Source organism: Melospiza georgiana, chromosome 5 (genome assembly GCF_028018845.1).
Source record: "Melospiza georgiana isolate bMelGeo1 chromosome 5, bMelGeo1.pri, whole genome shotgun sequence".
NCBI classification, from domain to species: domain Eukaryota; kingdom Metazoa; phylum Chordata; class Aves; order Passeriformes; family Passerellidae; genus Melospiza; species Melospiza georgiana.
In genome coordinates, this window is record NC_080434.1 from 1,305,737 (window position 1) to 1,366,069 (window position 60,333).

At 38.8% G+C, this 60,333-nt stretch overlaps 1 protein-coding gene across 1 annotated transcript; it reads right to left on the bottom strand.

Moving 5' to 3' along the window:
• Positions 1 to 796: 796 nt before the first annotated feature.
• MTMR7 (myotubularin related protein 7) lies at positions 797 to 41,868 on the bottom strand. Its single transcript, XM_058025264.1, has 14 exons — positions 41,784 to 41,868; positions 30,691 to 30,813; positions 28,927 to 29,089; positions 25,669 to 25,826; positions 23,951 to 24,079; positions 21,048 to 21,182; positions 16,158 to 16,290; positions 11,297 to 11,406; positions 9,194 to 9,319; positions 8,355 to 8,404; positions 6,508 to 6,708; positions 5,211 to 5,351; positions 3,474 to 3,600; positions 797 to 3,006 (listed from the first exon to the last, which is right to left on the bottom strand). Exons 1-14 carry the CDS (start codon positions 41,805 to 41,807, stop codon positions 2,650 to 2,652), a joined length of 1,977 nt encoding a protein of 658 aa, XP_057881247.1. The 5' UTR covers positions 41,808 to 41,868; the 3' UTR covers positions 797 to 2,649.
• Positions 41,869 to 60,333: the final 18,465 nt, after the last annotated feature.

The following is a 60,333-nucleotide window of genomic DNA, read 5'->3' on the forward strand; positions in this document are numbered from 1 at the left end:
ATGTAGTTAATAGGGAAGTCTTTTCATCTTTTTTTTTTTTTCTCATTTCCTAAAAAAATAGAAATACAGGAGTATAACATGTTCCCATATAATTAACACAATTTATGAGTGTCTCAGTTTGTTTAGTTATCAGTTGTAGATTCCTCCACAACTGCAGCTACTGGATTCAAGTATCAGAGTAGGGGATATACAAGAATGCCTTGATCTCAATGACAAAGTGACTCTTGATTAAATGAAGAACTCTATTACAAAAATCAGGAAAGCAATCCTTTGTTTCATTCTTTGGTGTGAAATAACATTTCAGAGCACCTAAGTGTTTATTTGAAGGTGTTTCTCATTAGCCTGATAATGCCACAAATACATACAGTACAATGTAAGCAGTAATAGTTAATGCAAGAACTCTAAGGACTAAAAGACACATCACAGAGGGCTGCTAAGTGAAGGCTTAATAAAGAAAATATTAGTATGTTAATATTGTAGTTGTAAAGCTAGTTACAAGGAGTTGCATAAGCAACACAAAGACAGTGCTTTGAATTTGCATGTCTTCCTCTTCTGCATTTATTTCTATACATGTCTAGTTGAACACAATGTCTTCATATACCATTTTACATTTTAAATATGTACAATAACATTGCCAATTTTCAGACTGATTTTTTGGCAAAATATTTGTGTGTTTTGTTTTCATTGCTGACTTCGCAGCATGTTTCTTTAGTTTGAGAAAACCCATTCAAAGTTTCCTTTAATGCCATAAAGTTTACAGGCTATGTTCAAAATACAAAACACTTTTAGAAGTGCATTTAAAATCAGGGCTTTAATTTATTAAAAATTCATAAAGATTAAAAACCAGAAGGCTAGATTCTCAACAGAATATCATTTATTGTTGTTTTTATTTGAATTGAACTATAGTAATTTATCAAATTGAGGATCTTGCCTTTCCAATATAATATTAAGATAAACCTTGCTGTTAAGAATTATTTGTTCAAAGACAGCAGCTCCCTTTAGAGGATAGTAATAATACTGAAGTTTACCTATTCACTTTTAATAACATGTTCACAGAACAGAATGAAAAGCCATTCCAGAAAAGCAGACAATAATTAAAATCTGATGATCTAAATTGAGGTATATTTATATAATACTGTTCTTTCTGTAGGTCTGTACTTGAAGGAGTGTGTGAAATGCAATCTAAGTAAACTCACATTACTACCACTTTGCTCTACTAGAGTTCAATTCTGCACTGTCTTCAAGCATGTAAAAGCAGCCATATGAATTATATTTTTAACTCACTGGCTTTAAATAAAATTTTAAAAAACAAAATACTTGAAATCAAGTTGCAGCCTAATATGGCTGGCCACCTTTTTAGTGAGTTTCAAGACATTCCAAATTTTGAAGATTTTTCAGTTGTTTACTTCTGAACAGTTGATTATGAAAAATACTACTCCTATTCTTAAAAATAGCTGAATTCTTAAATGAGATTAAACTTTCTGATGAATAGTGAATCAGTCCTTTTCTTAAATTTAGTATTGCTATGATGTGTTCAGGTTGGCAAATACTAAAAGGGAAATTTTGTGTGAGGATAAGAAACACCATTATGGTTATGGTTAGTTTATTTTGAATAACAAAATTTGGAAGAAATATTCTCTATAACAGTTCCTTTATGAGCATAGTTTTCATTTACTTACTGATTCAGAATGATGTTTTCATAAGTGATTTCTTTAAGTGATTTGATATTCCCTATTCTGTCTACTCTGTGTATGTACCTCACTTCCACTCAAAACATTTTCAAGTAGGAGAATGGGCTGAAGAATCAGAGATATTATCACCTTTAAAATTTTACCTTTATATCTTATGTAGGTGGTTTGGAACAAGGGTAAGATATAAACAAACTTAAAACACAAAGAGGCAAGAGCAAACTGCCTGGTGCACCTTTTGTTACAAAGGGGTGTTTTAGCACAAAGGCTGTGTGAGCCTTGAAGTTTTGGTCACAGAATCTACTGAACTTTCAACACTGGTTGAGAATTGAGTACAAATTGGATGCATTCAGATGCAGCAGCAGCAGCAACTGCTTATTAATGGATTTTTTTTAAGGATCAAAAAAATCCTTGTCCCCTGAGCCAGGGTGTCCATTTGTTAGTTTTACTTTGCTGTAAAAGATATTAGTAGGAGAATATGCAAAATAATTGTTCTAACTTCTTGTGAAGAAAAAAGCAGAGAAAATACATATGTCTGAAGGTAAATGAGCTCTACAAAAATAAGTTTTGACTGCTTCACCAGGGAGGCTAACAGTAATGCATCTTCAGCCTTCTGTAAGGGTACTTTGGAATTTCACATCTTAGGAAAAGAACTATTATCCTGTCCAATAAATAACTGTGGAAATGTACAAAGTAAGGAATAATTATGTACAGCATTGATAAAACAACCACCATATTGGCTTAATGAAATATAACAGCACTACTTTTCTTTAGTGTAATGTCTTAAAATTAGTAATAACTTGTTCTGCTCGGATCTTAACTTACACAATTGCACAGTTCCCTTTCTTTGGATTATTTCTTTAGGCCACAGACCACTTCCATTCTTCATCTGATGAAAAGATGTCATTCCAGACTGTGTAAGACTTTACATTATCTGGATCCTTGCTGCCATGCAGGTATTTCAGCCTGCCAGAAACACAGCTTCATCAGAGTCCTTGCCACTGTCTTCACTAGGCAAGCAGCCACCCCCACTCGGGGACCTACAGCTTAAGTCCTCCACACCAGACTCTTGGTCACTGTTGGCTGAGAGGTCAGGATCAGAGCTTTTCAGGTTGTCCTGTGTCAAAATCAGGGCGGAATCTTCATCCCCTTGAGAAGGGCTCCGGGATGGGAATGATTTCAGATCACTGCTGTACTCCTGGGGAGTGTTAGCTAAGCTGTTGTTGGAGGCATACAGTCCAAACTGTTTGCTTCGGTCTTGTTGCTTACTCTTGGCTTTATTATTACCTGATTGTGATTTCTGAAGATTTGCCAATCTCTGAAATGAAGGAAATAGGATTTACCAGGAGGACACATTTAGGGTGCAGAAATCCTCTTATATGTCCTTGCTTTTTTTCTGTTTAAATAAACTTCCAAAGGCCAACCCACCCTTTAAAACTGACTATTTGCATTTATGGAGAATGAGAAGTGCACAATTTGTCACACACCAGTGCTGAATTACAGCATTCTTCTGAGCTACAATTCCTGCTGAGTTACAGAAGGATTAAACTTACTTTCAGTAGTACTTGTGTATCAACACAGGTAAAATTTTATCCTTAAAGAAAAAAGTCCACTTTTGTGTCTTAAATGCAAAACAATCACAAACAATCTGAGAACAAAGAGGATGGCTGAACATTCTCCTTCCAGAAAAGGATGTAATGTGTAGCGGACTCTGCAGCATATGGAGCTGGGTTTAATTTATAATCAGTTACCAAGTCTGGGGTATCAAGCTCAGCTGTTTATTACCTCTTGCAAGACTTCCAGCTCTTCCTCCAGCTGCTGAGTTTCTTCCTTCACTGCCATCAGATAATCAGTAACTGACTGTCGAGGATGCAGCCCCTTTTCAAAGCGGTTGTACATACCACTCCAGAACCTGGAATTGATGGCAAGGTCAGCAATTTTCCCATTTAGTGAAGTAGCCTCATGAGACTTAAGTGCACACCTTTTTCTTTGTTTTGTTTTTCTCCCCAGACACATATTGTCCTAAATTATCTATCCATGCTTATTCATCATTAGAGTGCATACACATAAGTTCATAGGCTGTTTAGTAAAGTTTGTTGTTCATTTGCATTTTTTCCATTCTGAGGGTGCAACTCATAGGCAGCTGGACATAAGCAGCTCAAATTAATTCTGATAGACAATAGAAAGAAAGATGCATGTAGTTTAGACCACAACTGAGAAAGGTTCACTGAATGCAAGCTTTTTTTTGGTATTATTGTTCTACACTATGGGCTTTAGAGCAATGGTACCTATAAAATAGCCAATGTTAGTAAAGACAGTTTTTCATATTTGTAGTTCTCAATTGTTGTTCAACTTCCCATGAACTCAGCTTTGTAATTGTGTGTTACTCTGGTGCTCCTCCTGCCTTGCTGGCACAGGGCCACAGGCAGGCCCTGGGTGTGTGACCAGTTCACCAGACAGGTTAAGCAGCCCAGCCCTGCTGTCAGCTGCAGCTGTCTGGCCAAGGAGCTGACAGATATTTTTGGAGCCCGTGCATGCTGCTTGGTGGCTTATTATTCCTATCTCAATAATATACTATTTAAATCACATTCCCCCTTAAGTTTATCATCTGATAGCTCATGCTTGGAAATCTTTACACACCCAAGTAATTTGATTAAAATCAACAGGATTATTTATCCATTGGAGGATCTGCTGTATCAGTACTTCTTTTATAAATCCCACTATCCCAAAGAATACGATTAATGACTATTTTTAAATTGTTTTAAAGTGGATGTGACCTCGTATATAGACATGAAAGAATTCAATTTCTGTCATTCAGGATTTTTATTGACTTTATAACAGGTGCTATTACTTGCAACTGGAAAATAAACTGATCAGTTTTACTTAAATGACAGTTTTAATGAATTTCTATTCAAGTTCTCCCAAAGTGTGTTAAGAGTAACGGCACAATTAATCAGCTCAGAATGTCAATGGTAATAATTCTGAAGTTATGGTATTTTGTTATATTTTGAAGAAATATCAGGGAAAACTTAACTTTGTTTTACCTGATATAACACCATGGGCAAGATCTGGGATTTTTTACAAAATACTTGTTTTAGCAATGAAATCATATGATTTCTTGAAAAGATCCTTTTTACTTTTGACACCAGTTGATCCAAACTAACATCACATAATCTTGGAATGGAAGAAATTAAAGTGACTGTAAATTTAGAAACAGCAGATGACAGCAGGACTGAAAGAAGCATTTCTCAGTGGAAGGAGTGAGTAGCCTTGAAATTAGGACACACGACTATCAATATAGCTTTAATCTTAATCTTCTTTTCAGACTAATACTCTGTTGTGGAATGGTGTAGAGGTGTTGGCTGACTATGAGCACACAGGGAACAAACATTCTGCATCTGAAACTGAATTTACTCTCTATAAATGGCCTTATAGAACAGGAAATACTTATATACAAAGGCATTCTGTTCTGTACTAACCCAACCCACGCTACAATTCCCAGCAGCAAGTGGTACTACCTACTTGTACAAGAAGTTGCATGGAGCTATCTGTGGGTGCAGGGTCCCCTGGGTTTGACTGTGGTCTGACCTGTATAAGGGATTCAGGTAATCAGCACGATTTTTCCACAAGTGAGCCCACAATGAATACGTTCTTTCTTTGATTCTGAAAAACAATACATTAAATAAAAATATATTAAAGCCTCTCTTACAATTCAGGGGTAGCTAAAGCTTAGATGCAGCATTCTTGTCCTCCATACTTCCAGTTTACAATCAGCTTCCTTGACAGAATTAGACTTAAATTACATAGAGAAACAGAGACCCAAATTCCCTTGCAGCTCACTAAAAGCAAATTCTGATCCATTTCCCATAAAGCAAAAACAGCTAGAATGAGTAGGTGGAGAGACTGGTTCCTTTGTGAGGTGGAGAGGATAATTTCCATAAAGTGAGCTTTCAGACAGATCTCTGCACCAAAGAGATCCCCACATTGAAAAGCACTCCTATCCTACTGAGCTACAATTTCTTACACAGTTGGGTCTTGGGATGTGGAGATCTGTGAAGGTTTTGATTTTAAATGGACATTCACTGTGGCTGCTCTGTATTTGAGCAGTGAAAGGGAGCAAATGGTAGCAGGCAGCAGTAAGCAGCACCTCCTCTCATTGCTACTGCTGACATCACCAGGCTGCTTCAGAAAAACAATGGATGTCATCATGTATCAAGGAGCCGGGGCCCTGGCAAGCAGATGCAAACATGAGCACTGCCAGGAATCATGATGCTATCTTTTTCTGGGCCTCAGGACAGGTAGATTAATTCATAATTGCTTTGGGGCTAGAAGGACAGTCTGCTGACTCAGTCCTGAGGAGGGCTACCAGACAAAAAGGATGTTCATAAGGAAGTACCTAAGAGAGCAGGACTAAAATGTACTGACGTGAGATCCAAAGACAGGTTAAAACACAGAGGAGCAGTAACTCTTAAGCTGAGAATTTAACTAGAGTTAGTTACCATAATTTCATACTGGAGTTACAGGGCCAGCTTGCCTTGTATTTAGTCAGGGCTGCAGTAAAGGCAGGCCCACAGGCTGAAGGCATAATGCTCTTGTCAGTTTTCACTAATCCCTGTCACGCACATCATGGATTATGCTCCCAGCACAGCTACACTGCAGAGGATCAACTTTTTTTGGTATTAATCTGTGTTGCCAGAAGACACACACCCTGTGCCTTATGAAACACATACATGCAAACTGGAGAATGTCTGACTGCTCAATACACCACCAGCCACAGACCCCATGCACAAATAAGCTACTAAAGAAAGCATTTTCATACTTCAGCTCTCTTCTCTCCTTCTGGCTGTTACACAGGAAATTCCCAAACTGGCAAGAATAGATATGATGCTGTATGTGGATGAGGAATCTTTCATTGAATTCAAAGGCACAAGGAAACTGTTCCATTAGCTGCCAAACACATTCGATGAACTGGTCAATAACAGGTGATATCTCCTTTGGATCTCCATCTAAATTGCCATACCTGAAACAAGACAAGATACATCCAATTATAACCTGAATTCCTGTAAGAAAACTGAATTAACTATAAGGAAAACACACCCCCCACTTTAGTGTGCAAGGTACATCCTAGGCATTCATTTCTAAAATCTCAAGTATTACTATATTTTTACTTGAAAAAATGATGCAAGAATCATGAAGTAGAATGGAGGCAGAATTGCAAACAAAAAACCCTCTTTAATTGGTTGTCTTGTTATATTCCAGCTACAAAAAGCTGGCTGCTGCATAGCCATGTTTTAATGCTATCAGTATAAATTGTACCCTGGTAACATAAGTTATCAGAAAAATGACTGAAATGACTTAATGACAAAAGTGTGCCTGAAGACAGTTTCTTAATAGTAGATTATTCCCCAAATGAGAAAACTGAGCAGGAGAGCTATCTGCTCTCATTATAACATCAGCAGAAAACAGGTTAAAGCTGCCCTCTCTTGGTGAAATTTCTAGAAGTGGAAAATGTTTACATGCTGCTGTGACTGTCAAGTGACCATGAAACTTTCTGTGTATAAAAATGCCTCTTGGAACCACTTGCAATGAAGAAAAGGAGACCGAAAATAAAATACACATAGAAGTAAAAGGTATTTTGTAAGTCTATATAATAGGAAGAAGCATTTTCAATCAATTATTCTCCTGGCGGGGGGTGTATGTGCACTATATTTACACATGCCAACAGAGTAGAATTTTATAAATATCCAAAATTGAAACTTCTATTACCATCAAAGAAAATACAGCAATATTGAACAGCCAACCAAAGCTGTCAGTGGTTATTGCATTTCATAATACCTTGTGCCACTGATAATCAAGACCAACTGACAGTATCATATGAACTGTAGTAATTCCTATGGAATTTCACAGGTGCTGTGAAGATGCTCAGATTTTCTGAACTTTGTTGGTTTTTTAAACCATAACAAATTTATATTCAAATCAAGCAATATAATGTAATTGAACCCCAATATAAAAATTGCATTTTTAATTTTTAAAGAAAACAGAAGTAAAGTCATGAAAGAAAGAAAATGTGAAAATATACCCATGTTTAAATATATTAAGTCTTCAAACATTTTTCATTACATTATAGCATTTACTTTGGATTGATGTTCAAAATAACTTGGTCAAATAAATTACCCACTTTGCCTGACATTTCTGAGCAGATCTTGCTGGGTTTTTTAGAACAGACTGTAACAGGAAGAGTTTCTATTATGTAATAGGTAACTCACAGACATGCCTAAGATTAAGTACTGCCTTGGAAGATGCAGAAGTCCCTTTGATGAACAGGGACTTATGTGGGGGGCCTTGGCACTCAGAGGAGATCTGCTGGACTCCAAAGTGGTTTTGCAAACCAAATACACACACAAATACTCACATGGACCTCTGAGTGCTCACAGCAGCTGCAAGAGCAGCATGCAGGACTCCCCTTAGCAGTTTTGGAGTGCATATATAGAAATATTTCACTCTGACTTTTCCAGGCAGCTAAATCACATAGTTGGAGAAAAGGGTACGGCAGTTTCCTGTTGCAGTGTTTTGTAAGGCAGCAACAAAGAAGAACTGGAATGGCAGCAGATACAGACTACATAAACATACACATACATAGAAAGGAAAACCTTAGCCCTGCCTTACCTGTGGTTAAATTTGTGGCCAAAGGAAATCCAGTCTTTTTCAATTAACACCTGAAATGAGAATATTGCATTCAGTGTTGTGGAGTGCAGCTGACATGTTGAAGCAGGCAGAAGGGTGGTGTAAACAAGAAGTGCTGGAATCCCAGTTAATTCTTAGAGTGATCAGAAAAGTGGCAAGCAAGAACAATGGAAGCAAGCAATATTAGAAATCTAAGTAATTTTCAGAACTGGCAGAAAAATAATGAGCACTGCTTGCCAGCTCAGGAAAACAGCACTCTTCATGGATGCAGAGAGAGTGCCAGTATTACAGCACAACTTCAAACATCTTGTTTCATTGCTTTCTAAAATAGAACTTATAAATGTCTCAAACATATTTTTAAAATGTGACCAGTAACTTGATAACCACTTCTAGATGCTTTACTGCTGCTGATTGACCTGTGAAAGGAGATTTTCCAATATAGCTTGCTCATTGCAATCTCATGTCTAGAAAAGACTTACTTCTGACAATCAAAATTAAAATGCTCATTTCAAATGAGTACAAATTCTTGCTTTCACAAATGCCCTCTGGGCTCTAAGAAAGTTTCTCAATCAAGATTAGGAAAAAACAAAACAACAAACGTAGGTGACCAACTGATCCCCACCTTGAATAATGTTTCATAGAGAAATCAGGAGACTATAACATGAACATATAGAAGCCTTCCCTCCTACTTAAGAGAAACAAAACAAAACAAAAGGGTATATTTATGGACATTTATGGAGTTTGTTTCCTATTTAAAACAAAGACATTCATCTGAAGTGATGCCACACTACTTCATTTACTCTGTGAAAGAACCCGCTTACCATGAATCCCTTCATAGTTCTGTAATATGGATCCAATAGAAGGCTTGCTACAGAGCAAACCTGGGCTGTCCTATCCCAGCCATCAGAGCAGTGAACAAGCACACTCACACCTTCCTCAGCCACAGCCTAAGGACACAGAAAAAGTCAGGAAGTTCACAGGCAGGGAGGAAGACAATGGCAAGGGAGAAAAAGTGAGACAAGAGGCATAGAGAGAGTATTAATTCAGAAACTTGGAAAGCTCATTAATTTTTTACTCTACCACAGAGTTCTTAAATAAGTGTTATTTGAAAATCAGTGTTATTACTCTAATTTGAAACGTTATAATTCACCCCAGGCCATGCAATATGGTGGTTGAGAATTACCTGTTTATGCTCCACTACAGGAAGATGTGGGATTCATTAAATTCAGTTAAAACACACCAATCTGTCAGAGCAGACAACTACCTACAGCAGATTCAGATGCTCCAACACATCTCATGCCACTTACATGCCACTAAAAGCATAGCCATACTTGCAATATGGCTCCTTATTCTTCATCTTGATGGTAATGTCATTAAGGGCAATGACTGGTTCCAATGCCATCACTAGCCTGGACATCATTGCAGCACACTGCATTGCACTGGTGACATGCTGTAAGGGCTTCTGGGGAAGCCAGTGGTGGTGGGAAACTTCCACATCTAACAAGCAAGATTTTATCAGTATCTTTAATGTAATAATCGGGGAGAGAGGATTCTATTTTGTACATAAACACATAAAGAAGAAATTATACTGAGTTCTCCAGAGTCTGGCATTGTATTATTTTTAGAATTTGAGGGTTGGTGATTGCTTTTTTTAATTCTAAGGGTTTTGACTTTTATCATTTCTAAAGAGAATTGAATTTAGGAAGTAGAAAATAAAGTAGGTTAGGAAAAATACCATAGAGGGAAAACAACACCCATTTAGGTTAATTTTGGGCTTAATAGGGAAAGACAAATAATAATAAATTATCTATGTTTATCTCAAGAGACAAAAATAGTACCCCTGTGGGCAGAAGACCAAGAACAGAGAACTGAGAACCGTACAAATAAGAATGGGTCAAAATGCCTGTCAGAAGGCACTAGGCTAGCAAGCATATGCACAAAGGATAATAAGACTAACCACTGGGGAAAAACTGCAAAGCTAATGTAAATAACCTTACTTCTATGAGCTAATGAAAAGGAGTAGGTCTGGGAGTAATAATATGTGTATTTATTGCACAGGTATAATAATAATATGTGTATTTATTGCTGTTCAGGTAAGAAGCTACAGTTGCCTACTGAGGAGGAAGAAGCAATGCAAGAGAAACAAGCAGTTGGTGAGGAGAGAAACCCATGAATTTTCATCTGTATAACTGTGGGCAGTAGGTCATGTCAGTAAAATGGCCAATAAGAAATTGTAATCTCAAAAATAGGAATTGTAGCGGTAAAAGGCAGATCACAAGGTTGGGGGCAACAAAATTAAAGCTACCGCTGGCAGATGACAAATGTCTACATTACTGTGGGGGGGAAGTAGGGGAAATAATTTCTTATTAAAGCCAAAACTGTTTTCTGGAAGAATTTTCAAGTAAATAAAACTAGTAGCTGCTAAAGAGTTTGGCCATGGTAATACACAGGAGTTGGTTCAAGAGGTGAATTTGGTTGGTTGCCTGATAACTCAGAGGAGATAACACAGTAGCTATACATTGTGTATAATATAACTTATTATACATTATATATAGCTATATGTATCGATTACAACTACCACTTCCACAAAGAAAGTGCCCAGAAACCAGTGGAGGAGGCAGGGCAAATAGGGAAAGAAAGAGTAACAATCACTCTTGGGGAGTAAAGTAAGGACATGCACAACAAGACACAGGCTAGTAGAGGCTTCAGCACAAAAGAACTCAAGATTTTGTTTACTATTTTAGAAAAGCATCAACACCACAGCACTTAAGAATCATTTCTCCTCATACACAAAGCACTGCAAATGGGCTTTTTTCAGGTATAACATCACTGAAGAGATAACAGAAGTTACCCATAAGCAGAGAATTTGGTCCTCATTTTCTGTATCTGCTTACTCCAAGATTTGTTCTCATTTTACACATTACCTTTGCAATAAAAATGCCAGCATCCATAATGGCTTTGATGTGCTTCAGCCAGCCAGAATTTTCTAGACCCCACAGAAAGTCACTCATTGAAGGTGATTTCAGCTCACAAACTGCAAAATAAGATACTTTTTAAATGCATAGTAGTTAGAGTCCCTTAAGCTTCATTGACTTGAAGAAGAGTTACCTCTTCTTCAGATATCCACTGTGTAAAACATGCATCTTTTGAAAAGAACGCTTATGTTTTGAACATCTCTGCCAAATTTAACCTTTGAGAAACACATGTATTTGAGAAATGGGGCTGGGTCAAATTTCACCCAATATGTTGACTTAATTTAAAAAGAGAAGCTGTCATAAAGCCTATTGCAAACAAATCCAAATCCATCCTTCTCTGAAGCATGTATTTTCCAAAATTGTGTTGGGAATGAAGTTTTCAAACCCTTGGGAGGATTTCATGTATTGGATGATGAGGGCTTGGAAACAGAAAGCGTTTGATTTCTGCTGCTGGACAGGCAGACAGACACCCAAGTGGTTCCCCTGCCTCCCACTCCCAGCACCACCACAGATGGAGGTGCTTGAGTTAAAGTGGTTCACTCCACACTTCTTCATCCCTGAATTAAACCTTATTAAAGCTTCACTTGGAGTCAAAAAGTATTCTGATGGTGAAGACAAGACATAATTCATCAAGGAAAATATTTTCCCGAAATCTTCCAAACTCTATGCCACATTTGAAGGAAAAAAAATTGCCCAGTTTTTGCTCTAAGTTCCTATTCTGCTGTATCCACATATCTATTTTTTTTAATGATAGAGTTTGTGGTATCAGAAGAAAAAAACCAATCAGAATCTAAAAAAGGTACCTCAATCCAGCAGAACACATACTGAATGAAACTTGGTGCAATCTATTTTCAATACTAAGATGCTAAAATCACCCCATAAAAAGACTACATCTTTATTTTGATCCATGTAGAGTTATACTGTCTTTTAAAGAAAAAATATATTAGCCAGTGAAATTAATTTTCAGAGTACAGTGAAAAATATCCTAGCTTTTACTGAGTTAAGGTATGATCTGTCAATTACTAATATCTTAGGAAGTCTCTTGTGGTCTGGAAATCTTAAAAGATTCTGTTATTTACGGCCATTGTGGCCCCTGGCCAATAGCTTTATTTTCCTTCAGTGTAATTGAAATTTAATTTTACAAGCCAAAGACAGAGTTTATATCATATCTGAACTATCTGATTGTCCTAACTCCATTTAGTTCAGAAGCAAAATGGCCTAATGTGTCCATACAAAGTCTTGCAATGTTTATATGTAAGGCCCCTTCCAGATGGTTATTTTAAAAGTAATTTTTGGAGGATATTTTTAACGATGCAGAGATAGCAGCACTGAAAGCAAACAGCTTTTCACATGATTAATGTTTCTGTGCAGATGGAAGCATGACCAATTAGTGGCTGAATACTGGCTGAAGCTGCTGTCTCTATTTACAAAAGCCCAAGGTAAGGCTGAAACGGTGCTTTGCTCATTCCCACTCCGAAATTGGAGTCAATATTTACTGACCACTTCACTGTGCAAAGTTCATACTGTCCTAAATGCATACACTGTACATTTCACATGACTTTGGCAACTGATCTGGACCCTAGTACTGAGTTCAATTATGAATTCAGTTATCCTAAAGGGAAAGGGCATTTCCATCTCAGCAGAAAAGGTGCTAAAATCTTTGAGAAATGTGGCCTGCTTCATGCACAGGAAAATCAAGAGCCAACAGGCAGAGCTCTGGGAATTCCAGCAAGGCACCCAAGTCTCAGAGGGGGAGGAAGAAAAAGGGCACATGTTGGCAACTGCCTCTTCCAGCAGCAAAAGGACCAGAGGGGTGTGCTGGATGTTCCTCCACTCCTGGCAGGACAGCCATAAGCAGAGGCAGAGTCACTGTGGGCCAAACCCACTGGGATTCTCCCTGCCTCATCTGCCCCAGAAGTCCAAGGCCCGGGGGGCTGCTCCTACACCAGCGAGTGCTGCTCCTGGTGAGAGGGGAGGAGAAGCTGATATTTGCTGTTTAAATACAGCCGGGGAGCATGTGGGGCCATCAGCTCGGGGCACAGCACACGGGAGCCAGGCCTCAGCTGGCCTGGGCCTGCAGCACAGCCCACCCCACCCCAGTGCCAGAGCAGCCTCAGGCACACCTGGGACCTTCAGCAAGAAAAGCTGTGCAACGTCCTTCTAATGTCACATATTGCTTCAAGGAAGTTTGCACACAGGATCAAAATATTTCAAGGTTCTTCTTCACATAGACCCATCTATAAACGGAGAAAAATAAAAATCCATACTACACTTTTTTTGAAAGGAAATCCCATCATGCTGAAATGCATTTCACTTCCACGATACAGTCAAATCTCAACACTTTTTGCATATTCTGAAAAAAACCTTATTCTAAAAATTTAATCATTTTATAATGTTGATTTATTTAGCCAAAAATCAACATTTTACTAAGGTAAATATATGTTAAAATAAGATAAATTGGCTTGAAATAAAGTTAGTAAAATCACAAAGCTGAAATCAATTTTTCAGCTACTAAAATAAAATAGTGTTTTATTTATTAAGAAGTAAATTGTTATTAATTTTACCTACTAAAATAAAATATTGATATTTTTATAAGTATAAATGTATTTCCTCACCTTTCCTCCCCACTCCCCAAAATAATGAATAATTAAGTAAATACATTCCTAATATAAGTTCATTTTCTAATGGAAAACTGAATACTAAATTTTTTTTCACATTTTCTTAGCATTGGAAGTTATTTAAAATTGTATATTGCAAATAATCTGCAGTCTGGCATGTGAAGATCCTCTGCTCTTCACTTCTGCTTAGCACCAGTAAATTGAATGAAACTGGCCCTGCATTTCAGCAACACATCTGGCCAAGTATATCTCTTTCATGCTGTATACTTCTAAGCAGCAATACAGCTCACATTAAACTAAAATCAGTTTTCATCAGCCTCATTTGTCTTTTCAAAGGTTTTATGCATCTTATAAAGTTTTACCACAGATCATGAGCAGCAGTCTCATTCTGTAAAGAGTAGTGTGATGCTTTACTTGAGATTCACATAGGTACAGTGATATTGCTACCTTATTTCTGTATTTTTTAAATTATTTACGTCTTTTTTATTGATACTGATCATACATCACTAATTGATAATTATTGATATATTATTGAGGTATTAAATGATAAAAATTTAAAGCCATATTAACACATATTAAATGTGTTTTATCATCCTTGACAGCCATTTTGGTTCTAGGTCCCTTTGCATGCTCAAGTCAGGTAAAAGGTCACCAGAAAAACAGATTAAGAGACACATACAAATGGAAAAAGATAAAAAACTACCTAGCATCTACCTAGCATCTCACATAGGGAAAGTCCTAGTACACTGAAAGTCATAAGATTTTTCTTTTTACAAGTCCTTAACTTCTCTGATTTCTAATCTTATCAGTCAAGTTGGTACATGAGACATTTCAACATAGCAAATATAAAACCCAGTAAAAAAGCAGATGTTTTAACCATACAGCTTACTTGAAAATAGATGTTAAGAATTTGTGCCCTCCAAGCAGCCTGAAGTGTTAAATACATTTCAAGTTACCTTGTTACATGCAAGTTTGGGCCATGGACCAGTCTCATGAACTTTTGGCTCAAAAATTATACACAGTACTGCCCGTGCAGCCAGACTGGTTGTTTACTATTTTAACATTGATAGTCTTGAGTTGAACAAATAAAGGGACCTGTTTACTCACCCAGCCTATCTCCTAGCCAAACAAAACTTCCTAGTGAACAAAAAAATCTGTTTTCCCCACCACTGTTTTCCTTAGACCAAGAAAACTCTCATGAATAGATGTTTTACCTGCATCCCACTTTAACCCTGGTTTCCATAAAATGCTCTAATGTGAAAATAGAGCATGGCTTCCCTATCATGGAAAATTAAGCCCTTCTTAGATTTCGAATTTACATTTGCATGCACTCAGTAGGGGACAGATGAAGAGTAAAAGAGCATGGGCAGAGCATCAAGTCAAGAATAAGAGAAATGCAGCTGATGGGGGATCTGATGGAAGTTGTTGTTGATGTACATGAAGTAAATATGGACACATGGTGGAGTCAGCACTATTTCCTATTTCCTTAAAAATCAAGGATGGCTTATTTATCTCTGCTCTTTTCCCAGATGACCTCTAAACAGTTATGTACTGCAAATATGAAATGGCAGAACAGCTTTGCTGGTTTAAATACTGCTAACTATTTATGAAGCAAATGGTTGTAATTTCCATGGGATATCGAAAGTGATGAATTGTTACACTCATTGACTGTAAATTTCATTACTAGACCTGATGCGATATGTTCTATGCAGGGCATGAATAGGTTTCTGTTAAAATTCACAGCCTAAAATGCTCAACTACCTTATATGAAAACCCCACCATAGTTTTTCTGAGCTTTAAAAAAAAAATCAGTTGGTATTTTCCACCAGCCTTGAAGTCAGCAATAAGGGATGTTTTTTCATTTCACCATCAAAATGTAAATTTCAAAAACAAGAGTAGCAGTAAGGTGTACAGAATTAAAATTAGTTTTGTCATTAAATGACAAAATCTGGATTTCAGCTAGGAAACAAGGTGTTTTCACAATTAAGAAATCACCAACCAGCATTTGCCATGATGCTCCATTGCACAAGCCCCATTAGCCAGCAGGCAGCTGCATGCAGCTGCAATAGATAAAGATTGCTTTCCATGTTCTTTTTCACTGCTGCTGATTACAGAGCAGTTATTCTGATTTCTTTGACAGAAGGATCAATTCTTTTCCTCTAGTTTCCAATGAAGTTTCCAATGAATATTACCTTCAAGCATCTTCTGCAGACTATTTCTCATAACATGGATGTTCTCAATGCCTATGAATTGAAACTTGATGTTGGAGTAGTTGTCTTCATTTTCATATCCCTTCCCTGCTGCCCTGTTTGCCATTGCATTGAGCTGAAAAACATAGGGAAAATTGGATGAAAACCAGTAGCAGAATCTTTTCAAAACAAACCTTGTGGTCTACAGCAATAAATCAGTGCAGTTTTAGTCAGTCACAAATAGGAATCATTTGCCAAAGTGTCAACACAAGGGGCTCTGAATCGGGGATCTGTTCACTGCCCCTTGCAGGGCGCTGGGCTGCTGGGTCTCTGATGTCCCTGTTTCATTCCCACCTCTTGAGTGAAACTTCGTGAGTGAGGTTAAACACAAACCCTCATGGCTTAGGCAGGATTCCTTTTAGGAGCATAGAGGTTTTGATTTTCAAGGGCAGTTTTGGTTTTTTGTTGGATCAGCATTGTGTTCACCAGCAGAACAGCCCAGGAGGTGGCAGTGTCTCATCTGCCGTGCCCCTGGCCCAGAGCCTGGGCACACTCCAGTGTCACCCAAGTTACTGCATTCTACTGCTCAAACCATCCAAAAGCTGCCACAGCTTACTTCTCTGGAGCTTGCAATAATGAACAGGGAGATGGAGTCATTTTTCCTAATTTTATAGTTACTTGGCTTTTGTTAAGCAAGACTACAAAATATTTGAATTGACAAAATTACCGCAAAAATTTCCATCTGCAATGCACAGCTATCAAAGGAGTTGCTGTGCTTCAGCAAAAATACTTTCAGCTGGAAGTTTTGTCTTCAAATCTGTTACTTGCTTCCTGGCATGGGAAAGTGACTAAATACTTCTTTAGTTCAGTTTTCTGAAGCATAAAATTAAGGATGTGGTTAATGTTTATTTTCCCCTTTTTGGAACCCTCGAGTGGGAAGGAAAACTATCTGCCAAGCTCCTTATGCCAAATTTTGATCTTTGGGCTGAAAACTAAAACTGATAAAAATTAATTAAGTACTTTTACTTTTTTAAATAAGTCTTTTTAACTAAATTATTCTTTTATTAAGTACCTATCTACTTTTTTTCTAGATTTTCTTTAGCAAAATCTCACAGTGCAATGGAAAGAAATTGTCTTTTTGCGTAAAGTCTATGCTTTGAAATTCATGCTGTAGTGCTGGGGGACTTCAAAGTTGCCAAGAAATATGAAGGCTCTGAGAGTGACAAAGCAAGTGGCAGAAGCCCATGCCTCCAAGCACAACTCACAGCTTCTGCTAAGGAAGATTTAAGAAATAAATAATAAAGGATTTAGACTTCATTTGGCATCAATTGGACAAAAAGTGACTCATCTTCATTTCAGTGAGAGCCAATGCTCATCAAAGAGTAAAAAAAGTCTCTCTTAGGCATTGCCTAGGAGACAAGAGGCTGTGCAGATAACTCTGTCTCCAGTTTATTTCCCAATCGTGCAGGCAGTACTATTGATTCACTGCTTCTGTGGTCACATCTGAAAGTCACAATAATATATTTCAGTGCTTAGCTAATGGCATCATGGGATATACAAGAATGTCTCCTTTTCTGACCTCTTCCACCCCAAAAACACATACTCCCAATATTCCATTTTAATTTGGAGCCAATACGCACAACTGAGGATTGATTGTCTGATGCTGTCTGTCCTCAAACCAAGGTGAAGAAGCCCAGCTTTTTTACATTATATGTCAAAACAGGTTTCCAAGGAACAAACCTGATATCTTGACTTTCAAAGGAAAAAGCTAAAAGGTTACATTTGTGGACCACCATTAAGAATTGAAGCATTGCATGAATTTCATGACACAACAGAGGAACCACACTCCGGATAGGAACCTGGGCAAAAATCCAACATTTCTGATTTATACAAAGCTTGGGCAAAATTTCTTTTAACTTGTAGTATGCAATTCAGGAAAGAGCACAAACAAAGAAACTCCATTCTTGTCTATCACCAGCAGTCTGCTGATGTTTTGACTATCAGTGGACAATAATAAAAACATACAGCCTGTGAACGGCATGTCAGTTAAGGACAGAGTCCTCTGTGTGACTTGCTACAAAGATATTTTATATCTGCTGAATCCTAATCTTTCTCTTTTGAAGTTGACATCAGTGTTCTTGTATAAACAAAACTAGGCAGTCTCTCTGTAGCAGCCTATAGCTTCAGGAAGAAAGATCTGTACAGATGAGTCTCAGCCACCTCAAACCCCTGAAACCTAAAAAACATCTATGCTCCAACTAACCCAGCACTCAGCACATAAATACCATTAACTGTTCCTGCAGCAGAGCAATCTTATCACAAATATCCTTTCTTAAAGGGCAATCTGAAATGGCACTCTATGAAAGTAAATAAATATAAGGTTAAATTTGCAAGGCTTTCTAACACTCATTTATTTTAAATACTGTCAGTTGCCAAACTTTGCAGCTGCCACAATATTTACTAACAAGTTTTCCACATCATCTACCAAAATTCCATCTGTTGCTCTTAAAGTAGTCCTTGTGAAGCTATCTAAATTGTGCATGTCCTTGATTAATCTCAGTGAATATGAGGATACAGCCTGTAAAGGCAGAAGATCCCACTTGCAAGATTTCCTGGCATTTTCTTTAATCTGGAAGATAAACAAGTCAAGTCTTGTTATAATGTGTTTTAGTCATAAACAATAAGTCTACATTAGCTTCTTCTGTGATTACATAGAGAAATGACAGTGGCTTAAGTAAATTTGTATTTGGTCATCCTGATATATTTAAATAAAGTGGAAACAAAGATTTCTTCCACAGACAAATCTTTTGTTTTGAAAATTATGAAGTTGGGAATACTGAATTGAAAGATCCGTCAATATTCACGATCTTTATAAGGAGCTGGTTCTTATGAGAAATGAGGCAAACAGCTTTTTAACTGTCTACAGGAATGGAGAGCCTTCCACCTGATATCCAGACTGGATATCTTTACATTTGTTAAAGGTTCCCTGAGGAATGCCAGGAAGCACTTCCACTGATCCATTGCTATATGCTCTACATTTGTAAATGCATTATCAGGTGCAAAATTGTAACAAGGCTGTATTTGGCCTCTGGGATCACAGGAGCTTTGTAGATCTGTCCATTTTTGCTGCACAGGGAGTAGTAGGAATCTGGTATACATATTTCTTTAGATCAAAACCTTTTTATTTTACAAAACAGTTAAGTGAAAACAAACAGTCTTCATCTCCTGACTAGCTTCCGAGGAAGCCAGCATTGCTGGAAATGGGCTGGCATTCATGGCTAAGTGAGCCTAATTCAGTCTCTCCATACCCTCCACAAAGTATGGGCTTTTTTCACTGCACACAGAAGGTGTCTCAAAGTAATTTCCCAGAAAAAAAACTTAAAGGATAGGTCCTTCCTGTTACTACCTGGTAAAACATTATTAATAACCAAGTCAGTAAGTCATTAGCAATAAATTGACTGCCTTAATTAGGGAAGAGTAGCAATACCATCAGACAGGAAACAAGCTATAACTATTATTACACAGAGAAAACTGTTAAACAAGCATTATTTAGGCAGCTAGGCCTGTACTCCATGTCCAATGCCCTTTCTGAACACAATGGTACCAGTCATTTCCTAGTGCTCATCACAATTCACTCGCTTCAGGCCACAAGTAATCTGGTAGCATCCTCATCTTCCCAAGAAAACAGAGGGAACTGAAGGTAAAGGTAGGTACCAGATTACACAGCCCTTGGAGTGATTTGGGTGAACGAGACGCGCCAAGGCCCTCATGTTCGGGCTGCTGCCTCCCATGAGAGCTGTGAGCACTCACAGCACGTCCCCACCAACCCTCATGCCCTCACTCACCAGCCATGCATTTCCTTGTATCTGCTCCAGCTCTGCCAGGTTTGCCCTTCCTCACTCCACTTCTCATGTTTCTCAGTTTCACTCATCTTGCCCTTTCAGATCTGTCTTCTGATCTCAGGACAATGAAACAGCTTCCTTGTTCCTTTTCCTCAAACATTTATTCTCCTTTTTTTTCTTTTTTCCATGCTATAGATAATCCTATACCTACAAGGGATCCTGTGGATGTTTGCCTCTTTAGTTTCTTTTCTTCAGAGGCTTTGGTAACTTCAAGAGGAAAGTTGCTGGTAGCATAAGAAAGAACACCTCCCTATTCTCACCTCCAGATACTGAAGCCTATCTAGCCTTTACCTTGAGCTGTTTGCTAGCTTGATAATTTTGACACAAAGTTTTCTTAGCTTCCCACCTCTTCTAGATCATTATTGAGTTTCTATATTTCTCCATACCATAATTTTTTCTAGAGCTTTTTTCTTGGCCAGAGGTTTTTATTCAATTATAGATATGGCATCTGATGTCACTATTTATCGTATTTCAGATTGTCTCTCAAAACCACCAAAGTGCTGGAGATATTTAAAGGTCTTTTGCATTCCTGTGATCTCAGTGACTTGTCTTTCTTTAGCCTTAAGCAGGGGTCATTGGAATTTTCTCACTTCCAAGAGAAATCATTCATGGAGAATTATAGTATAAGCCGTCAGAGGTTTGCAAAATTACAAACAATTTCTCATCAGAAATATACTAGATAGCTCCTTTGTGTGTGTAAACAGTTACAACTACATGTTATTTACTTTTATGTATCTTGACATTTTGCTAAGAACAAGAAAGAGGAAAGGTTCAGAACAAGAAAAGAGAAAGGAGAAAATTCTCCTAGAGATAATACTGTGGTCAAGGTTCTTAGTTAAGATTCCCCTGATAAATCCTCATGTACCTGTGGAGTTAGACTGGTGCAAGTAAGATGAGAAGTGCCTTGGTCAGTCACTCAGGTTGTGTGTCTTCCCTAATGGATCCAGCCCAGACTCAGCCTTGCCATGGGCAAGAAACGTAATGTACTTACTTTGGGCCGAGTGTCAACAACATAGATGAAATCACTGCCTGGATTGGCTTTTCTGATGGCCTGGAGCATCTGCTCATCCTCAAGGCATCGAGCACTAAAGCCAGATAAAGGCTGGCTGCTTCTACATATGGAGGCCTGCAGAAATGAAAACAAACAAACAAAAAATCTTACAGAATTATAAAGGGGAAATTATTTAGCATCCAGAAGCATTTACAAAACCAGATCATTAGATGTTTGCATAGATGGATAATTACATGAGAAAGGCAGAATGGTAAAATTAATAAATGCATTATTTTTAATTACATGTTAATAAATACATTATTTTTTAAAAGGCAAGGAAGCATTAAAACAGTACAACCCCATTTGCCCAAGTCTAGTCTTCAATCAAATTTTAGAGCTATTTTAAGCATTGTATTTCCCTAATGTGGAATAACTCCTGAAAGGTGATGTCTTGAGGATGAGTACAGCCTTGAAATCATGAGAACATTGATATAACATAAAGAATAGGTCCTTTTGTACTCACACTTACCAGGTACCAGACTGATTACACCCAACCTACACCAGTGCTTGCTTTGCTAAACAGCCTGACAGCATGAGTCCAGGAAACAAAAATGTACAACATGCAACCAGATCACCAATGATGGGGTATTCTTAGCACTGCCTTAGGGAAAAAACCCCACTGCATAAGGAGTGGGTCAGGCAGCCTGACTCCTGGAGTACCTGTATTAAGCAGGGCTACTGAAGGAGGCAAGAGAGTTTCTCCACAGAGCCATCAAGATCACCCTCTTTCCAGACGAAACCAGGAAAGAAGAAACAAAATGTCAAATAGGTGGGCAGGGAGATTTTTGTTTTTGCTAGGCAGAGGACAGCTAGATTTATAGAAGGCAAGGGGATAATATGTGCACTTTCTAAGCACTGAACACTAGCATGGAGAGAATCTGCCTACTGAAGGTCACAACCTCTGCAGGCTGTCCTGCAGATTATTTATTACTGTGAGAAAGGACATGCCTTTTTCAGTCACATCTTTGAACTATCAGTAGTTACCCAGTGAAGTATGGGTCTTTAGGAGGGAAACCCAGAACTGTGTTCTTACTTTATTGATGGTTTTTCAAACAGGTCCTTGTTATTTAGAGTTTAGTCTTCTGATCAGCACATATTCCAGTGATTTATTACATGCTATTGCACAACTGGACAGATAGTTCCAGACTTTGATCTCATCATATTCACACAGACTGTGTAAGATGCAGAGGTGTCACATCACCACTGAATTTGTCAGGATGAAGGAGCTGTGTGAAAGTTCTGTCTGTGAATAACTGAATGTGTGGTACCTGTCCCCTCTGCATGCAGCAGGCTCTTCCCAAACTGCTGATAAATCTTACCCCTTTCCTGCCCATTACTCTATTTACTGGCAACCTCCAAACTCACGAGGAGGTATTTCCTTCAAAACTGCATTTCCTAGCTCTTTAAACTATAAATGTTCCAGGAGTACACACAACACTTCAGATCCTGGTACTTTGAACATTAACCTGAACTTCAACCACAGCAGGGAAAACATTCAGGCTGAAACATGGAACTCATCCAAGATTAATTACAATATATTAATGGTAATCTACCTGACCCTGAAACCTTTTCTTTCACTGAGGTTTGGAAATGTCCAAGTGTTTTGAATCCTAGATATCTATATTGGGACACAGTTGATCATGCAAAGTGATTAACCCTGAAAAATATACCTGAACAAAATGTTTTTAAAATACTTAATTTATGCAGAGATTGTATTTACTATTTAAATCTTCCTATTCTCCACTTCATTGTAAAATTCACAGATCTTTATGGAAGCAATGCTCTGATGAAATACAGGGTAAAGGAGTAAAAATGTCGTCTTATTCCTTTTTTCTGAAGCTTAAATCTATTATAAGGGCTGCTGTAAAGGCAAGACTTCCATGGAGATTGTAGCTTATGATTTGTGCTTTTGACATTCTGCAGAAATATGTCCCAGCCTGTGTGGCAAATGCTACAGAAACCCTGTAAGGCCAGACTTGCTCTGTCTCTTGGAAGGTCCTGACCACCCCCCAGCTCTAGGGAAGGCCTCTCAGTGCCACTCTGCATTGAAGCAGGAGTCACACAGACCCTTTGGGAGTACAAAGGGGACACCATTCTCCAAAATGGTAATGACAGCTGAGCGAAGCAGTCCCTAAGGGGCTGGAACACAAGTGTAAAAACACCCAGTTTGGGGATTTTTCAGTCCAAGGGTCTCTTTTCTCACCTCAGCTGCCAGAAACTGAAGTACAAGTAGTCTAGGTACAGGGTTTTTTCCCAAATGGTTATAGACAAGTGAAGCAGTTCCTTGCCCCTTTGCTATGGAGAGGGAAAGGTGGAACTCCTCACTTGCAGACAAGGAGAATCTCTTCAGCAAAACCACCACACACTGCTCAGCCAAAATTTAGTAGCTGTTATATCCATCCTTTCTGTGTCTTTTCACAGATCTTTTCTTGAAAAGCTGCTCCTGATTCTCTAACTGATGCAAGCATAATTTCTGACTTTCTTGACTTCCTCAACTTGCTCTCAGGCTACCAGATGCAAAATTGCTCTGTTCTCCTCCCAGTCAGCTACTAAGCTGCCTGCTACTGGCCTTTGCTGCTTTGCCACCCGTGCCTCAGGGCCTCTTGTACTATTCCACTTCCTTCTGATACAGGGATCACCTATTTTTGTGTTAGCTGGATGGTGAGACTGGGTTTAAATGTCTGCACTAAATGTCTATTAATGAACTAATCACACTAACCAGCCTACACTAAGATTTTTTTAATTAAATAAACACCAATTTTGTCTCGCTAAACCTTACTAGAAGAATTATGAGGCCAAGGCCAAAACAAGCAAACACTTTGAGGTTACAAACTCACACTTACATTGTTGCCCTTGCAGTAGTAGGAAAGAGCTGGGAAACGCCTTCGGCTGCGAAATTTGGAACTCCCCACTATGATGTGTGCAGTTGCCGACTTTGGAACATAGACTTCTGTAGGATAGGAGTCACAGACCTGTGAAAGGAAACGCTGTTTGTTTGGTCTGCAAAGTACAAGTAGCACCAGCCACTTCCACAGCAAAAACAAAACACCAAGGAACTCACACCTCAGGGAATAATCTGTTATTATTGTATACATATCACTGCTGTTCCTCAAAACATTATTTTAAAGCTGGAAAGTTAATCCTAACTTACAGATGGAAAAACTGAAGCAAAAGGGTTGAAGGGATGTATTTCCAAGTGTTAATTCATGTCTTGTTGAGAACAGACAGGTTTAACACACATTCATCCCAGAAAGGATTTATTGTTACATTTACCAAGGTTGCATTTACATCTGCAGTATCCTCTGTAGTGGAATTTGGGAGTAAGGATGGGAGTGGGTGAAGTTCTCAAATACTCTGCTAGGAGGGGACCATAATGGGAAGGCTATAATAATATAGCCAAATAATAATAGAGCCCAATTTTTCAGAAAATTTGATAATTTAAAAAAGGACAAAAATAGGGACATGTTGACAAGAAATTAAGCCACATGAAATGACGCTACCAAAAGCCCTGACAATGCCCCTGATAAGCCTGCAAAAAAAGCCCCAAATTACCTCTGAAGACAAGTGAGACCACAGATGGAATCCTGTTTTTACCCCCTTTTCCTGGTATTGTCTGTAGCATTCTGACTGGGGTCAGAAGGATATTCAGTATCTCCCTTTGACTTTCTGAGATGACTAAAGCACTAAGGATGGCCAGAAAAAATTATTTTCTGAGTCAAGAGATATGTAATGAAAGAGAAAGGAAAGGAAGGAGTTGTGGTTACAGTTGTTGCTATGTTGAGCTGGATTTTATTCATCATAACATTTTTTCTACACTTTATCTTAAAAGAGATCATACATTTTTTCCCACTTGTTTTAACAAAAAGAAAACAAACCCTGATAGCACATTCAGTCTTCTCTGAGAATGTCACAGTCCCTCCTTAACATGGATATGTTCCAGCAACAGAACCAATGGAGTGCATGGACAAACTTCCTTCAAAAATGTCTTGGTTATTATTTTTCACAATTAATTAACATTAAAAGGTCTTCAATTGTACAAGACCAAATGAGCAAGGACAGCAGGCAGCTAGGAAGATTTATGACCACAAGATCACTGTGAAAATCACTGACAGTCAATCACAGATGCTTCAAAAGGAGTGTGGAACAGCCAGTGAGGAAAAAATATTGCCAAGCTCACTATCTGGAACACTTTTTAAATTTTTTTTTCTTAAAACGACTATGTAGTAATTTTACATAGCCCTACATATCAAGGAAACTCTTATTACACACATAACCTTAGGTATGACTTAAACTTCTTCCCAGGCAGCTGAAATCTAACATTTAAAACACAGTGGACTTACTTTCTGCTCTGCATTTCCACATCTGTTAATGAAGAGCCATCCTTTCTCTCACTTTCTGTGTGCCATTTTAGGTGTAGTAGTAAAGTAACTGCACTTTACTACATGTGTGCACAGCACTGATCACAAAGAGATGCTGCTACTGAGCACTATGGTGGTCCTCAGCCAGGCTGCTGACTGCTTGTACAGACAGCCTCTGTGACAGAAAAATCCCAACAACTTACTCCATAGTCTCTGTTCACATCACTGATCTGCCAATAGCTGTTTGGAACACCCATCCTGTTATATTCTTCACTGAGGTCCACAAGCTTCCACCCTTGCTCTCGCTCTTCTTTATCTAATTTTGGATTGAAGGAGAAGCAATACAGCTCTTCATATTTCACTGGGAAAAGAAATAAGCAAAGAAACAGAAAGGGTAAATTACTTCAGATTTCTCGTCCTGAAATCACACTTCAGAATTTGGCATGGACCTTGATGCAGTTTCCTTTCAAAGAGCACACTTTGCTTCACAAAAGCACATATCCTGCTTTATATCTACTGTCAAGTAAACTTTGAAAGTACATGCTCTTTTGTTCTTTGTATATGTTCCAATATATGTGCCTTAAAGAGAAGTGCTACTTAAAATAGACTGTTCTGCTAGTCTTCAGTAGATTTGTAAAAACTATCCCCAGCACAAAGACAAAATGTCAGCAATATGCTTTCATCCAAAGAAAACTCAAGCCAGTGCCAGAGTAAGCACTGGTTATTCAAAAGAATTTGCAATCTAGAGGTAGTTTAGAAGTTCCTTTATTAATGTAACATCTATCCTGTGGCAAAGAAAAACGTTATGAGCAATGGACTTTGCAGCACATTCTTCCAAAAATGAAAAAAAAAACCCTCAGTAGTCATTGTCCCTAATTGGGAAGGTTTCCAACAGATCCAATGAAATCATAGCTTTGTGGACTGCAAAATTCAGTGCCTGAATTATTAGCAAATGCATTTGAGATGCACATGATATAATAGCATAAAAGAAGCATGTGTTACATCAAATATTTTATCATATTCAGGAAGTTGTTTAAGCAGCTATGCCACCTGTCCCCCTTGACCAGGTACCATTTATGAAAGTTTGGTGGTGCTGGAGTTTTTAAACTTTCTTTTAGGAGTATATATCCATTTAATTAATCCTAATCCTGGTGACCAGTGGCAGCCAGACATCACTGCCATTGAATCCCAGCTGTTACAGGGATGTTCATGTTAACTCTGTCAGGAACATACTGAAAATCAACAAAGTCTTGAGTAGGGAGAAAAAAGAGAATTTTTCCACATTTTCCAGCAGTTTAAACTGCTTCTGTATTCTCTAATTTCAAATTTCTGGCATAGCACAGACGAGGAAAACAGTATGGTTTATTTCTCACATGTTAACCTAAAGTTTTAGCACAATCCATAAATCCAAGCTAAGCCTTTAGTAGCAATCTGAGTTTCTGTTTTCACTGCTTTGTTGTCAGAAGCATCTGGATTTTCTTTCCAATGGACCTGCTGTTCACAGGCCCAAGGAAAGCCTTTAAAAATCTACCTGTGTATCTAGGCTACTTATGACTGAAGTCTGCCTCAACATTACAAGTGTTATCACATGATGGTATCTGCACACAGCAACAAAAATGTTCAAGTATTAGTAGTCAGTGCTTTACCACATCTTTGCCAGTACTTACAGGACCTTTCCCAAACTTTCAGTAATTTTGCCATAAACATCTGCAATCCTGCTATTAAACATGTAGTATCTTATGGGCAGCTTGTTTTACAAAATTGCTTAATTAAGCAAAAAGGCCAAATTCAGCTGACAGCTTGACCTTATTAAAATTTAGCAAAAATAAAATTAAGCCTAATCTTCATCTTTACTGTAACTAAGACATCAGATAGCATGGAACATGTTAAGCTGGTATACAATGTGAGCTTCTCTCAGGAGTGAATGAAAAGAACAGGCAGAGAACAGAAAATAGAGCCTGAATAGGTCAAATTATCTGCTCATGGAGTACAAAATACCTTCTAATGCTGAGTAACCATATTATCCAAAGGAAGTACAGCTTCATGCCCTGACAAAATGACAGGGAAGAGCACAGCCAGGTACAAATGACTCAGCTTGAATCAGAGCCTTCTAATTTTGAGTAGGTAGGCAAGATCTTGTGCTGCCTCAAATCACGATCAGATAGTTTGCTGGAGAGGGAAAACTGCTGTGCAGCTAAACCATGCAAAGAGCTAATTCTGCTGTTACTGCATCTTCTTTACTCAGACCTTCTTGTCCACTGCAGTCAGTCACTGAACTTGTATTCAGGGTCCTCAGCTACTCTTCCTTTCATCATTCTGGTGCACAGCAGCACGCACACCTCCTCCTGCCTCCAAGAAAAAGGATTACAGAATCACATGCCTTCCAGCACACATGAACATGTACTTGCAGCTGAGGTGTGTGGAATGAATCCAGATTTTCATCAGCAGAATCACTGATGGAATTTTTCTAATTGCTTTCAATTTCTCTGATTACTTTCACCCTGCATCACCTGGCTAACCAGGTTACTTCTGCTACAGTTAGGAGGTACTACTGCTACTATTAGTACTTCATAAAACTCAGTAGCTGTGCTGGTGGACTGTGCAATTTTTGAGCTCTCTATACAGTAGATAAAATTGGTACTCTCCTAACAAGAAAAAAATTAAAAAATTAAACCCAGTTGTCAGCTTTGTAAATACTGTAATACATAATTTCTTTGCATATTGTTAAAATAATAATAAGGAACCAAAGCTGGTGTTATATTTATAAAGTCATAGTTTAAAATAAAAAATCCAGAAGTTTTTTCAATTGGGCTTAGGAGAGCACAGTGCAGAGAAGAGCTATAATGTAGGCAATCAAATGTTGGACTTTGATGCAACATTTGTTTTTTCCTTGAAAAGGGGAAAGGTTTCAAAAGGACATTGAACTGAATTCAGAAACACACAGGGAATATTCAAAATGTAGATAATAACAGGCCAAAACACAGGCAGCTCAGTAAAATAAAACAACTACTTGCTGCTAAATCTTTCACTGATTTTAAGGAATTTCTGCACAGCACAAAGCTTCAAAATGGAAATCTTGACAGGACCACTAAATGTATTGTAAAGTTGTTGTTACAACAGGGACATAAAAGTTACCTGAATTTAGAATATTCTCCTACATTTACACAAGTCATCCAGCAAATGAGTTGCACACAATATATCTTTATATTATATATCATGGCCCATGATGCCCTAGAGTATTATTTTAAATAACATGTCATATTTTATGGAGTAAACTACTTGTTATAATGAGCTTTCTTCATTGATCTACAAACGATTATATCAATATTTCTCTCACAACGCATCTCTATTGAACCTTTTTTCTTGACCTGCAAAGGACAAAGATGCACAGTTCCATTTCTTCCATTAAATTTCCCCTCCTCAGGATGAAGGCTGACTGTTGTGCTGTTTTCCTCCCATACCTGGCCGAGCCAGCCGGATCAGGGATATGTAAACGTCGTGGCAGTCCCGTTCCTGAGGGATCACCAGATGGATCACCTGGAAGTTCTTGCAGCGGATCAGTAAGGGGCAGCCAGTGGCAGTGGTGGCTTGCTTCTCAATAGAGGAAATCTGGCTGTGGAGAACCTGAGGGGCATTGGAAAGAGTTAGGCTAGTCAAATCTTTAAGAAGAACAGCAATTATTTATAATGATGTGCCAGAGCAGGCACAGTAGCTTCCACTACTCTTTCAGAAAACCCTCATGCTCCTCCTCTTGTGGTTTGATTCTATTTCCAGCTTCAGGCTCAGCAGCTCGATACATCCCCTGCAGACAAAGAGGCATTTCTGGAGTGTTTCAGCTGCTCAAACACCAGCCTGCTCACATTACCAAAGCTTTTTGTTTGTTCGCTTTAGTGTAAGCTAGTGGTTGTCAAGGGTCTTTTCATCTGTTTGCACAGGGAAAAGATGAACCAGCATCAGTTACATAAGGCTAAAATATTGTGCCTCCTCATGGCTAGAACGGTAATGCTGATATAATTTTAAATACTGCATCAAATGAGATGAAACATTACAATAAAAATCTGGTCAGGAATAGTGGGATCAAAGGAAGATGAAGTTAATTAGTGCAAAAATGGACAGGAGCTGCATAATTAAGCTACATAAAAGACTCTTCAATATATGACACCAAGCAGCAGCTGTACCTGTATGTGTACATGTGTGCTGGTTTTGGCTGGGGCAGAGTTACTTTCCTTCACAGTGCTTGCCATGGGGCTGTGTTCTGGATTTGCACTGAACACAGGGTTGGTCACATAGAGATGGCTTTGTTATGGCCTACACAGAGGCAAGGCTGACTGCAGTGCTGGCCAGGAAACTGAGAGGGATGGGGGCTGGGAGGAGGCACAGCCAGGACAGGGGACCCCAGCTGACCCAAGGGACATTCCAGACCCTGGGACACCATGCTCAGTGTGTGAAGTGGAAGGAAGCAGGGAGCAGGGCACATTTGGAGTGATGGCATTCACCCTTCCAACTCACTGTCACACGTGATGGGCTCTGCTCTCCTGGAGAAGGCTCGGCCCCTGCCTGCCCATGGGAAGCAGTGAATTTGCTCCTTGTTTTGATTTGCCTGTCTGTGTGGCTTTTCCTTTCCTAATTAAACTCTCTTGATCTTAACCCATTTTCTACCTTTTACTCTTTAGCTTCTCTCCCTGATTCTGCTGGTTGGGAGCAGAGTGGCTGCATGGGGCTTGGTCAATGGTTGGGGTTAAAAAACAAGAAAAGGCAATATATTTTGTCAATCAATCAATCAATCAATCAAAACAGCTATTTCAAATTACTACTTTATTAGAAAAGATAAAGTATTAAACAAAAAAAAAATCACTGATTCAACACTAGCAGTAAAGGAGAAGGCCAAGAATTGACAGAACCAAGGAAACAGTTCCTATTCAAGGCATTTCTCCTCAGTTCTTCCTGGATGATAGGAGCAACAGTGCAGTGTACAGCAGCTGTTCCTCAGTCAATCACATCTGGTATTTATACAGTGAAGGCCCTTCTCTTCCTCTTACTCTACTGTAATATCTAGAATCCGCCGAAAATTTTTGAAAATTGCTAGGCTAGAACTTCACATGGCCTCATAAAAGCATCCATATGAAGTAATTAACTATTTTTAAAGTGTTTTGGAAGTAATTTTCAAACTACCATCAGTAAAGTGCCATGCACTTAGAGCTAACTGAAATAATAAAAATTCATACCCAGGTTTCTTTGCGGGTTTCAGAACCATTCTCCACAAATATGACGTGGGTTGCTGTTAAATACAAGGTTCCCACCACAGCTCTTCTTGAGGATAAACGATCAAGTAACCTAACATTTTCCACCTATACAAAAAAGTGACAGAGGAAAAAGAAAGAAATTATTAGGCTATGACAGAAAGCTCAATAGTGAGAGCTCAGTGTTCACATTTTGTCTATTACAAAGTTCTTTTCAGGACAACATTAAATATCAAAGAAGTACAACTATATGATAAAATGTGATTATGTTATTTATTTTCAGATCTTCCTAATTTTCCTTTTCTCCCCTCTCTTGTGGTACCTCTGTATCCAAAAAGCTGTTACCTAACACTTTCAAAAGACATATTCTCACTTAAGTTCTTCCTTGTGATCTCATCTTACCTAAACCCTGTGACAGCAAGGCAAGGCCTGTCTTTCAGTTAAACTCTTGCTCCATTCCAGCTAAATTAAAATAATAATAATAGGAGATAATACTGGTAGAGTGCCTTTCTTCATTGGGTCTCAATCAGGCAAATTTTCTTCCATCCAAATCTCTGTTAAGATTTAAAACAACATTAAAAGAGTTTAAAAGAAACTTTTTGATGTTGCTCCCTACATTCCTGTTAGGGTTGACAGCAAAGGTCACACTGGAAGTTTTTGCCTTCAGCATCTTTTCAACAGACTCAAGAGCTCCACTTCCACTGCTCCCCCACCTTGGGCACAAAATGGGCATTCTCCCTTTGCTGCACTCCTGACAACAGGAGAGTCTAAAACACATTATTAACTCTCAGATCACCAGCTTGTCACTCATACATCATTAGCATTTTGTATATGGCATGTGCTATAGGCACCTTTTAGGGGTAGGAACTAGATGATCTTTAAGGTTCCTTTGAACACAAATGGTTCTAGGCTTCCATGATTTCTGACTGAGAAACCAGAATACTTTAAAAAATCAACAAGTTAGATATTAGATAGATATTCAGCAGGATAAAATCTGTCCAAAACAGTTACCAGTTTGGTCCCATGGGTTTGACGGATCTCCTACTACAACAACTTCAAAACTATTATTAGTTGATTTTCCTGAAAAACAGAATGCCAGCATCTGAGAATTACGTGTTTGCAATGTGTATTCCAAATACATTACACTATTTTACAAATAGGAATAAAGAAAACATTAAAATGAGAATAAGCCCATTTAGTAGCAAAATGCTTAAACCAAACCATTATTAAAGCAGAGTCATCTCCCTCAAGGCCAGTTATAATCTGTTTTAAACAAAAATGAAACTATTTATTTAAACAAAAAAGGCTGCTAGAAAGCATGGATGAAGTCTTTTCCCAGGGCCATCTACTTCAGAGGTCATGTATTGGCTTGAGAAGGAATGGAAGAAATACAATATTAACCAAGCATGCATCCAGCAGCAAGCAAAAGAGGAGGGATAACACAAAAGAAAAATGTAGGCAGTGCCCTTCTGAAAGAAACCCACAAAACCAATAAAAATCAGCATTTTCTGGATGAAGAAAGGTTCCTACACTGCAGTCCAGCCCGCAAGGGCTCTGCTGCACAGGCACTGATCTTGCACAAGGCACTCATCACTCACCCCAGCCTACAAAGTGAGCCAGCATGGGCCATGAAACACAACCTAGCAGGCATCCACACAGCAGGACAGGCCTGAGGGATGCACTTCTAGAGCTGGGTCACATCCTCCCCACTCATCCATCACAGCCCCATGACTGAAAAATGCTGACCAACAAAGCTCCTCTTTGGTTGTGGTTGTTTGTTTTTCTTTTAATACAGAACTACAAATAAATGAAAGGTTGGATCTGAATGAACAGGAACAGTTGCAGTAAGAGCTGTGTGGTAAGTCTGATTTCACCAAAGCAAATGCAGTGGCTGCAGCAGGAGATCAGAATCCACCTCTGCCTGCAGTTTGTCTCTCAAGAACAGACAGCAGCAGCAGCTGAGGGAAGCGTGAGAGGCAGGCATGCACTCATGCTCCCTCAGGATCCCAGCCCAGCTCTGGGGCCTTCCTAAGATGAGGTCACACTTTTTAATAGCCATAACTGTGTTTACATTCCATTAATTTTATTAAATAACATTTTGTACATCTGTCAATTATTGGCATCCATAACATCCTGTGAGAGTGAACTTCGCGTTTCAGCTATACATTGTACAATAAATTCCTTCCTCCTGCTCTTTTTGAACCTGTCACCAGTTATGTGCCACACGTGCTGTTACAGATCCTTCCCTCCATCCTCGTGCTCCAAGAGGGAAGAGCCCAACTTTACACAGCTGTGACCTTTATGGAAGCTATTCCAGACAAGCTCTTCCACACTTTTAGATGAGGTCTACTTCCTGAGAAAAGTCCAAAAGTGCAAACAGAACTCAAAGATTGGGTGTACAACAGGTTTCTGTAGTTTGTGTAGTGGAATAGTGATGTTTGCTGTTTTGCTTTTATTTAGTTTTTAAAAGTCCTCAAATATTGCTTGCTTTTTTGTCCTCTGCTGAACAAGCTGGGGTTTGGGATAGTTTTGGGGTTTTTTTTGGTTTTGTTTTTTTTAGAACTAGCAATTGTAACTCTTAGTCATGCCTGCATATATAAGTTAAGATCTACCCTCTATGTGTATCATCTTATATTTATTAATGATAAATTTAGTCCATCAGTATAATGAGGCATTGCTCAATCTTAGATTTCACTCTGCTGATCAAAGGATCCAGAGAATGAGCCTTCTTCTTCTCCTGCACTCTCCCAATCAGGAAAAGAAAGATGTGTCCAGCAGTTTCTTTAAACCTAGAGAGTTTGGGAATAAAAGGAATGGAAACATATTCATTTCCACAAAAGGGAAGCACACACATTAAGAGTGCTTTGGAAGAAGTGATTTTTTTCTATCTAAAAAGTCACAGCATGCTGACAAATCAGCATTAATTGCCAAAATTTATATCAGAAAGAGGTAATAATTATTTTTCTGGTTTTTCCCTATAAAACAATGCTCCACTTTTTCACCAAAACAACTGTAGACTTTATTGGAGAATGTAGGAAATTATGTATGTACTGACATGTTAGGAAAAAGCACAGACCATGCTCATGTGCTTCACCTGAAATGAATAATTGGTGGCAGAGACCAGGTCAGAAAACACAAGTCTGTAATGCTGAGAGCTGGAAGACCACAAGGAATTAGAAAACATTAGCTAAGGCAGTCTAGAGAGGGGCATCTAAGTAAAACTTCCATAATTTAAATCATTAATTCAAAGCCCTTGCCTCTTCATTTTTTTCCTCCTTTTTTATTTTTCCTTCCTGATGACTGTGGTTGTCTAGACCTAAAGAAAAGACCACCAGGAGATTCATTTCAATAACTAAAAGTACTTACATGAAGATAAATAAAGTTGCCCAGAAAGTCTATTTCCAATGCAACACAGATGACAGAAAAAAGGAGGCAAAAATAGAAGTTAAAGGGAACGCAGATTAAGAACAGATGGAAGGCACTTTTTACTCATAGAATAAACATGACAAATGACTTATGAACAAGGTTGCCAGGAGGTCATTCAAGAAAAAATGTCATATTAGGGAAAATCATGGGCCAAAGTTTTATTTAGGCACAACTCCCACCAGTTTAAATGGGACTCCCACCTAAGGAAGAACAGCAAGCATATGACCCTGAAAGCATTTGGAAAAGTTTGCCTGCCAAAATGTTATTCCTAAAAATATTCAAGTACCCTAATTTGTTTTCATTTTTAGTTTAAATAACTATTTTTTATAAGCTTTGACTGCATTGCCTATTTTTGAATGCTTTTTGAATATGCTACCTTCATCCTCACTTCTTTAAGCTGTTTCAGTGTCTCCAAACATGTCACCATCTCAAAACAGTGCAGAAGTTACTGCTACTATTTCAGGCTGTTCACAGCTCCACGTGGGAAAGCTTTTTCAGATAAATACAGGATCAGTTCTGACTGTGGGCTCAGACTGAGCAGGGAAAGGAGAAGCAAAACTGTACAGCAGATTGGCCAGAACTGGAGCTTCCTGTCACAGCAAAGCTCATGTGGAGCAGCAAGATGCTATCTGACACAAAATGGTCTCTACTGTAGGTTTTTTCCAATAAAATTAAATTTGAATTATGAAATAAAAATCTCAAAGAGCTTTTTTCTCGCTGAATAGGTTTTGAGTCTGTGTTTGCTTCCTATGCTTTAGCTAACCTGAAGAGGAAGGCACTTGAACAGCTAGTTCTGCCATGGTCATTGCTGACCTGCTCATTATCACTGAGCATCTTGGAGAAGCTGAAAACCTAGAACAAAAGAGATCAGCTCCCATGTCACCAAGTGTTCCCTGTTCCTTTAGGAGGAGCCCTGACTAATTCTAATTCCTTATCCCAAGAAGGAGAAAGGCCAGAAAACCCTCCCAGACAGGAGAAAGCTGCCAATTAAAGGTAAGCAGGGAATGTCCTCACTCAGGCCACATCTTCAGGAGCTTCTCCATTGTTCAGACACTTGAAATTCATTGCTCCACCACAACCCATAAAAGCATGTTTCATGTGTAAGCTGATAAACTACCTTGACATTTGGCTTCACAAATGAGTTTCAGTGATTCTCCAAGGATAAAGAAAGGCCACTTCCACAAACTTCTCTGCTGCTGAAAAAGCTGACCCAAAGCCAAGGCTGGGCCCTGGGGGCACACACTCAGCCCTAAGAGACTTCTTCTTGTCCATCCCCTTGGCCTCCTGGACTGACCAGGGGTTTCTGCTGCCTTCCCTCCTCTCCCCATGAGGTTACCCCAGGAGTAAAAGCAAGAAGAAACTGCATCCTGGGAATTGGTGACAGGAATTCGTGACAGGACTCTCGCTGGCCTTAGCACTGCCAGCAGACAAAAGCTAAGGGAAGAGCTGGTGAAAGCCAAAAGCCTGAGCCTAATGAGAAAAAAGGAGCACAGCTGGTATGGTTGGAGGCCAAGTGGAACATTTGAGCTTTCTTCACCCTGGTTGACCCCAGCTATCCATGTGTTTAGCATCATTCCTGAGAGTGAAAAAAGACCAAATGCTATGACTTTTTTTTTCCAACACAAAGATAGTAGTGTTGTACTTGCTAAACAAAATATGTAATAAGTAATCTTTTTTGCATGATCTTGGAGTAAGAATAAAAGAAAACTGAATTGCCAATTGATGCTGCCTTTTAATGTGGTTTCCATTCTATTTCATAAGAATCATAAAAACTGTACTTGATCCATGTTACATTTTTATATTTCCCTCTCTGAAAAGATCTCCCAAGTGCAGTAAAATAATGTACAGTCTATGAAGTTAGATGGCTACCTATGTCAAAAGACTCAAACAAAGCCAAAAGTAAATAATTAAATTTAAGCAAAGATACCTTAAGAGATGCATTATAAAAAAGTTTCCTCAGGGCAAATCTGGCAGGATGGGGGGAAATATTCAAGAAAAATCTAAACAAGTTTAATTTTCTAAAGAAATAAAGTGAAATGGAGGAAAAGAGCTGAAAAAATATTAATGAATGATTCAGAATAGCAAGACAGACAACAAACTACCTAATAATTTGGCTTAAAAAAGAAATTGTTCTCTGCTAAGATCTATAAAGAGCGAGGTCAGCACCACATTAGCAGATACACCTGAGTAGCAGCTGCAGAATGGGAGCAACAAACAAGACCCTATTCCAACAGTACAGAGCTTTCCAATATGGTGCCAGCACTAACACAAGGCTCAAACATAAAACTTTCAGTCTGTATTAGATCTCATTTATCTGGAAAAGGAGAAGACAGCAACTAAGTGTGTCCTATTAAAAATCCTATCTAAGAGTTTTAATTTAGGAAAAACAAGGATTCCTCAAGGCAGTAAATCTTAATACACTAGCCAAATTTGTTCCGATTTGGTTCTGAAAAGATATATAGGGAAAAAGAATTCTGCATGCAGCCAAAGGATACCAATAAGAAATATATCTTTAAATTCTTGTATTTGATACAGGCTTTTCTGTTACATGTTTGAAACCATGCCATGTTCAGCAGCCTATTTTAGAGCAGCAGTACCAAGTCATTTCAGCTGTGCAGGCCACGAGAGATTTGCATTAAAAATGGATTTGTAGGACTCCTTTTCTGGTAGTAGGGACCTGTCTTTCTCAGCAGAATACACCTGCACAGCAGGAAATGTCAGTGTGCATTTTCTATTGCAAATAGATCATTCCTTGAGTTTACAGACAGCAATGGCTCAAATACCACCCACTCGGGCCTAGAGATTCCAGCCTTGACCACCCCCAAGCCTAACTTCTCAAGTCCTTCATTCCAATTTCAGTCTCCTACAATGCAAAAAAATATCAAAGAGGACCCTGCAGACATGCTGTCTTAATGACTTCCAGAACTATTTTTCAAGTGCAATAAGGTTTGGAGTTAGCAGTTTAGACATAAATACCAAGACAACAAATTAAAACACATGACTACCCATGATTTTTAGAGCTTGTTTTGTGACTTTATCCAGCTACCTCTTTATTGAGTGTCACATTATTGAAAATATGAAAGTCTGTGTGATCTTCTGGCCATTTTTGACTAAATATTTTGAGAATAATGGCTGTTATAAGACTTTGTTTTAATTGAAACTCACACTAAGAAGGTAGCTTGATGACTCTAATTCAAAACAAATATTTTATAGCACAATTCCAAACAGATATTTTAGGTCCAATCCCACAATATCTGGACAGTTTCTGCAGTTCTTATTTTCATTTTATCCACCTCCAGTCTGATGTTACCACAGAATATTTTCTGGGCACAGTACACTACAAAGCTCACTTGTGTTAAATTTATCCTTTGGGTTCAAACTTTCATAGCACAAAGATGGAATAAATGGAGCCCAAAGAAAACTAAATTTCATTCTAAATAAGGAAGATTTATTAATAAGAAAAAAATCCATAACTCACAAAATCAGAGTTAAACGTGTCCAGGATTAGTGTATATGTTTTAATGCATCATTTGACTAAAGCAGTGAAGTAGAATGACATATTTGAAGCCATTAAACATTACTGGACCCAGAACAGGCAAAACAATTTTTAACCGTGATGTAAAATGAGAAACAGTTATGAAATCAGAAAACACCAGCTGAATTGTAAGACACACTGCTCTAAGTTGTATACTTAGAGGAAAGCACAGAAACCACCTTCACACAACACTCGAAAAGCAGAAAATCATCTCGGCACTTAAAAGATGTTGCATAATGTGTTTGCTGTAAACTGATGACCCAAAACACCATTAAAAGGCAAAGGCCATGCCAGCCTCACCTCCTCCACCTTTCCTAAGTAGCAAACTAAACACAAGTTCAGCCAAACCCTAGTACTGTGGTGAAGTGTCTGTGGCACTCCACTGCTCATTCCAGTGGGGGAAACAACCAGTTCACATCCCCAGGTGTTTCCCGGTACCACATAACTGAAATAAATCAAACTTTTCCAAAAGGAATTGTAGCTTGGATACAGAGACCATAACTATAATATCACACCTTATCTCAACAGAAGGCACACAGAGAGCAGTGGTAGAATATGCCAACTTACCTCAAAAAAACCATGGAGATCCAGCAACCCAGAACATGTCATAGGAAAGTAAAGACTGGGCATGCTGGGTTCAGTTCTGCTATTGATCTGGATAGACATCTTAACAAATGTTTTGCCATTTACATTGTCATATATAAAGTGGATCTAAATTACATGGATTTCCTGATGGAGACTTTGTGAAAAAGGACATGGTATAAAATCTTATTAAGAAAGTAAGAATTATGGAAACTAGATTAAAAACAAAAGCAAAGACCTAGTTCTCTTGCACATGCTGTAAATTTATTCTGTGAAGCAATACATCTGGTAGAGTGATTTGTCACTAGCGTGGGAGCAGATCTTAAATTCTGCCTGAGAGAGGCATCATTGAAAGGAAGTACCTCGCTGTAACATCACAAAAATGAAAGCACTCAAGCAACTCAAGTCATCCCAAGTATTCTGCTAACACTGAGCCAAAAGAATTTCTGGGCTAAGCCCACTGAAGACAGCTAGTATACCAGAACACTGACGTGTTCTTTATTATAAGGCCATCAATAGGCCTGCTGACAATGTACAAACACAAATTATATGAACATATCTAGAGAGCTCTGGATCTTTCATCCTGTCCCTGGCCAGACGTATCTCTACACATGCTCATAAAACGTGCTTCTAATCTTCTCAAAAGTATTGCTGATTTCTTTTTTTCTGAATGTTATGAGCTGTTTGTCATATTTTGGATTTGGAGAGTTATCCTACACCATCTTGCTGTTCAATCCAAACTCATGTCAGTCACTGGTTTTACTAATTTTTAATTTTTAAAGGGTATGGGAGTTATATATGATTCTATTCAGCAATGAGGGATGGTTTCCAACTTTTAAACTTAAATTATGGCCTTCATACACAGGATGGCATTTACCTTGTGAAAATACAGTGCCTATGTATGTTCATACAGGCATACATTATATATGCACCCTGTTTTCTACCAAGAGTATAATGACAGAACAACAGTGGTCAGCACACCAAATAGTGTGTCAGCAGGTGGATATGTACAGTCTGTTGGGAAAGCACCAGAATGGCCCTTGCAGTGGGAAATTTTACTCCAGAGGAGTCTTGCAAAACTTTGTGCGGGCAAAGGAGACACACAGGAGCTCCAACACAGACAGACATGGTAGAATATCTCCAAGAAAAACAACCTAAAACATATCTACAGAACAATGGATTGGACATAGAAAAGAGGTCCTGGGGTCATTGATGACATTGCTCTGAAATTATCAGAATCTGGAGGGCTGTGATCAAGATTTACTGTGAAGGCATGGGTAAGGTGAACATGGAGTATTTATTGAACAGATCCTTGAAGCTAGAAGGAAGCAATACTGAAGGAAGCTACTCAAGACTTTTCAATAGACAGGAGGAAATAATTTTTGTGAAGCTGTGATCTTCTGGAGCTTGCTTCCACGCAGGCTGTGGAGCCAGAGAGTGTCATCCTGTCTATAAGGAGCTCTGGCTAACTCACACAGAGAGGTCCATAAATGGACACTAATAGGAAGAGCTGGAACCTAATACATCTGTAAATGCTGAGAAGCTGCAGAATGTGGCCAGGTCTAAATGCTCTCTCTCCTCTGTCACTCTGACACAGAGTAGTTATGTTAATGAACTACTGACCCACCTGCTATGTAATTACCTTCTGCTTTTTTAATGTCTGTTATGTTTTATCAGATTAACTTTAATATTTATGAACCATAAATCACTACAGTCATATTTCACTTAAAATTAAAACAATTGCTGAGACCTAATGGGTGTTATGTAACATAGACCTCCCTTTGAAGGAAAAGCTTTTACTTGGGCAAAGAATTTTGTTTTCAGATATTAGTAAGTTTATTATCTTGCTAAGTATGGGATTTATCTTGCTTTTCCATGTGGCTGGGTTTGTGAATCAGGAAAGTATCATTATTGTGAGATTAATACCTCTGCAGAGCAGGGCAGTCACTTCTCAAATTTCTCTCAGGATAGGTTTGTATGGAGTCAGGAAATGTGACACCAGAGGCTAACATATGGTACTATGAGCCTATTTTTACATTACAGGCATTGGAAAACATTTAATGTTCAGTTCCAAATTATCAAAACCAAATTCAGTAAAAACAAAACAAAACAAAAAACCCCAACAAGTACTGGTGACTTATTTTAAGATGAGGAATTAAAAAAAAATAAATGGTATCAATTCTGTCAGGGAGCTGTAGATACATTGTTTTCTCAGTGTATTTAGGAGTAACTGGAGAGATTAAGTATTTTAGTAATCAATCAAAACATGCTGATTTTCTACATTTATATTGGAAATTTTAAAGGATTTTTGTACCCCTTGTACCTTTAAATCATTCTTCCTAAACTGCTCTATTATATCAGCATAGCTATAATCTAAGAGACTGCCAGGATGCAGGACTGCAGAATCATCTCACACCAAGTTAAGATTTTCAGTGACCTGAGGCATTGGCACAGTGCCTTCTCACAGTATCAGATACAGAAATGGGTTCTACATATGCAGAGTAATATTTTCTGGACCAGGACCTGGTTGTAGAAAAGAAAATAGATAAGCTTTATTGCCTGCAATGGGGACCTGCCTGGGTCTCCCATTTGCAGCAAACACAACCATTTATTTTTTTAATATATTTTTCTACCCTTATTAGTTGTTTTTAATATTTTTGTCATTCAGGCTTTCAGCATTCTTCAGCAAATGGTCAGGAGCATCTGTACAGACAACTTCCACTAATTGTACCTACCTGCAGGAGGACACAGCCATACTGTTCTGAAATTCTTCCTTCCCAAAAAGGGAGATAACAGGTAATGAAATGAGATTAGAAGGAAGGCAGTTGTTATAAATGCCTATCTTCTTACTAGATTTACAGCTTAACACCTAAAGGCCGAAAAAAATAGGCAAATAACAAGGCCCTGATCTCAAATTCATGCCAGCATATTAAATATTGATAACAAATAAAAACAAATTATTAATTTCGTATTTACTTATTATTAAATAAATAAATAAATACACAAATATTTATTTATTATAATAAATACCAATATTTTTTATAATATATCCCACCCCATTTCGAATTAACATATTGCTCTGGTTCACTTTTTGTGATTACTTTTAATCAAAACCTTTTATGTGTTAAAACTGTTTGTTTTTTTTTAGAGTAACGTGGCAATTTTGTTAAACAAATACAGGCCTAGTTCTTAGAAAGCTGTAGAAAAAAACGGATTACGTCGGCAAAAGATCAACCATAGCACAGAAACACTGAAGCAATGAATCTCCGAGCCCGGAGTCTCGGGGCACACGGCAGGCGGCCGAGCAGCAGCGCCGCAGCCCCTGGGGATGCCCGCAGCTGCGGGGCAGTGCCCGCTGCCCGAGGGGCTGGCTGAGAACCCCGAGCAGCGCATCCCGCAGGGCAGCAGGCACGGCCGGCAGGCAGCCCACAGCACGGGCCGCAGGCCCGGACAGGCCGCAGGGCCGCGGGGCCAGGCTCCCCCGGGCCGGAGCCGGGCCCGGAGCGGGGATGCGGCCGCGGGCGGCGGGACCCACCTTGGGCATGCGGATGTGCTCCATGGCGCCGGGCCGGGCTCCTCACGCACCGCCCCCGCCGCCGAGCGGCCCTGCGCCCCTGGCCTCTCCCCGCCTGCTGCTGAAAACAACGGGGGTTTTAATCGTGTAATTTCATTTGATGTTTTCCTGGCGTTTTCCGGCGCAGGTGGGAAGGAAGAAGGGAGCGCTTATTGCCGGCAGATGATGCGCCCGTGCTGCGATGCCGGCAGGTCAGCGGCTGGCTCCGCCTCCCCGGCAGCTGCCGTGTCGCCCCGGCCCTGGGGATGCTCCGTGCCCGCCCTGGTCCGGCACGGCACGGCACGGCCCGGCACTGCACGGCACGGCACGGCACGGCACGGCACGGCACGGCACGGCACTGCATTGCACGGCCCGGCCCGGCACGGCACGGCACTGCACGGCCCGGCACGGCACGGCACTGCACTGCACGGCACGGCACGGCACGGCACTGCATTGCACGGCACGGCACTGCACGGCACGGCACTGCACTGCACGGCACGGCACGGCACGGCACGGCACGGCACGGCACGGCACGGCCCGGCACGGCACTGCACTGCACTGCACGGCACGGCACTGCATTGCACGGCACGGCACGGCACGGCACGGCACGGCACTGCACTGCACGGCCCGGCACGGCACGGCACGGCACGGCACGGCCCGCAGCCTCCGGCCCGCACCCTCCCCGAGCGCGCAGCCCGCACGGTGTGCCGTCTCACCGAGCGTTACATCGCTCTGCCCTTCCTTTCAGGGGAGATCAGATGGGAAGCTAAAGCGAGCTCTGTCTGAGATCGCCTCCCCCGTTCTGTTTGTTTCCTCGCCCAGCGCGTACAGTAGCTCAAAGACAAAAGCTCCACTTACTGAAACCGAAGCACTGGATTTTGTTTATCTCAAGTTCTGTGTGTCTGTAGTTCACGACTTTGCTGCATCCTCAGATTTGCACAAGGGAATCTTTTCAGTGACACACAGTTTTCAGCCTTGTGTCAGAAATTCCTTTTGCCTTACCTATTGCCAGAGATGTGTTTCCTCTTGGAGCAAAAACAAATGACACTGAGATGATTTTCCCAGTTTACCGGTGTGAAGATAAAGAACAAGTATCTCTTACCATCTTTCATACTCTGTGAAGATAAAGAACAAGTATCTCTTACCACCTTTCATACTCTAACCAGCTATCATATTCAGAGCAAAAAGAGAAACTTCTCAGTGTTTATACCAATGTGCAAATGACTAGAGGTGCTAGTATATTACTTCAGATACACCATAAATATTAAATGCCCAGGTATTCTGTATTGGTCAAGGTATTCCTGCAATTCTTCACAAGTAGGGACTAGCCTCATGGAGGCATAGAAATAAATGTGGAGACCTGTCAAACAAGCCCCACAAAGGCCACAGCAAGAGGGCTTTGCTCCACAGCAACAGAAGCTCTCAGCATATCCTTTTCTTGCCTGCAGAGAAGAGAGCAAGCTTAATTCGTTTTGTGAAAGATAAAATATGGGTTGAAAATAACAGGGGTTACCAAAAACAAATGCATTTTACCCCCAGGGAAAGGGAACAGTGGGTACAGCTCTACTGGTTCCAAAGTTTCTCCAATCCTGCCACTTTCTTGCTAGTGAATGGCTAGATTTTCCTCCCCCATTTCTTATCCACAAAACCCAGCGCATCAAGATGTTTTTTTTTATATCAGCTCTTAGGTTAGAGGAGGCAGAAGCTGATGAGTGGGAAATAAGTCACCCCTGGATTTGACCATTTTGCTTGCCACTCCCATTTTGGCCCATTTCTGCCCATCTTTCTCTCATAGTTCTGTTTGGATGGCATCCATAAATGTGCATAAAGTGTGGACTTCATAAGACTCTTGATCAGTGGCATATTTTTATTCTCTGTTTTAGCCCAGAGCATCAGAATAAATTAAGAATTAACCAACCATGGAATATGTTTCGTTTGTAGTTATAGCTGATGTGATTCATTGTGTGTATTATCATCTTTTGGCATCACCACCAATGAGTAAAGTTGGAAGAAAATACATTTATCCTTTCAGTCCCCAGAGATGCTTTTACTCTGGTACATCTTGTGATTCATCACAGCCAAGTCCAAGTCCTACAGTTGATGTCAGGAGAACTTTCAGATGCAAGTGACAATGCACTTTAACTTTGCTTCACATTCAGCAGTATCTGCAAAGCTAAAGCATTGCTGTCCAGGTAGCAATCAGTTGCCCAACATCCTGACACAGATTTTGGCCTGTCTTGGGCTGATAAAATAGTTGATGGGCAAGTGCAGCTGTAAACAGAACTTGGGTTTAGATAAAAGTTACATCTAATGAAATTGTCATGTAAAGCTTCAGTAAACACAGCTTTCTAAAAATTCTCTGATAGTTTTCATTTGCATTTCAGGCTCATGAAGACTGCTGCCTCAACAGTGTGGAAATGAAATCCTCTGTAAAGGTATAACCAGAAATAATTCTGCAGATTACTGCTCTGACTTGACTAGGATGTAGGGGCAGGAAAATTAAATTGCCATGCCTACATAGGTTTTGACCTGTCTACTGAAACTGCCAATAAAGTTCTTAATTTATTTCCCATGAAGGATGCCAGTCACTGAGGACTAGAATCATACCAGCGTAATTATTTTCTATATCCACAAGTAACAGAGTCAGCTTTCAGCCTCATCCATTAAAACCTGAAAGCACATTTCACTTCCAATATGTAAACACTTCTGTTATAGTCAGTGGAGTTACCCAAAAACTCAGATGTTTTCCATACAAGCTAGCTGCCCTGTATTGAAACCACAATGTTAGATGTGGAAGACTTTGTGGATTTATTTGTGTTTTCCAATGATATCTTACTTGTTTAAGGGTAGTTTCCTGTGGGCTGCATTTTAATATAATACAAAATCAAAGAATACATTTAGGTACTTTTAATGCTTGTTTTAAAGTTTAGTTCACAGATTTGTGGACATAAATTAAATACAGATATGTAGGCAGGAAAAGAACAGAAAATTGGTGATATAACAGCTTGGTTGCTGGGACAGCTATAGCCAAGATGACAGAATCCTCCAACTGAAGAGTCTGGTACATGGGATGAAGATGTGGAGATTGGGCTCAGCCCATGTTACTGTGGGTAAAGGCAAAGAGTGCCAGTTTGAGTGCAGCCCTTGGTTTGTGGATAAGGAATGGAGCTTAGAAAAACCCAGCTTGACATTTCACCAAGGAAATGCTTTTGGACCCACTGATGGCAAAAAGTGGGTTTTGGGCATCAGCTCTTTCTCATGCAATTCACCATACAGGTCTTTGTACATTATTTGTTGAAAATTACACACAAACCAAATAGGACTGTATCAAAGCCAACTGACTTTCATATCAGTTTTCATCTAATGGAAATATTCAGTAAGATGCATGGCAAAATCGACTTTTTATAATAGGAAAAGGGAAACAGTACCACTTTTTACCATAAAATATGGTATATTAATAAATTTTCAAACATAACATATCTACACTAGTAATACACAAGAGCATCATGTAACTTGTAACTACTTTGTAGTTTCAAAATTGTTTTCTTCCACAATTCCACAGTACTTCTTTGCTGGTTTAACCCCTTTGCACGATAAAAACCACCTCTAAAATTTATTAGAATTATGGAATCTTTAAGTTTGGAAAAGACCTCTAGGACAATTAAGTCCAGCCATTAACCTGAACATGTTAGCATTAAACATTATATCCAGCCTAAACCTCTTCTGGCACAGCCTGAGTTCATTTCCTCTCATCCTGTCACTTGTTGCCTGAGAGAAGAGATCAACCCTCACCTGGCTACAGCTTCCTTTCAGGGGGTTGTAGAGAGTGACAAGGTCTCCCCTGCCTCCCTTTCTCCAGAATCAACAACCCAGCTCCCTCAGCTGCTCCGCTCCTCATAAGATTTGTTCTTGTTATTTCCTTTTGTCAGGGTTTTTCATGCCACTTGTCAAATGATATTCATTCTATTGGAACATGTTTACGCCCTAGATAATAAGTACCAGAAATTCAGAAAACATTGTGTCTGTTTATATTTGTTTCATAACTTTTGAACCTTTTTCAGGGAACATGCAACTTCCTCCTGGTAAATGAACTTGGACACACAGACTTCACCCCCCAGTTAATATAGCAGGAACTGCATGTACAAGGTAAAGGATGTGAGGAGCAGCTTCTACTTTATTGTTTAACTTGACTGTTACTAGGCTTGACCTTTTAACTTTTCCTTCAAGAATAGCTCAAAGTCTTTGATTTGGCCTTGTTAGAAAACATTGTTACATTGTTATAAAAGCAAATTTTTTGCAGGAAAAATACCAGCCAACCTCTGGAAACTGGAATGGTTCTGATGCTATTCTGCAGATAAACAAACTGACATTTACATCATATAACATATACCATATAACATTGTGATACATGATATATGGTACATCACACATGATATCTGGCCAGGTTTATGATAATTGTCCAGAAATGCATAGTAGAGAAATAAAATAGACAAAACTCTAGAATTACTCAGGATATATGTCCAGTTATTTACATGATGATTTCACATATTGAAGAAACAGGTACTATTATGACAAAGTGGTAACTATTGATCAAATAAGAGCATTGCAACAAGATTAGAATACTCAAACCTGTTGCTCTGAAATGCTGCATTTTACATAACAAAGCATGCTGGCACAGTCACCCGGAGAGATAGTGGGGGAAGGTCAGTCAGGATGTCCTGGAGATGGTGTTTGTCACACCACACACAGCAGTTACAGAAAATCTTAGCACTTACAGGAAGGGGTCAGTCAGTTACTACAATATGGATTGTAGGGGCAAAAAGGAGAGAAGTGCTTCTCAATACAGCCAGCAGAGAAACAGACTCTTCCACAAGATAATTTAAAGCTCCTAAACTCCTGAAGTTGTGAAATACTGCTTAGAGATTTGCCTCTGAACTGTAGCATCTGTCATGTGCTGATCACCTTTACACTAGCTTGTCCCAAATCTCAGACAGGAAGTACTCCCCTAAGTGATATTAGAAAATAAAAATAACTTTAAAAATAAGGTATATATTGTTAAAAACACCTTTATCTTAACTATTTCCATTTAAACATTCAGTCAGAGGCTCAGCAATAACTCAGGAGATGAAAACAAAGATGTAGAGTTGAAAGCAGACTGCAACTGTGTGTAGTCTGAAGCAGTATTGCTCAATGAAAAACAACATGATAGCAAGGCAGCTTCCAACACTTTCACAAAGAACATTTTCTTAACTTATAGGACCATATTAATGGTCTGCCTAGAGCATTTTTCCCAACATGAAGAAAAAGATATGGACATGGTGTATTTGGGTTTAGGGAAAGAAGACTAGAGAAGAAAGAAAAAGTGGATAACAAAGGAAATTTATTCCCCGGTCTTTGTATAAGAACTAGTTAAAGCTATGTTTAAAATACTGAAGAGATTATCTTGAAGCTCCCCATTGACCTATGGTGATCAGAATTCAGTGAAGGAATTGTCTTTTATAGTTGTGCTTATGCGTGAGGGTGTGATAATTGCAAATTAATTTTGATTACTCTCCAAATTTTACAGAAAATGCTGTATGAAGTGAAATTTTAAAAAAAAGACAGTTGTTTCCCAAAAATATATAATAAAACCCTTACTAAAATGCTGTTTTATACTCCAAATTCACACCATATGAAAGTACATTTTTGAGATAATATGTTTCTTTCTGCCTCTAAAAAAAAACCCCAAGATTAGGCGTTTTTTTGGGGTTTTTTGTTTTTTTTTTTTTTTTTTTTTTTTAATAAGGTGCTGAAGCCAAACAGAGTTCTTCAAATCTATCTGCAGAAGAACTGCAACTGATGTGATTCCGACCACCTGACTGACAAACAGCCATCACAATAAGTGGCCAGAATCAGTTTTGGCTGCCTTGCGCTTCTTGAAATCCTTCTGAATTCCAGGTGATTGCCTTGGCCCCTTATCTACCACAGGATTATGGAAATAAGCTGACACTGTGGAAGCTGCCAGTGAAGTATCACTAAACCTCTGTGGTAAAGGGGCTCAGAGTATGTGGTAATCTTTAAGCTACTGACAAGCAATTTAGTTTTTGAGAAATAGCTGATTAAGCAAGGGTCATAGAAACCTCAGTGTTCAGACTGAAAATGTGTTATGAATAAATTCACATGCACTTTGACAAAACTTGCCCATTTTTATACTTGAATTCACTTTGTTTCACCTGGTCAGTACTTTTCAGGTTCCATTACTGCTGCTTGGGCTTAGGGGAAAAGTTTAAATTTTGAGTGGGTTCTGAAGACAGTTCTGGCATTTCTGGGCTGAAAGCTCTGAAGCTCAGGAAATTTCTCTAACTCTTGACATTTTCTCACCCTGTGTAGTATTACATTTCTGTTCTTTATCTCTGTCAATAATTTTCATGAGAAGACAGCAATTGATGTAATCTGTTCCCAGAGTGGAATGTCCAGAGTATTGCTAAAAAACACTTCTGCTCATTGGTCACAGGGTGCATGAATTATTATGGTTGAATGGTCCTCATCTGAGTGGAAAGGATGCAATGTCTAGGAAAAAATATCTGTGAGATGAGATGTACTATTAACTTCAGATGGTTTTGGATGTGGTTGTACAAAACTGCCCACTTTGAGTCAACAGTTATAAAAGCCAATGAGTTAAAAGTTAACATTAATCTGACTTAATGGCAATGGTCAACTCACCCAGCACATGTCTACACCGTGTTTTTTGCTGCGTGCCACAACATGAGCCACTGAACTGGGTTCTTGTTGCCAGCCTACATGTCTAATGCTGCTGATCAACATCTGTACTAGTATCAGGGGGACCATTCACATCCCAATGTCTCAAGCTGTTCCATGTCCTGGTGCCCACGCAGGGCACACAGGGCTCTCACCCCTGTGCCCACCTGCCACCTGCCTTGTGCACCTTATCCATCACTGGGTTAGGTAACACCAATGCTTCTCACTCTTGGCCTTTCTAGTCCTACAGAAGAGCCTGGGCTTTGGTTGGAGTCCCCTGTGGTGTCCTCAGAGGCAGAAAATAGTTTGTCTCTATAAAGCCAGGAATGAGACCTTCTGTGTTCCATAGGCATCTCCTTTCTTGCTGAGATGAACAGGACAGTAAAGATTAGGGCCAAATCCTCAATGGCTGCTCTCTGGCGTGTAGAACTTAAGTTTATTAGCACATTGTTTGGTGGTTCTTAAAAGGATTGAGAGCATCTCAGGGCATCTTGGAAAATTTTGGATTTTTTCAGAGGGAGAGAGAGAATTGCGCTTGGCAATTCCTGTTTCTACACTGTCAAGGAGTGCTCAACTACAAAATTTTTCTCCCAGCAGTTCCAAGTAAGTCCAGGTTGGATCTAGCTTCACTGTCTCTGACTATTGTCTGTGGGCACAATAAGAGAGAGGAAGAAAGAGAAAAAAAATTTGCCAGATTGACAAGGTACAAGTACTTGTGGACTGGTATTCGAGGAACAGACTCCCTGCCTTTTATGTTTTGCAAAAGTTGCACTTCAGAAGTGTCTGTCTGTAGTATTTATTGCATATTGGTAGCTGGAAAATAAATTTCAGAGAACAAATTCTCTAAATTTCCAAGTGTCTAAGCCTAGCTTCTGTACTATTAACTCTATTATCTTAGAAAGTGTTTATCTTAATTGAATTATTTGAAGTCTTAATCTTTCTGCTGTGTTTTGCAAGAGGGAAAGTTCAGCATTTGGAGAATCATTCCAGAAAATACTGGGATTCAAGATAATTTTATTTCTTTCAGATGCTTTGGCTTTTGATGTTATTTTTCCTTGTCAAGGTTCCTACTGTTTGTTGGACAAGCCCTTTATTGGAATATTTCCAAAATCAAAGGAGTCAATTCATTTGTTTCATATTTCAGTGAATTTTTAAATGTTTGTCTTTAAATCAGCATTTGTTGAAAAATATAGTTATTTTATTTGTTTGGCTTTTGTTTATATTCTCATTATAATGCAGAAATGGGCAAAAGAAATATGGCCTACATGAGAGAAACACAGAGACAGTTAGATATATTTCTCATACATGGAACGTATAAAAGACACAAACCTCAAAAATTTACTTCTAAAAAATAAACCCAGATATCCTATGGTTAAACATTTATTTGAAGTGAACCTTTAAATATACCAAAGGTCTGTCTTCACAAGTGAACATTTTTAGCATGACTAAAAAATTTGTAACGTAAGAAAGATAAGGTTTGTCTGAGACTTGAGTTGATTCAACAGTGCAGAAATGCACATTTTTGGTGGAAGACATGATGTTTTTACTAGTCTATCACTTATTAACACCCAAGTACATTGTTATCTTAAAGTATAATATGCCATTGTGATTTTTTTCTTCAATGTGATCATCAAAACTTAATTTTTGGTACTTGACAGGGAAGATAAATGGAGGATATGAAAAGCAGATGACAAAGCGAAACTACATAGTCTTAATTTTTATTGCCTGAATCTCTTTCTGTATTTGATATTGGTAAATATATTACATTGGTATGTTTACCAGTTAAATAAAAAATCAGTCAAACAAAGCCCTTGAGGGCTTATTTAAATAGAAATATGTGATGTGGATTTAGTAGAGTAGAAACCCAAGGTCTGTGTAATTTGGAACCTTGTGTAATTTTCCCATCAGTAAATCACACGTGGTTTCCTTCACAGCAGTGACCTTAGTTAGATTTTGATATGGCAGTAACTGTAGGCATAAATCATAATAAACTCCATGCTACATCAATTCAAGGAAATCAAATTTCACAGTCTATACTAACTCCATCATAAACTCATTTTTCCAGCATTCATTACATTAGCGATTCATCAATTGAGTCTATTAGCCATACAATGCAATACATTACTTTTAATATGAGAAAGTAAATTGCAATATGAATTACAAGCTAGAACGCTGGGTTTTTTCACATCTTTGAGAAATGCTTTTGTGGGCGCGTCTCTTTGTTATACTCTTTGTTGGTACATATTGAAGGGATTAGGAATTCTGGCTGGCATCTGGACACCTTAATGGGTACTCAGAAGTTGTACAGTCAGATTCTTCATTTCCTAAATGATTTTTGTATTATTAGCTAAAAACAAATCACAGAATTAACTGGTTTCTTATCCAGCAACCCTCTGCACTTAAAAAGTATGACAGCTCCCTCTTCACCAGGTGAAGAGAGGAGCCAAGCTGCAATAACTTATAGGCAGCAAATGCACGAGCACCAGAAGCCTTCAGGAACAGATACACTGAAGTAGCATTGCCAGCAATAAAATGTCCACATAGATATATGCAAATCATACTGCCCAGCGCCAAGCCTTCCTCCAAAAATTACTGCACAAAAGCCAACTAACAAACTGCATTATTCCACAGGTTAGACCAAAACTAAGCAAGGAGGAAAACAGCTCTTCTAGTCCAGGATGTGAATAGCAGACAGTGCTTCTCATTATTTCATCCATAGCTGTCTTCTTAAAAGCACACTAAGGTTTTGCATCACCTTGGTAACTGTAGATCTTGGAGCAGATATTTTAAATACCATAAAGACAATGGCAGTATGTCCTCTTGCTATGAAACTCCCAGCAAGTTGACCTGGTCCAGAATTCCATTCCAGAAGATGATTTCACAACATTGAATTAAATCAGGATTTCTACTCACAGGTTTTTCAACAGATTTCAATGTTAGGTATTTGTTGGAGCCTGGTACCTATTGTGATATTTTCCCTGAAAATTTAGAGCTGTCATATTACTCAGAGGATGGAAAACGCAATAGGCAGACAGAACCAGTTAGTATCGAAAGAAATAAAAAACTGTGTATTATTTCATCATTTTGTATATTTTGTACATAATACTCTGAGGTTTTTCTTTTGGTTTTCTTTTTGTTTTTTTGTTGTTGTTTTTATTTTTAATTTGCATTTAACAAGGCTCATTAAGTCAAAGGAATTGTGATGTGCTTGTTCTTACTGGCAGTAGAATGTGAGGTAACTACTTTTTCTCTGTATGATTTTCTGATCTGTAGAAATTCAGACATTCCTAGTTATTATAATGAAAGCTGGTAAACAATAGCTATTTTTCAGAGTTTTTTCTGGCACTGTCTTTTCTCTTGAATGCAACCTTTGACAGAACTAAATAGTGGCAAGTTTGAGGCCACTTTTTAAAAGCATCTTGCTAAAATTAGCCTTATTTGGAGGGTGCAAATGAGAACAGTGTGAAAGTTCCTATTCAGCAGAAGCAGTCACAACAAATGTATCAGAGTATTGCTGGGAGGAAGTAGACCAAAGTCTCTTTCAAGCTGAATTAAAAAAAAAACTAACCCCACAACAAACAAAAAAACCCCAACAAAACCTAAAAACAACAACAAAAAACCCCAAACACCAAAAAGCCCACATAAGTAGCAGTTAAGAATAGAAAATATGTTTCTGTTATTGCTGGTGGATGACACATTGTGTAGGACAGCTGCAAGTCTTCATTTCTCTGAACAATCCCCATCCTCCTTCCCCCTGAACTACTCTTTCCTTTTTAATGGAGGATTTTGTTTCTTCATTAGGAATCTAATTCTGCAATACACTGAGCTCACCCAAACTCCAGGGGCTTTAATTGGGAGGATTAAAGTCATTAGAGCATCACAGAATCATAGAATATGTTGAGTTGGAAGGGACCTAAAAGGATCATCAAATCCAATTCCTGACCCTGCACAGGACATCCCAAAAATCTTCCCAGGGGCTGTGCAACACCTTGCAAAATTAAAAACTGAATAAAAGGCATTTCTTCTTTTGCCTTTGAACAGGCTTCCAGTTAGTACATCTGTTCAATGAATGAGAATTTCTGGGTTGGCACCTTCAGTACTGCAATACATACAGTCTTTGTCACCTTTTTACTATCAGGTTTAACATAAATGCCAGCAAGTGCTCAGCATCTGAACCTCATTCTTTAGTCTTTGCATGACTTGAGTTGGAACGACTCATTGTGTTCTTATTGTGTAAGGGGGTGAAGGGATCAGCAAAACTCTTTTGTTCCTGTTGTCACTACAATGCTCTGTCCTTTTTGAAAAGGAGAGGAACAACAAGTAACTTGCAGCAAATCCATCCATGTCACAGTTCACATAAACCCACTTTAGGCACAGAACTTCAGGAGCTGATTTGGAAAACTCCACAGGTACTCAGTGCAGGCTGGAGGGAACCATTCAGTGCATCTACACTACACTGCTGCTCTGAAAGAGACAAGAGAGGAAAACTAGCTAAGTTAGGATCGTGGAGCTCTATAGCATGAATGTTATGTGCAATGTGAGAGGAGTAACATCAATCCAGCTCTCTGACACTGCTGAATCAGTGCTGTATTCCTGATAACAAGCTGGGCAAGACAGCATCAAATTCAGTGGGAAGCTGCTCATGCAAGCTGAAGTGACAACGATACTCTGAGCCACTTTTGGATGACCTTCACCACTTTGATTTCTCTGAGGGGAGCTGGCTCCCACATTGCGCTGCCAGATCCACCCCCATTTCCATATGTGATCAGTCCCTGTGGACAAAAACACTGACATAGCTTCTAGAGGCTTACTATTAATGTGCAGTAACACTTCTGGCTTCCATACTGGGCATGGGAAAGTCCACACTGCGTAGACTGATGTTGGAAATGTGCCTAGCAATACAGAAAGCCTGAGTTTTTTGTTAGTTTTTTTTTTATTCTATTCAATTTTTCAGCATTCTTGATTTTATGGCAAATTTCTATGTACTCGGCTTATTTTTCCCACAAAACTGGAGAGTTTATAAAAAGTGTAATAGTCAGGAACTGCACCTTGTCCGACTTTTAAAGGCGGTCAGTTTTCCTTACTAACATCTCAAGGCAGTGAATATGGCAATGGGATTAATGGCAATGGATGGAGTGAAGAGAGAGAGAGAAAGTGAGAGTCTCACCTAAACAACATGCTGCAATGTCAGCACAACCTCTACTAGAGACCAGGGAATCTGACACAAGAGGGTGTGGGAGAAATCCAAGATCCCTCTTCTTGAATTTAGTAAACCAAGCAATATGCATTTTCTTTCTTTCTACTGAGGCGAGCTTCCCTTTCACTTGTGTGGTGGCAGACTTCAAACTTAATGCCTTTGCTATGAAATCCTGTTTCTTTTTCACTTTCCTCTACTCGGGCTTTCTGTAATGTTTTCTTACTAAATGCCTGAAGTTCTGCCAGATTGAAGTTTCAGTATTAGCAGTTAGATTATTCTAGCATGGACTCACAATTTCTTCTTCAAAGTAATCTTGTCTGAATTATCCCCTTGTCTTAAGGTTCTCCTACTTGAATAAAAGACTTAATCACCTTTCATTTTTCATACTTCCATGAGCCAGGTGTTTAAAATACATAAAACATTTTCTACAAATATGAAATGGCACGTAAAAAGAATAAATCAACTTCTTGAAGCTGTAGTTCAGACACAATAAAAGCCAACACAATCCTGGTTTGAATGCTGTATAGAAATACAGGAAGTACTAGTGTCCTGTAGCCAGTGTAGAGGACCTGGAAAGCTCCTATATGAAAGAGTCTACAAATCTTTTCATCCATATTCAAGAAAAAGGTACTAACTTTGAATGGGTGTAAGAAAAGGCAATTAGCTTGATTAGGGATATGAAGACTTTACTGCACAAGAGAAGACTGAAATTTTTCTTATTGAGCCTGGCAAAATAAAATCAGAGCGAGAATAGGGTAACTTCCTGAAAATATATCTGAGAAGAAAAGGGTGAGGGAAGGTCATTCCAACTAGAGGATATTACTGATACTCCAGGAAAGAATAAAAATCTAAATTGTCTATGGATTCACCTGAGGATGAAACAGGAATATCTCTTAACAACAGAGCAGTGAGGCTCTGATATTCTCTTTTAGAGAGACAACTTGGAGCTTTTGCACTTCAGTGACCAAAAAACTGCTTATATGATTCTGGTTTTGATGAGTCATTCTGTTTCAACATGTAGCCTGAAGCATCTATCTTGAATACAGATTCTGTTTTGTGAAATTTGATTAATACAGGATTTCTTAGGAAAAGACCAAGTCAAAAGTTAGAGAGAGAGAGCTGCACCTTTTCTGACCTTTATATTCACAGGCATTTACTATGTAAACCGTAGTAGTTGCAAGATTAGACACTGCACCATAGCTGTTACCATTAGCTTTAGCACGAGAAATCTGCTATTTTTAAGCAAAATGGATACCACAAAACTTGGGTCTGGAAGGTCTTCAATACCAGGATTAATAGGTCATGCTCTATATTACTTCTGGTGGTGATGAAAAAATTACCCTGCAAAGAACTGCTTTTAAACCAGTACAGTCTGTCCAACAGGCACTTGCAGGGTGTTAATTTCTATGTCTTATAAAGCATTTAGAGCCAGCCTGTTAATCCTCAGTGTTGTTGTAACAAGCTGAGTTCAGCTCTGTGTGGGATATCTTGCTTCTTTGGGTCATACTAACACACTCTTTTTCCTGGACTCTTTTTAATTGTGGGAAATAAATCAAGCCCATGAGTGCTCATTCTTATAAAAAGCGTACATCGAAAATAAAAAAACAAGTTGTCTCTAAATCATTGTGCTTAGACCTAATCTTTCCTGGGCAATGTAACTAACATAGATAGTTCTCCCCAAAACTGCTTTTGTAATTAAAATACATCCACCCTTTCAGAAAGACAAAGGACTGAAGGGGATCTTCTGGAAATCATGAAGCTATTGTGAACTACTTCCCTATATGATCTTCTTCACAAATCAGACAGCTCCATTTTGAGACCAGTTACTTTATTTCTCCTCTCCACATATATCACTACTACAAAAATTTAGATATTGACTCATACATCTTAGCCAAATATATTCATGGGCTTCTTGTGCCAATATCTTCTTTTGCCAACATAAACAATTCGTCTCTCTTCCCAAAACTTAGCCTTTCAAATATACGCTGCAACCATATCTCCTACGAGTCTTCTATTTGCTGTGATAAAAACCTTCTTTTGGGAAGGTTTGCACTGCAGATTTCAGTATAATATATATACATCTTGAAGCAGGATTTGATGAGGCCAATTGTCTCGTGACAGCTGGCAGTTCTTTGACAAGATTTTCTTTGCAGTTTCTATGTATTTAGTAATCTTACTATATGGTGTCTTGTGCATCAGCATTTTAACAAATGTAAAGATCAGCCAAAGAATAAGAAATGATAATGCAAACAGATATATAGAAATGTATTATGCCAATACTCATTCACATTTGAAGTCGTGATTCACTGCTTTCTATGCAGTAGATTGTTTACTCCTCCTGCATGAGTGGCCACAGGCAGGACTCAAGTACATATGTGGGTGGCTCGAGGGGAAAAAATATAATTATTGATGACATGAGAAAAATAAAGCCTTCTATCACTTGTTGCTCAGTTAAGTTCAGAACAATTCAAATATCAAAAGAAGAAAACAACAATATTGCATGACTCATACTTTTATTCAAGAAAACAAATAGCAGTGTACAGAAAGGTGGTGGGTACAAATCCATCATATGAATAATACCCTAGATTTAATACCTTAAAATCCTTTGGTGGGTTCATAAAATTTTGCAGGATACATTGTCAATGGTGATATCATCTGTTCCTGATGAATAGGAACTGCAGGAGTGGAACAATACCACCCTTTTGTGGGTGCCAGTGGCAGTTCAAGGAAGTCATCTATGTGATATTTTTCTTTGAAGAAAAAGCTTGAAGAGCAAACATTCTAAATCATGAAGAAAAATTCTGTGCAATATGCAAAATGTTGCATTCTTCCTTACCACCTAAAAATTTAGCTTCATCTCATCAAAAAGCTGCAAACATGTCATTTTAATCAACTTCAGAGCACATATATTCATAATGTATACTCAGTTATAAAGCATACACATTGGAAAACTGATGAGTAAAAGACATATGCAATGTATGTAGTCATAGAATCTGTGACATCTCTGTAGTCAATTACAAGCCCCAGTTGTAAACATTATTTTCCTTGGGGAATATTTCTGCTCTTTCTTTTGCAAGGGCAGAAGGGCTGTTTAAGTCTTTCACATCTGGCTGCTCTCTCCCACCCTTTTACTGTGGGAAGTTCTCTCACATCTTTGGCCACAGAGAAGGGGAAGAATAGCTGTTTGAGGGACTGCACAGCAACCCAAAGGTCAATGAAATCTTCCTGGGAAAGCTGATTAAAAGTATTACTTTATTCTCAAAAGTGATTTTTAAAAATTTTTGGTCAGTTTTCTGAGCAGAAGAGACATGCTGAACCACAGAAACTGATTTAGGAGAGCTGGAGGTTGTGATAAGAAGGAGATCAAGGATATAGTGTAAACTGCTGAACTGAAACTAAAATGTATGGTGAACATCAAAGTAATAGACTGTTAATTAATTAAAGACCAGTGCCCTTGATGTAGAATTGCCTTTGGCATTAAAATTAACTGTCTGACTGAAATGTGTAGAGCAGCTCATGTTTCTCATCATCTGTCTACAGTACACAATTGACATGGAGTGTTAAAGTGCCTCCAGACTCATGGAGAACCAAGTTCACATGTCAGAAAAAATGTAATAGCAGAGACACAAAGCTCTATATAAATAGTTACCAGAATCCAGAATCAAAAACTTGTTAAAAGATAACCTTGGCATCCTTTGCACAGAAACATATGAACTTTTACACAGAACAGTTTGTTCTCAAGTGTGAACTTCTTTCCCAGGAATCCCAGAAGCCCAATGAGATGGCATTTGTATCTGGTTATTCAAGCTTTCTTTATAAATCTCAGGCAAGGTACTTTCTTCCCTCTAAACTGAAAATCTGGATGCTTCAAGACAGCTGAGTGTCTGAGGACATGAAATCATACAGTCTATGGGTTCTGTTGATGCTGGGAAAGAAGAAAAGATTCTGGTTCAGAAGCTATTCTGAGCTTGCAGAACTGATGACAGTAACAGTACTCGACAGCACCACTTCTACACGACCATGTTTAAGCTTTTGCATTTAAATTCTGCTGCAACACGTTGTAGCTCTCTTTCTGCTGCTCCCCTTACCAGACAAGCCTGCATTGGCAGATGCTAATTTTGTGCAGAACTCCACTTAGTAATGCATGTGATGCATAAATGCATAAGTAGCGCACACAATTTCTGAATTTAACTAGCAGCTCCACATAGATGAGATTTAAAAACTTGCAGCTATTTCATGCCTTAGAAAAAGTAGAAAACCAATATCAGTACTCCAACTTAATTTAAGAGATTACCTCCTTAGCTTCTCTCAGACAAATTAAGGTGCCAAGTCGATGCACAGGTCATGTGGAAAAGTAGAAGAGATGAAAAGAAGCCAACCCTCACAATCCCATAAGATATATTTTTTTCCCTAAATGGGCCAAAACTCATGCTGCTGGTTCAGCCTCAGCAGTTCACCTAATACTATCTTACTGAGGCCACTCATGTGATTCATTATGGCTAATCAAACCCTAAGGACTTAAGCAAATTCTGATCCCAGAAGAGACTGTGTTGAGCCTGTGAACACAGACTGCTAAGCAGTGGTTAATACATCAGCAACCTGCTGAAAACTGAAACAAAAAGTATGTTTTCTTTGCTGACTAGTCTGGCCAAGTTTCTTGGCATGCTCCTTCTCCTTTTAGAAGTTTCATTGACACGGCCCCAGTTGCTCAATGCCCGAGGCTTGCCATGGGTTGCTGGAGGTAGTTATTAGTTACCTCAGTGCCGTTCTCTGGAAACGGGAGGCGATTGCAGCTCTCCTGCCACTCCCCTCACACTCCCCTCGGCACACCCCCTGCAAGTCTCAAATGGCAAGCCTGCTTTTGGCAGCTGAGCATCAAGTCCTGCTAGAACTTTTTTCCTACTGGCGAAAAGCAATAATTCATTTTTGGCGCTACACGGACAAGTTTTCTAAAGAAAATCAATCCCCGACTATTAAAAATTGTCATTCAGTATTCATATAAATATTTAAAATCCTCATACTTCTTTTTTCCCTAAAAATGGGTAATTAATTACTTACAGAGATTAAAAATACTTTTTGGCTTTTCTTTTTTTCCTTTACAAACCTTTTTCCCCTCTGTGTTTGTATTTTAGAAGTTTAAAGGAAAATCTATCCTGCATAATAAAAGTTCTTAGTTATCTAATGAGTAAATGTAGTCCAGGCAGCCAAAACATGAACCTTCTGCTCTGCTACAGAATTCTGCCATGGCCATATCAGCATTAACCTGTTTGCAAGGAAGATTGCCTTCATTTTCACAGCATTTACATTCCTCAAAGGACCACTGTCTATGAATAACTTTGCCATGAGCTGGGTGGTGAAGAGGGAGGAGGCTAGAGCTGAGCCAACTCCCCCCAGGTCATCAGCCAGCACAGCTCACAAGTTTAAACTTCAAGAGATTAAGTTTATTATAGGTTCATTAAGTATATTAGTACTATCTCTTCAACATTTCCTCCTGTCAACAGGACACACAGGATAATATAGACTCAGAACAGAAACAATTACATACAAAACCACAGTGAAAACAGGAAAGTGAAAGGAAGAATCAACAGAGGATAATACTAGAATTTTCAAAATGAGAACACAGTCTTAGGTTTCAATTGCTTCACTCAGGTAAATGAAGAGTGAGGGAAAGAAAGAGGATGAGTAGTTTTTTCATTTTGTTTTGTATATGATAAAAATTTCCTTGCATTTATCAGCTAAAGAATGTGGTGGAGAATGATCATTTAATATTCATGCAATAAAAGCACATACAGTATAGCAAGAATATGCTGGAAATTTCACAAAAATAATTTTGTATCACAGATTTGGTGAGACTAATTTATTCTGTTGAGCTTAATTATTTTTACATCTGACTTCTCACATGTAATGTGATATACAGAGCATTTAGTGAGACATTTGTGTTTACAAATCCAATTACTCAAAAATTACTCTTCAGTAGTATTCAGAAGATTTTATGTATCACATACATAATTTCCTGATATGGATTGGAATATTTAGTCAAAACTGTTGTTCTGCACACATGGAAGGGCAAAGACAAATAACTTTCTGATTGCTAATGTTTTGGTTGAATAGGCTGCCCCTTATTCACATGATTCCTCCCAATAAGCGATGTGTATTCTGATAAAAATCTTCACTGCATGGCTTACTTTACTGATGTAGCTATTTCTTAGTAGGCTGATGACACTGTACTTGAAATGTTCAGGAAAGGAAAGATGGAAAATTCTAATGAGAATTTCAATGTAAAAGGAGTCCAACTACAAGGGAACACAACATAAATGTTTAACAGAATGGTCCATGATTGTTTTTCTGCAAACAAAGCACAATTTAATTTATAGCCATAAATTCACTTATGAAGTGCTAAGTCACTAAAAAGTCACCCCCTCAAATATGTTTCTCCTCTTCTTATCTTGTCAGATTGGCCCTCTATGTGATCTTCTGTGAGAAGAAAGAGACTCACGGAATGAGAACTCAACCAGAGTTATAGATGTCTGACTTCTTTCAGATACACAGTTCTGAAGGAGTTTCCCCTGTAGAAGGAGAAAGGCAAAACCTAGCCAG

What these genes read in the sequence shown, in the direction of transcription:
- MTMR7 (XM_058025264.1), bottom strand. Translation starts at nt 41,807, where the DNA reads ATGGAGCACATCCGCATGCCCAAG. An exon ending in AAACCCGCAAAGAAACCTGG is followed by an intron (nt 29,090 to 30,690) that starts GTATGAATTTTT and finishes AATGCCCCTCAG; the next exon opens with GTTCTCCACAGCCAGATTTC. An exon ending in CCATGCAACTTCTTGTACAA is followed by an intron (nt 3,601 to 5,210) that starts GTAGGTAGTACC and finishes CATCAATTCCAG; the next exon opens with GTTCTGGAGTGGTATGTACA.